The 72,089-nt window shown below is 38.1% G+C and overlaps 2 protein-coding genes and 2 pseudogenes across 4 annotated transcripts; 2 read left to right on the forward strand and 2 right to left on the reverse strand.

The window, feature by feature from the left end:
* The first annotated feature begins 25,228 nt into the window (after nucleotides 1-25,228).
* Nucleotides 25,229-33,394, forward strand: LOC147497065 (autophagy-related protein 16-like; annotated as a pseudogene). Its single transcript, XR_015195025.1, has 5 exons — nucleotides 25,229-25,384; nucleotides 25,497-25,623; nucleotides 31,946-32,127; nucleotides 32,224-32,419; nucleotides 32,739-33,394. The product of XR_015195025.1 is annotated as an autophagy-related protein 16-like (transcript).
* A 5,412-nt stretch (nucleotides 33,395-38,806) lies between these two features.
* LOC147497066 (Transducin/WD40 repeat-like superfamily protein) lies at nucleotides 38,807-40,635 on the forward strand. Its single transcript, XM_086562747.1, has 2 exons — nucleotides 38,807-38,887; nucleotides 39,613-40,635. Exons 1-2 carry the CDS (start codon nucleotides 38,807-38,809, stop codon nucleotides 40,633-40,635), a joined length of 1,104 nt encoding a protein of 367 aa, XP_086418873.1.
* LOC147497067 (putative multidrug resistance protein) lies at nucleotides 39,824-49,549 on the reverse strand (annotated as a pseudogene). The gene is made up of 4 exons (XR_015195024.1): nucleotides 48,164-49,549; nucleotides 47,631-48,083; nucleotides 46,695-47,227; nucleotides 39,824-46,403 (listed from the first exon to the last, which is right to left on the reverse strand). The product of XR_015195024.1 is annotated as a putative multidrug resistance protein (transcript).
* Nucleotides 49,550-55,522: 5,973 nt separating this feature from the next.
* Nucleotides 55,523-56,920, reverse strand: LOC147497068 (uncharacterized). Its single transcript, XM_086562748.1, has one exon. It carries the CDS (start codon nucleotides 56,918-56,920, stop codon nucleotides 55,523-55,525), a length of 1,398 nt encoding a protein of 465 aa, XP_086418874.1.
* Between the last annotated feature and the right edge of the window lie 15,169 nt (nucleotides 56,921-72,089).

Below are 72,089 nucleotides of genomic sequence, written 5' to 3' on the forward strand. Positions count from 1 at the left end.
CTCAGACTTGTCCTTTTTGAATATCCATTTCTTTCCTTCTTAAACTATCTCCTAATCCCCGCAACACCTAATAAAGACCTCTAGCTCAATTAAGAATAGGTTAGTATGATAGTAAGTGGCAGATGTGCTTGATCGACTCCGGCTTCCTTGTTGTCATTGAGATTGTAAGGTAAAGTGTGCCCACCGCATTAATCGGAGTGAAATTTGAACTTGAGTGGAAAAATTAGAGTGTCAGATCTTGACTATTATTGTGAGAACCTACTTAAGGGACGCTTATCCCGAAGTTTAGTAAAACTTAACCTCGCTAGGCATTTCATAGTATTACTCATAGTATTTATATTTGTATCATAGATGATTGATTATTATGCATATATTAGCTTAGGTTTTTTACTTGGTTATTCTTATTCATTTGCTAGTGAGATGTATAGGTAGTTGATTTAGAGCATGAATAAGGAAACAATAGTTTTATTTCTTAGTCATTGTAGTATAGATGAAGTTTGTGAGTACCTTCACTGGAAACTCTCACGAGGCTATAACTCGTCCACTAGGGAATTCCTAGTGATTTAAGGCCTTGTTGCATATGGTCAATGCAATCGCACTCAACGAAACGAGAGTAGTTAGAACTCCATTTTTTTGTCACTTATTCTAATTTCTCATCTTTGCTTGAGGACAAGCAAAATGCTGTTTGGGGGTGGTTTGATAAGAGCCCAAAACTGTAGTTTTAACCCTGTAACAGTCATACTATTATACCAATTATGTGAGTAATAATTAAGAGTTAACACTGATCACGTGTTTTTATGCATTCCAGGCTTCAAAGTCCATTATGTGCAGAAATGTGCCACTTTAGCGAGATAAAGGAGCAAAGGTCGGTTACTAAGGAGTTCTGTGATTAAAGGCCAAGATTCAAGAAGATAAAGCCTTTCTAAAGCCCGGTCAAAAGCTGAAAAGTCGACACGGGCAGAAACAGCACACAAGTCAGCAGAACTTCCGAAGGCCGTATCTTTGGACTCAGATCTCGGAATGGGGCCTACCTTATGTCAAAACAACCGGCTCGGAAAGAGCTGTCCAATGGTATAAGTCTTGATCCAATCAGAGAAGCAAAAGTGGATGAAAATTCTATTGAAGCCAACTGCAGCTGAAGAGGCCTTTTTGGACTGAAAGAATTGGGTTTTGGGCCTGATTCTCTGGCCCAAAACATGGCTCCAAGCCCATGCACGATTTTTGAATCTGAACATATAAAAACCAAAGCTTAGCTCTTTGTTAATGGTAGATAGTTAATGGTAGCTAGTTAGACCTAAAACTATAGATAATTATAGATCTAGTTTTTATTTAATTAAATTAAGTTTAGTTTATATTCAATTCTTGTTTTAGATTAAACTCTTAGAATCATTATTCTTAATTAGTTTGATAAATAAAATAGCTATTTGTCAATTTCGATTCTTGTCATTTACAATTGTTTAGATCTAATTTCCCTTATTACGTAGATAGCTAGACTTAGATTAGTTAGATTATTAATTTACTATTTGAATCATTGTTTTATTATTCATTAGATTAATAAAATAGTGTTCTCCATAAGTTAGGTTCATTTCCATTAATTGTTTAGTTTCAATTCGTAGATTCAAGTAATTGCCATTATTAGTTTAATTCAATTATTACATTAGTAGTTTTGAATTAGGTTTAAACAAGCAAAGTTTCAATCTTTATATCATGTCTTGTTTGAATTCCATTGGAAATGATAGCGTGATGATTCTCGGCTAAACCTCCATTGAGGAGGTTGAGAATCCTTGATGAAAGCTTGATTCCGATTATCATAGAGTCGGCGTAAATTCCTTTCCACTCTAGAAATGATTAGTTCACCATGAGAATGGGTTTAATCGTTCACATACTAGTTATGAATTGGTAGAAATGCCATATGTAATTAGGGATTAGGAGTAACCATATTATTCTCACAAGCGATTCAATTCGATTACTGACGATTCGTGGATTAGTAGGATTAAGTCGAAGTTAAGGTGGAATCAATCCCCTCTAACCCCTTATCATAGAATCAACGTAGCATTCTCATAGTTGTTCTGATAGTCGACTAGTTGCATCTTGTGGGTAGTTGCATCGTAGTCAAGTTGCCACTTCGTAAATCTCTCATTAGACTTTAGAGTTAAGAGCACTTATACGTAGAGAACACAGCATGCGGAAGGACTAGGAGTGGAACGAATCATTCTACTCCACTATATCTCATAGTATTGAGAGTAGAATCTTTGATAAATATAGACACGTAAAATAGTTTTAGTTTACTTACGTTTTGAGTTTTATCGTTCATTTCGTAGGTAAACTATTCATTTTAACTTTTATCAGTCATCTTACTACAACCAGATCCTATTGCATGAGGAAGACCACAAGCATGCTAGTTTCGTAACTGAGGATGGCCTGTATTGTTATCAGTTCATGCCGTTCGAACTAAAAAATAAGGGTGTAACGTACCAACGTTTGGTAAACAAACTGTTTGAAAGATTGATAGGCAACATTGTGGAGGTGTATGTAAACGATCTCTTGATCAAAAGCCTGAGACGGGGAGATCATCTCTCCCACCTAAAACATGCATTTGATATTCTGCGAAAGTATCGCATGAAACTCAACCCTGCGGAATGCGCTTTCGTTGTCTCATCAGGGAAGTTTTTAGGGTATCTGGTTACTAAGAGAGGAATCGAGGCAAACCCAGATTAGATCCGGGTACTCATAAAAAGGCCTTCACCTAAAAACTTGAAAGAGGTTCAAAAAGTTACAAGCAGGTTAGCAACTTTGAACGGGTTCATCTCCAAGAGTTCAAATAAGTGAAAACCTCTGTTTCAGTTACTGTGAAAGAATACCTCATTTGCATGGACGGAAGAATGCCAAAAAGCATTCGATCAACTCAAAATGTACCTGGGGATACCACCAATCCTTTCCAAACTAGTTGAGGGAGAAGTTTTGGGTTTTTATCTCTGTTCATCTTACTACGGTATCAGTTCTGTATTGATACGTGTGAACGAAAAGAATGTTGAAAAACCTATCTATTTCTTGAGCCTAACGCTCCTTCGAGCAGAAACAAGGCACCCTAAACTTGAAAGAGTAGCTTTAGCCCTTGTTTTTGCAGCAAAGAAATTACGACCATACTTCCAGTCCCACACTATCAGAGTAATCATAGAGTACCAGTTACGATCAGTTCTGGAAAGGCCGAACAAGTCAAGAAGGTTAGCTAAATGGTGCAACTGTCAGAGTATGATATTATCTACGTCCACGAATCTCAGAAAAGGGTCAGACACTAGTAGAATTCCTAGGAGATTTCCCAATGACCTACACTGGGTATGACTCAACAACCCCTTGTTCAGATGATGGCATCCTGCCTGAATCTCCAAACACCCGTCTAGACCCTGAACTCTATATCATCTCATTCCTTCTCTTTCAAGAACAGAGCTCCTGAACCACAAGGCACAGAGGAAGATCAAGGGATACTCAGAAAATCCCCTACACCTTTTATCATCATTATATCTATTGTTTTCATATCACTTATTACTCTCTCATTAGTTAATAGTTTGATTAGCCTAGATTCATTACAAGTACGTGCAAGCAAGAGTGGAGAAAACGATTACTCTCCTCTTACCAACATGTTTAGAGAGTATTATTATTATTGATTAGAATGAATTAGTATGTTTAAACAACCTATTTTAACATCTACTTTTATTATCTTGTCAAATAGCATCGGAAAATTAAATTATCAAATTAAATTATATCGAAATCCACTGTTTATCATAGCAAAAACATCAATTTATCCAATTTAGAACTCAACAATAATCTCAAACACTACATAATAAAAGGAAAGAGAGTTAATAGAAGAAAAAAAACAAAAAAAAAACAAAAAACAAAAAACCTTACATCTTTTGAGTTAATCAAACGTGGTGGTGGGTCTCTCTGTAGAGGTGGTGGATTTCATTTTTGTTGTTGAGCTTCAATGGGGTGGAAGTCACTTCATCATCTTCACTGTTGGTGAGGAGAGAGAGAGCAAGAAAAGAGAAAAAGGGATAGGGTTGTGCGTTTTTTTGGGTTAATTGATAAAGGAAGTTAAATGACCAGTTTGCCCCCATTCTATTCTTTAGTTGTTTGGGTGCGTGATCTGGCCATTGGATTAGTTGTGATCGAACGGACGTGACGAGCTGGCAAGATAAGTGATATAAATAAAAACAATAGTTTTACCTGGACTTAACTAATTAAACTCAAGAATAAGTAAAATTAACTGAAATTTACTCTATTGATCAAAGGTCTACTCTCGTTATTGTTCAATATGTGGAGTAGAGAATTCGTTCCACTCTTAGCTCGTTTAGATGTAATGTTTCCCAGTTTATGTAATTCTAACAAAATCGATGAGAGTAATCAAATGAAATTATGCTAAGACGGTGATTTAACTAATTTAGATGTTATGATTTAAACTACGGCAATTTAATACTACGATGTGAATATGGGAAGGAATTAGGAGAATTTGATTCCACCTTGATTCGACTTAATAAACTAGCATAGAATTTGTTGTAATCCTAATCTTTACGTTTTCACATAAAGGTTGGCTATTTCTAATCCCTAATTATTCATGGCAATCTCTATCAACTAATAATTAGCATATGAAGCAATCAAATCCATTCCCATGGTGAACTAATCACTTTATAGAGTGGAATAGATTATCACAACTATATCTACACTAACACAATCAAATCTTCATCAAAGCTTCCTCAAACCCTTCTAATGGAGGTTTAACTTTGATTAATCAAACTATCATTCATAGAATAAGAACAAGACATTATTGAAAGAATAATAATGACTTTTATTAATCTAATTGAAAGAGTCTAAGAATTCAAATTGTATTAAAACTGAATTAAAACTAACTTAAAACTAAATTTTATGAATAACTAACTATCTATTGGAGTTATGCCTTAGTCCTCTTTATATAGAATAGGGCTAGGTCTACAAAATTATGCATGGGATTTGGAGCTATGTTTTGGGCCATAAAATCGAGCTCAAAACCTCGTTACTTCAGTCCACAAAGGGGTTTTCTGTTGGAAATGGCTCCAATAGTCTTTTCGTCCACTTCTATTCCTCCGATTGGATCAAAGTCTAGATCATTAGAAAGCCCGTTCCGAGTCGGTTGTTTTGACATATGATATGCCCAATTCCGAGGACTGAGTCCAAAGTTATGGCCTGCGGAAGTTCTGTTGACTTTTGTGCGTTATTTCTACACGTGTTAACTTTCACTTCTCAGCTTTGATCGGGCATTAAAAGGCTTTTTCTCCTTGAATCTTGGCCTTTAATCATAGAACTTCTTAGCAACCAACATATGCTCCTTTATCTTGCAAAAGGGACACATTTCTTCACATATTCGACTCCAATGCATGAAATACACAAAAACACGATAACAATACTAACTCTTACTTATTAATCACATAATTGGTCTAAAAGTAATATTGTTAAAGGGTTAAAACTACAATTTTAGTCTCTTATCAAACCACCCCCAAACAGCATTTTGCTTGTCCTCAAGCAAATATGAGAAATTAGAATAAGTGACCAAAAATGGAGTTCTAACTAATCTCGTTTCGCCGAGTGCAATTGCATTGACCATATGCAACAAGACCTTAAACCACTAGAAATTCCCTAGTGGACGAGTTATAGCCTCATGAGAGTTTTCCAGTGAAGGTACTCACAAACTTCATCTATATTATAATGACTAAGAAATATAACTACTGTTTCATTATTTATTCTCAGATATCTATACATCTCACTAGCAATGAATATAGAATAATCAAGTCGAAACCTAAGCTAATATATGCATAATAATCAATCATCTATGAATAAACATATATATAATGAACTATACTATATAATGCACTAACAGGCCAATTTCTGAAACTTTCGAATAGCGTCCTTAAGTAGGTCCTCACATAAAAGTCAAGACAAAAACCACTCTGATTTTTCCACTCAAGTTTCGCTCACTCTAGTGTGTAGTTGGCACACTTTACCTTACAATCTCAATGACACACGAGGAAGTCAAAGTTAATCAAACACATCTGCCGCTTACTATCACACTAACCTATTCCTAATTGAGCTAGAGGTCTTTATTAGGTGTTGCGGGGATTAGGTGATGGTTTAAGAATGAAGAAAATGGATATTCAGAAAGAACCAATCTGAGATAATAGAGTCTTCATATTATGTAACTAGAGAAAACTTTGTTCTTTACTTTGTTTCTACATTTTGTTTCCATCCTTAGCCATTTTTTTTTTCTTTTTCTTTTGGCTTTTGACTCCTTTGATTCTATTTTTGGAGTTCTAACTTTTATTTTATTTATTTATTTATTATTTTCTTTTCTTTGGATGGAAACTTCCCTTTCTTATTTAAAGCAACTAACAAATTCTTGGTTTCGCATGTCTTTCTCTTTTCTATTCTTCATTTGATCTCTATTCTCAGACTCATTCAAAAATAGGTAGGCTGATTTTTATTTTTATTTTGTTTTGTAAAAGGGTAAAGGATTTGCGGTTTATGAAAGGCTAAAAAAAAGGCTCAGAGGGGAGACTAGCGGAAATAATTTCATATAGGTTTGAATTTCTGGCTATATCGATCCAAAGATGGCCTAAATTCTCGCTTAGGATATGGTTTAGTGATCAAGCAAGTGGACGTGTGATTTCTCTATTCGGAATATACTTCTCTCTTGTGTCATTTCAAAAATATTTTACTCATATAAAGCTTTAGGCTATATTCTCACAGGATTTGTATAATAAGCATACTAGCCTAGATTTCAGAAACTTACTACCAATACAAACATAGATGCTCATGCAATATATTTATAGAAAGATGCAAAGATTATTACCTACATATTAACCTAAGTTTCTAAAAACTATTATAATGCAAAAGCTAACGTGAAACTTCTAGATTATTAAGAACATAGAGAAAGAACAACACCAATATTCCTAAGTGCATAGCATAAACTTTTTATTTATATTTTTGAATTTTTGAATTTTTTTACTAGAAAACAAGTGCATATTGTACATATCTATATCCTAATAGGTGCTTTACATTACGCGTGTTTCTATGCCACCCCCAAACAAAAGCATGTTTTGTCCTCAAAGTATAGAAATACGAAGGGTAGGAAAAATACCATGGAAACGAGTGAAATTTTGGAACATCTGCAACACAAAGTTAAAACATACTAATATAGGTAAATAAAAATAGATGCAACTCTATATGAGTTCCACCCATTGTGGGGAAAACAAAGATCAAATTGCTTGGGACATAAGCAGACACGAACAAAAATAAAAACTTACCTCATATCCAGTATTTAGGCGTCATCATCCTTTTCTACATAGAAGCGAGGTTCTTTTGTGTCCTGCAACGCCATGATAACTTGCCAAGTATTTCTCCATGTATCATCAACCCGTGCTAACCTATTAAGTGTTACTCGGTCTGATCGGGTGTAAGGAGCAACCCATTGAGGTTGTACCCTCCATCTCGGCCAAGTCATAACACGAAACGAACGAACAACGCAATTGGTCATAATTTCAACACCAACCCAATCCGTGTAGCGGGCTCAAAAATCAGAGAAAAAACAGCACATGATATGACAAACCAAAACAGGCATAAGAAGGTATTTATGCCTCATAATATGGCCTCTAGCTAGACTAGCCACTAAAACCTTGGGAATGTCATATAGGAAACGTCCCTCGGCTAAAGCAAGTAAAACGTCACCAGCGGTATTATTCGCAGAAGTAAATTGCCAATCCCCTAAAATATTCATCATAATGAAGAACATGGTAAGGCCTACGTTCAGGGACAGGCTACCAAGGGCTATGTTATACTGCCCTCGGTCCATTACACGAAAAACCCTTCCCCCATAAGTCTCATGAAAGTACTCATAGTTATAAAGGTATGCATTATTAGTCAGATATCCCCATGAGTTCGTAGGAACAGGCATAGGCATTCCCACAACAAAAGCAACCAAAAACTTGCTAAAGTCCATTGTCGTATCATTAACTACGACAGAGAACACTTGTTCTCCATCTGGTTGACAAAAGAACTTTGAATTATTATAGAAATATTCAGTAAGTTGAGGTGAATACGAGTCATCAGGACTTACCAGTAGATGCTGCCATCTTAACTGCACGATTCTATCATGGAACCATCCTCCATAGTTGTTGCTTCAGAACAAATCTTAAAAAGACTGCTCCGGTATGAGTGTAGGAGAGTTCATATCAACAAATACACTCTAAGACTGCTGGAAACAACCTCGGAAAAATCCACAAAAAATCAGAAGTGAAACTAACTGCAAAGGCCAAGGCGCGGGTCGCGCTCTTGAATGGCTATGGAAGGGCGCAGGTCGCGCTCCTGTCTTGGTCGACTTCCAGGTACTTGAGGGCGGGGCACGCTCGAGAGTAAGCAGACTAGAGGGCGAGGCACGCTCCATGTATCTTGAGTGCTCTGAAGTGAAAAACAAAAGGAATTTTTTTTTGAGAGGTTCAAGGTAGGAGATGCAAAGTGAGAGTTGTGGTTTTAGTGTTGAGTGAATCAAGGATTTATAGAGGTTTTAGTTTCTTAATCTAATTCTACAAGTTTCCCAAATTGTTAAGGCAATTGACGGAAACATAATATTTCTAAAACCAAAACAGAAACAGACCAGGTGCATATTCCAAAAATAAACCAATAGCTTTTTGGCTTGAAATTAAAATAGCAACTTCCTAATTCCACTCATTGAAATTTCACCACTACAACAGTATATGATCCTAGCCACACCAAATTGGCAACATTCTCTCATAATCATATTCTCACAATTTTTCAACAATAACTTCCAAAACGGTGGATAGAATAAAAACAATGCTGAACAATTAATCCCACCCCTAAACAAATCGGAAAAGTGGGATTCATGAAAAACAACAGTATGCTTGGACAAAAATTTAATTAAACTTAAAATTATACTAACAACCAAATATTCGACAACAATTACATAATTCAAAATGAACTAATTAACTAAATAATAAAAAATAAAATTCTACTAAAAACAGGAAAAAAATTCCTAAACATAATACAACTAAACTACGAGCCACGAGATGAGGATGGTTCCGAGTCATCAGTCTTGCGTCGACGACGCTCATACCTCTCAGACTCGTCAGAAGTAGAACTCTGATAGGGTGGCAAGCGTCGTAGAACTTCCACTAACTCTCTAGATATGTGTTCATGGATTCCTCGTGCTCCTTATCACGTTGGACTAGGGTCTCCATGGTAGCCTGGAGCTCTCGGTTACTAGCACTAAGCTCCTCAAAATTCTGATGAATGTTCACCTACCTAGTCCGCAGATCCACACAAATGGTATTAAGAGAATGCATGCCATGATGAAGCAATGTCATGCGTTCTATATCAGAAGTAGCCTTCTCCAAGGCATCGGCCTCAAAACATGTCGTATCTTCCTCATCCTCGTCCGAATCAACAACTCTATCCTCAGGCAACCGCCACGTCTTCTAAATACATTCCGAATAAATCTTTGCATTTGAATGCGACCTTAACAAAATCTTTTCAGACTTCGATTTCTCTCCAAAATGCATCATGATCGTCGTAATCAAAATAGGGAAGGGTGCAGTATTCACTCCAACTCCTCTAATCATATTTAAAATAAAGTCGAGGATGCAAAAATCATACCTCTTCTGCTGTAATACCCAGAGTAAGTGTAGATAGTTCAAATTGATGTCACTGACTTTCGTCGTCTCAGTGACATTATTACCAATCCACTGAGCTACAGCCAGCTACTGACAAATACCGGTTGGTTCTCAGAGACGACTGTCGAACACAATGCGATTTCGGATTGTACTATCCCTCCAGTACAGTCTCTCTCATCAACGCCTCTATCCCACCAAACTGGGATTCCTGCACTGTGGCTACGAGGTTTTGTCTTGCCTCAATGTCCAGAATCCTAGACAACACGACTGTACACACTTCCTTCCTCGTACCACCCACCTTCACAAAAATCTTCCGACCCTCAATCTCTTTCTTTTTATAAAAACTCAACACCAAATCGGTGTGGTAAAAATTCTTCGGTGAATACCATAAGTTCTGCCACTTCCTACTATTCATCTCATCATTGTAAAATGGTGCAAAATAGTCCGATGTAAAAACTTGTTCCGCGAGAATTTTTCATTTTTGGGCCATTTTTTTCTTTTGATTTTGAAAATGGGGTTAGAGTAAGGTGGAGGAGAGGTATTGAAACAGGGAATCAAATTGTGGTTTGAATGGTGTGGGTGTGCGATGGATGTTGGGTTTTTTGGTGGTTTAATGGAGGTGGAGATGGAAAAGATGATTTGGAATAGCGAAATTGGAGTAGGGTTGTTAAATTGGAGTTATAAGAATCGATGGTTTTGTTTTTTTTTTTTTTTTTTTTGGTTTGGTGTTTCGTTAATGGAGGCTGATGAAGGGGTGAAGATGGAGGAGAACTTGCGAAGGGTTTCTCCTTGAAGGTGATGGAGAAACATGTGCATACAAGGTTTTGGGCCCAAGCCCAAACAAATTCGAAAAATTCCCATTATGTCCTTATGCGCGCAAACTTTAAACTAAAATTCTTGATTCGTTAACGGTTCGATTTTTGTGAATGAGCTATTAAAACGATCATCACAGATAGTACAATCCAATGATCTATAAAAAAAAACCCAATTCTAACCGTGGTTGACATATAAGGAAATGAAAAATATCTCAAAGTGCGTGCATAATATAAGTTATGTGATCAAATGAAATCTAAATTTATAGATATTGTCAACCCAAATCGAAATACGACTAAACGGCATAAACAACAAGAATAGAAAGTTGAGAGATCAAGAAAAGGAAAGACCAAACACCCCACCCCCAAACAAATTTTAGACAACATAGTTTAAAAAAATTTGTTTAAAAACGTGGGTCTTTTAGAGTCAGATTCCCGAGACTTGCTAGATTACTATTTTTATGGTTTTAAATTTTTTTACTTTTTATGAATACGGATTAATATAAGGGAAAACAAAAAAATAATAAAGACATAATTCACACCATAGAGAAACATGACTCAAAAATCGAGAAAATATGCAAGAGTGGAAAACATGAATTATGTTAAACGTGGACTTAGGATCTGGTACTTACAGCCACACACTCCAGAGGGAGGGCTCGGTTACCTTCGGTTACCTGAATGGTGCACTTACCAATATATGGAAGTGACAGGAAGTACACCAAACATCAAAGGTCAGTCCTCATAGACAGGGTCCTGTAAAAGGACATCCTCCACATCATGGGACATTAACTCGTGAAAATGTTTTAATCGTTGGCCATTAACCTTAAAGGTACTGTTGTCCTTGGGATTTAACAAGGTGATTGCCCCGTAAAGGGTGACTTCAGTAACCATAAAAGGACCAGATCAACGGGTTTTTAACTTTTCAAGGAAAATGTGCAAACGGGAGTTATAAAGCAAGACCTTTTGACCAACCACAAACTCCTTACGCAAAATTTGTTTATCATGAACTCATTTCATGTTAGCTTTATAATTCTTTGCGAGGTCATAAGAATCGCTACGGATTTCTTCAAGCTCATTTAACTGCAATTTTCACTTAACACCCGCCTTATCAAAATTGAAGTTAAGGCTTTTTATAGCCTACATAGCACGGATCTCCAATTCAACGGGCAAGTGATAAGGTTTTCCAAATACAAGTATAAACGGAAACATACCTATAAGAGTTTTAAAAAGCAGTCGTATACGCCCATAAGGCATCAGTTAGACGCTTAGACCAATCTTTCCTATCAGGATTTACTATTGTTTCTAATATTTTTTTAATTTCCCTATTAGAAACTTCTACTTGGCCGCTAGTTCGTGGAGGATAAGGAGTTGCCACCTTATGGGTAACTCCATACTTTTTAACTAAAGAAGCAACAACTTTGTTGCAAAAATGTGTTCCGTCATCACTAATGATGGCTTTAGGAATGCCAAACCAACAGAAAATGTATTCTTTAACAAAAAACATAACTGTCATATGGTCATTATTACGGCAAGTCATGGCCTCTATCCATTTAGACACGTAATCCACGACAACAATAATATAAATAAAATCGTGGGAAACACGAAAAGGACCCATGAAATCAATTCCCCATACATCAAAAATTTCTACTACCATAATGGGATTTAACAGCATCATATTACGTTTAGTGATTCGCCCCAATTGTTGGCAATGAACACACTTCTTGCAATACACTTGGGCATCTTTAAAAATGGTAGGCCAATAAAAACATATTGAAAAACTTTACCTGCTATTTTCATACCACTAAAATGGCCACCACACTTTTTATCATGGCAGAACGATAGAACCTCATTATACTCCCACTGGGGAATACAACGATGAATAATCTGATCTGCACAATACTTAAAAAGGTAGGGCTCATCATAGTAGTGTAGCTTAACTCTGGCCAAGAACTTCTTATGTTCATTTCTTGACCAAACATCAAGAATAATATCAGAAACTAAATAATTCACAATGTTAGCATACCATGGTGCAGAAAAAATAGCATAGAGATGCTCATCAGGAAAAGAGTCAGGTATAGACTCATAATCACTATCATTGTCATTTGTTAGTCTAGATAAGTGGTCGGCAACTACATTTTTGACCCCTCGTTTATCCTTAATTTCTAAGGTGAACTCTTGCAGGAGAAGAATCCATCGGATCAATCTCTATTCAGCACCCTTCTTTGATATAAGGTACCTAAGGGCTGCATGGTCCGTGTAAACTGAAGTCATAGTACCAACCAAATAAGAACGAAACTTATCTAAAGCATAAACCACAACTAAAAATTCTTTTTCTGTAGTTGTATAATTTCTTTGAGCATCGTTTAAAGTTTTACTAGCATAATAAATAGCAGTGGACTTATCATCTAGTTTTTGTCCTAACACAGCACCAACAGCATAATCACTAGCATCATACATAAGTTCGAAAGGTTTAAACCAATCGGGAGACTGTATAATCGGTGCAGATGTTAAAGCGGCTTTTAAAGTTTCAAAAGCCTATTTGCTATTATAATTGAAATCAAAGATGGCATCCTTTAAAAGCATTTAGTTAAAGGCCTAGCTATTTTTGAAAAATCTTTGATAAAACGCCTATAAAAACCTGCATGGCCTAAAAAGGCTCTAATGTACGGACAGTCCGTGGTAATGGTAGAGATGCTATCTTATCTAATTTGGCCTTATCTACTTCGATGCCATTATTAGATACAATATGACCTAGCAATATTCTTTTTTTAACCATAAAATAACATGTTTCCCAATTTAAAATCAGACCCTTCTCCTCACACCGTGTCAAAACCTTAGACAAGTTAGACAGGCAGTTAGTGAAAGAGTCTCCATAGATAGAAAAATCATCCATGAAAACTTCCATGAAGCGTTCTACCATGTCACTAAAGATATGAAGCATACACCGCTGGAAGGTACCAGGAGTATTACAAAGGCTAAAAGGCATTCGTTTATAGACATATGTTCCAAAAGGACATGTGAAGATAGTCTTTTCTTGGTCATCAATATCGATAATAATCTGAAAATAACCAGAGTAACCATCTAAAAAACAATAATAAGCATGACCAACTAGACATTCGAGCATATGATCTATAAAGGGTAAAGGAAAATGATCTTTTTGTGTCATGGCATTTAAACATCTGTAGTCAATACAGATCCTCCATTTCATAGGGACATATGTAGAAACATATTCACCCTTAGTATTACGCACAATAGTAACCCCCGATTTCTTAGGAACTACATGAACGAATGGGACTTACCTATTTACTATCGAAAATGGGATATATGAGACCCGCATCGAGTAACCGTAAGACTTCTTCCCTAACCACCTCTTTCATGGCAGGGTTCAAGCGACACTGAAGTTCGCGAGAAGCTTTTGTATTATCCTCCAAATGGATACGATGTGTGCAAACATTAGGATCAATCCCCTTAATGTCGTCTAGGGACCAAGAAATTGCAGAACGATGTTCCCTAATCACCCTAATCAAACGTGCCTCTTCATCCGCAGACAACAGAGAAGATATAAGTACCGGATGACTACCATCCGGATCAAGTTGAATATACTTCAACTCAGAAGGAAGAGATTTAAGCACAAGGGTGGAAGGAATGTCGATAAAGGCTTCTAGAGGTTCCTCATCATGAACAGTGAAGACTTGTTTAGGTATCAAATCTTCAAACTCGATCGGTAAATAGAGCTACAGAGGATCTAAAATAATAGACTCAAAAAAGGCGTTGACTTCCTCTACATAGGAGTCATCGTCAAAATCTGAACTTCCAAAAGAAAGGAATTTATGTATCTTATTTTCTTGGAGCGTGTTATTGAAATAATCTTGAGCTAAGCTCTCGATCATGCTAACCTCCCCATCTATAGACGAATCTGGTAACTATTTCATCATTTTAAAAACATTTACCTCAACAGAAAGATGACCAAAAGATATGGACATCGAACCATCGCGACAGTTTATAAGTGTGTTGGCAGTTGTCAAGAAATGACGCCTTAAGATGATAGGAACAGAGTCGTTAGCGACTTATGTATCGAGAATAACGAAATCAGCTGGATAGTAGAAACCCTGAACCTTAACAAGCACGTTTTCAACAATACCCTTAGGATACTTAATAGACCAATCAGCTAATTGCAACGTCATTTTAGTAGGTTACATCTCTTGTAGACCTATTTGTTTATATAAATAATAAGAGAGTAAGTTAATACTCGCCCCCAAGACTAATAGCACAGTCGTCGTATGGGTATCCCCTAAGGTGCATTGTACAGTAGGACGACCAGGGTCCTTGTACTTAACGATTCCATTATGTTTAGATAAAGTTGAAAACTGCTCAGTTAAAAAGGCGTCTTTAGGAATATTTGTTTTACGCCTAGTAGTGCATAACTCTTTGAGAAACTTAGCATGGTGTGGTAACTTTTTAATCGCTTCAAGAAAAGTAGGTTTATCGTTAGATTTTTTAAAACTTCCCTAATCTCATCAAAATTCGTATCCTTGGCTAACATGGCTAATCTCTGGGGAAACGGTGGTTTCTCTCTATATTTAGCATATGGATCAACAGGATGTTTAACCTTGACCTTTTGTTTCTTAGGTTGTGGTTTAACTGGTACCTCTATAGGGGTAGGATCTTTAGTTTCTAGTTCGGTATCTAATAAGTTTTCATTTGTTATGACTACTGGTGGTGTAACAACGGGTGTAGTTACGGCGTTATCAACCACTTTGCCAGAATGGAGAGTGGTGATAGCATTTAACTCACCTACGTTTCCATTTTCATTACTAGTATTACCGTTTACCTCAAAGGCTGTGTTTGGTGTTTTAGGATTAGGTATAGCTTGACCTGGAAACACACCTTTTGGTTGTACTTTCTCTTGGATTAACTGCTGTAAGGAAAGTTGGATGGACTGTAAAATCTATTGTTGGGTTTGCATGAAGATGTCGAAACGATCCGGTTGTGGTGGTGTGGTTGTTACAGGTGGTGCGACAGGGACTATCTCACGTTGATTATTTACGGGTGGGTTGTGATAGTTATTATCCGGAACGGTACCTCTATTAGCATTATAATTATTATTGTTATAATTATTATAATTACCTTGTCCTTGCCCTTGCCCTTGTCGTGGTGGAGCTTGGTTGTAATTGTTTGGTGGCCTAATATTTTGATTATTATACCCTGGAGGTGTAACTTGTTGATTATTTCTCCAACTGAAGTTGGGATTTTGTCTCCAAGGGGCGTTAGGAATAGGATAGCTATTGATGGAGCAAACATTATCTGGTTGTGATGGTTATTGTTCATAGGCGAGAGGACAATAAGAGTCGGGATGTTCATGACTCAAACATAAATTACATGGAATAAAGTTGACATTCATGATAGGGGTAGGCTTTTGATGAACAGAAATAGCTTCTACCTTTTTAGTGAGGGATTCAATTAGAGTTTTAAGCTCAAGATCAGATTTAACCTCAAACATACTGGCAGCCTTAACTGTTGAAGAAGAACTAGCGGAGCGGGGGATATCGTCACTACTCCCCTAGTTATTATTACACTTTGTTTGATCTTCTAGAAACCAATAAGCCTCTGAGGCTCCTTTACTGAGGAAACTACCCTCATTCATTATATCAAGAACCTCTTTATGATGGTATAAAAGCCCCTTGAAAAAGGCACGAACTAACGTGTCTTTCGCAAGGTTATGATGTGGACACTCTATAAGAAGATCAGTGAAATGATTCCAGGCCTCTAAAAAGGATTCATGAGGATTATGGCGGAAAAAATAAATTTTGTAAAGCATTTCATCTGTCTTCAGTGGTGGGTAAAACTGTTCCATAAACAATTGAACAAGTTTGGCCCATGAGTCCATAGAATTAGGCGCTTGGGCAGTTAACCAAGACGCCGCCTTATCAACTAGGGTGAAAGGAAACACCCTCAGTTTAATTTGTTTCGCGCCTACCATTGGATGATAGAATGTGGTAAGAACTTGTTCAATCCTACGCATATACTGATAAGGCTTCTCATGGTCTAACCCATGAAAAACTGGTAACAAATTAAATATATTCGGGGGGATTTGAAAATCCCCCACTGGGTCTGCAAAAACGATGCAAGACTTAGGGCTATTGTTCAGGGCTTTGTAAAAGTCAGAGATAGGAGTCTCTCTTTCTTCAGCCATTGATTCAGGTGTAGTGTGTGGTATACTAGATAGGTGTGTGCATTGACATTCACGATAGATTATGTTAGTCATTTTTTCCTTACCTGACCTTAATCTCATGCAAGGCTAAGTCAAAAGTTAAAGAAACACGACAACAGTCAAAACAACCTTGATATGCTAGAATACATCCTCTAACAGGAGAGGCGAGGAGTGGAAGAAAGAGTACCTGAATGTCTCCTTGCTATAGTTTTGAATAGCGTCGTGTATACGCGATTTCAGTGTATTCAAGAATATAGCAACACTGAATAACTTGAAAAAAATGAAACTTTGAACTAACCTGTGAAATCGGGCTTATTCAGAAGAGGGCGCGGGGCGCGCTTGGAATTAGCCTAAGTAGGGCGCGGGGTGCGCTTGGAATTAGCCTAAGTAGGGCGCGAGGCGCGCTCTTGCTTTTCGCAAAGTCCAGGCACTTGACGGTGGGTCGCGCTCAAAATTTGCCTATGAAGGGACGGGTCACGCTCTTTCCTAACTCGATGTCCAGGCGATAGAAGGCGGGTCGCGCTCTAATTTTTGCAATAGAGGGCGCGTGTCGCGCTCTTGCTTTTTCCGCGAAAAAATTTCTTTTCTGAACCAAACAAACATAATTAGATCAAAACAAGGGTGGTTAGGTTTAATGGGATTTGGGTAGGATTAACACTACTAAAGGAAATGAAGCTAAATAGAACTAAGACGACAGCGGCGCCATTTGATATAAGTAAAAACAATAGTTTTACCTAGACTTAACTAATTAAGCTCAATAATAAGTAAAACTAAATGAAATTTATTCTATTGATCAAAGTTCTACTCTCGTTATTGTTCAATATGTGGAGTAGAGAATTCATTCCACTCCTAGCTCGTTTAGATGTAACGTTTCCTAATTTATGTAATTATAACAAAATCGATGAGAGTAATGAAATGAAATTATGCTAAGACGGTGATTTAACTAATTTAGATGTTATGATTTAAAATACGGCAATTCAATACTACGATGTGAATATGGGAAGGAATTAGGAGAATTTGATTCCACCTTGATTCGACTTAATAAACTAGCATAGAATTTGTTGTAATCCTAATCTTTACGTTTTCACATAAAGGTTGGCTATTTCTAATCCCTAATTATTCATGGCAATCTCTACCAACTAATAATTAGAATGTGAAGCAATCAAACTCATTCTCATGGTGAACTAATTACTTTCTAGAGTGGAATAGATTGTCACAACTATATCTAGACTAACACAATCAAGTCTTCATCAAAGCTTCCTCAAACCCCTCTAATGGAGGTTTAACTTTGATTCATCAAACTATCATTCATAGAATAAAACAATAAAAACAAGACATTATTGAAAGAATAATAATTACTTTTATTAATCTAATTGAAAGAGTCTAAGAATTCAAACTGTATTAAAACTGAATTAAAACTAACTTAAAACTAAATTTTATGAATAACTAACTATCTATTGGAGTTATGCCTTAGTCCTCTTTATATAGAAGAGGGATAGGTCTACAAAATCGTGCATGGGCTTTGGAGCCATGTTTTGGGCTATAAAATCCAGCCCAAAACCTCGTTACTTCAGTCCACAAAGAGGTTTTCTGCTGGAAATGGATTCAACAGTCTTTTCGTCCACTTCTTCTCCTCCTATTGGATCAAAATCTGGACCATTAGAAAGCTCATTTCGAGCCGATTGTTTTGACATATGATAGGCCCAATTCCAAGGTCTGAGTCCAAAGCTACGACCTGCGGAAGTTCTATTTATTTTTGTGCGCTATTTCTGCCCGCGTTGACTTTGACTTTTCAGCTTTGATCGGGATTTAAAAAGGCTTTATCTCCTTGAATCTTGGCCTTTAATCATAAAACTTCTTAGCAACCAACATTTGCTCTTTTATCTCGCAAAAGAGACATATTTCTTCACATATTCGACTCCAATGCCTGAAATACACAAAAACACAATAATAGTACTAACTCTTACTTATTAATCACATAATTTGTCTAAAAGTAATATTGTTAAGGGGTTATATATATATATGGGGTTGGTTACCTTGACAGCTTATTAATAAGAGCCTAAAACTGTAGTTTTAACCCCTTAACAATATTACTTTTAGACAAATATATATATATATATATATATATATATATATATATATATATATATATATATATATATATATATATATATATACAATTGAAATAAGACCAAACAACAGACATTCAATAGACACACCACTAGACTAATGCAAAAGACAAAGTTCAAGTGACATCAATGAAGTTCGGACAGGATAAATAAGTTATTAAGATTAATGCTCTATTAACTAAAAGTCCAAAACAACCTAATCTTCTGAAGTACCAAGCATTTCAGCAACAAAACTACAAACTTGATACACAAAGCAACATATAAATTCTCTACCATATTCAACAGATGTCTGTAAATAGCAAACAACCAAAAAAAAGTGAGAAAAACTTATTCCTAAACACAGAGTTCCAATAAACCTGAAACATATAAGCAATCAAATCATTCCAATAATGTAGCTTCAAATCCGTGTCATTTTTGTCTATCCCCTCCTTCCCTAGGTTAACATTGAAAAAACATAGTAATAACTCACCACTAAATCTAACTAACAGCACTAGCAACACCAGCTCCAACTCACCACTAAATCCAACAAACAGCACCAGCAACACCAACTCCAACTTACCACTAAATACAACGAGCAACACCAGCTCCGACTATAATCACAACAAAAAAATAAATAAGGAATCTCCACCTCAAATTAATGAATTTGGTGAAGGAAAAATAAAATGAAATAAGGGTTACCTGGTTCTTAATTACTTGAATCTACAAATCTTTCGCTTTCGGTGAAAGAGGAAAAATATTTACTTTTTTGGATAGAGATTTTAGTAAGGTGGAAAATGGGTTTAATTATGGTCGATTAAAAAGAGAAATGGTTTCGTTTTCATTCTCACCGCCCAAGTTTTTAAGGATTTTATCTCTCTTTCACTAAGATCGATTTAATTTTGGAGAAGGAGGAGTTTCAAAGAAAATTTTTGATCAAAATTTTGGAGATTTCGTGTTTTTTTGTTTCGCAAAATGTTTTTTTCCGAAATTTTGTTAATTTCGTTTTGCTAATTGAGAATCGAGATGCTCCGTAGGATTGGAAACAGATTGATGGATTGGATGCATTGTGCCTAGAATGTGGCTATAGTGCCTGTGCCTCTATCCCACCCCTATATATATATATAGGGGTGGATAAAGACACATTCTTATGTGCACATTATAGCCACATTTTCGACATACAAATAAATTAAGACTTGGTTTTTTGTGGAGATGATTTCCTCACTATGAAGATCATTCTCACAAAAAATTATAATATTTGGATATGTCTAACCATGTAAAAATTAGTGTTCATTTTTGAAATTTTCATCTAACGATCCAACATTTTTGTGAGCATGTTCTCCATGGTGAGGAGATCATATCTACAAAAATTCAGTCTTTAATTCAATTTTTAAGTCCACAATTTTGCTTGGATTCGTTTAGAATGTGGCTCTATTCCTTCCCATATACCATACACGCGTAGAGTTTGTTGTGCTTTCTTAATTAATCATGATCAATTATTTGTTTTTTTTTTTAAAACAAACAATTGTACCCATAATGATGGACCATAAGATCGCAATTTCAATAGCTTAGGGTAAATGTTATAGGCCGAAGGAAAATATTTCAGCTTAATTTAAGTTAAACAAAACTATCTTATTAAACTACACCATGACCGAAAATGACCAGTATGGGTTTCTAAGCATCTTACCTACATTAATATCCATTCTCCCAAGATGCTCATAAGGAGCCACATAAGCAGATTTTATAAAAAATTCCTTATTTAAAAAATAATTAATTGGTTGATTACTTACTTAACCTTATTATTGTTGTGTTTAGCAATTTATAAAAAAATGTTTTGGTCTTTTCACATGCTAGGGATTACAAAAACCAAATACACGTTTAATTTGAATTGTTGGCCAGTGGGTAATTAAGTTATTAACAACCAAAAAACAAAACAAAACCTAACCTATTTGTTAAACGCCCCAAACTCTCTCACAAAAAAAAAAGTTGTTCTCTCACAAAAAAAAAGTTGTGGCTATTCAACATCTCGATTCTCCACCACCAATGTTCACTGTAGTTTACCTTTTTCTTCTAAGATGTATGTTGGCGCGAGCCATCAATGAAGGAATATCACATCAGTGATGGCATTAAAGAATGAGAAAAGTGGTCATGGGAAACACCGAAGCTCCATTATATTCAATTCTCTTGGCCATCCCTGAAGGCATTCCACTGAATAAACTAATGATATCAAGGAAAGGTACATTTATTGTGCTCCATTTAGTCCATTGGCTCTTTTCACAGTTGGATTAGTAGTCTCCCTGTCTGAAACACTTCTTATCGCAAATGATCATTATCATTCCAATGGCATTGAATATATGTTACGGGAGAAACGCCTCAAAAGTCGAAAGGGTCATATATCACATAAATATGTGGAGTCACAATCCTTTTCAGCTTGGATAGAGTCATTATAATGGTTGATGTGGATAGAGTGCAGATGCTATAAGCCTATAAGCATATCTAGTGAGAGTTTCCTGTTCTTTTCTATTTGTTGCTTGGTTCTTTTCTCCCTTTTGCATATTTTTTCAACTAGAAAAGTTAGAAAGCATATTGCACTTTTGTTAAAGATCAATCCTCTTTGCTGATTTTTGTGAGCTTTTCTCTTTATCCAACTTAATGAGGTGAGATATCTAAACAGTATGGTCAAGGGATTATTTTGTATCTAAAAGAAGGGGTGGAACTGCAATTGCAAAGGTGTGCTTACAAGGTCTACACTTTTCCTTTCTCACTAGACACTATTCGATTATAATACTGAGATACCAAAGGTGACACCATAACCCAAACCTAAAAGTGAATATACATGTCACGAACGTCGTAATATTCCCAAAAGACTCGGAAAAATGATGATACCAAAAGGAGCTAACTCGAGAAAATAACTACAATCAAACATCATGAGATCAAAACTGCATCCTTATTGAACACCATCAATGAAAGAACACTCTCTCTTTATTAGTAAGTTTTCGATTCCATTCTTTCTTAACCTTCTCTCTCTACCTGCTTGCAATAGTGTACATAATCAATCAAAGAAAGTATATGAGATCAACTATAGTATTTTTGTTGAATCTATTTTGACTTGATTTGAAAAGTTTAGAAAACAATTATTGCATTAGCTTTGTGAATTTAGAAACCCAAAGAGAGGATTTGGACAGACTACAATTTCTGTTAATAAAAAAACTACATATGATTTCTTGCTGGTGGTGGTTGTATTCTTTATCACAAGGGCATATGAATTGTGTAATGGTTGGATTACTGTTTGCATCATTGATTAGACCACTCTATTTTGCTCTTTTTTGTCTCATTCAAATATTTATATAGTAAAAGTTAGTTACTGGTTGAGAAACTACTGATCAAGATAATGGGCTAATGATTGCAATGACGCTAATTGCTGAGCATGAGTTACTTCAAAGGAAGAACGCATGAATTTGTTTCTTAAAGCCATACAAAGTTCTTTGGTTTAAGGACAACGTTAATACTGTATGATCATTTGATAGGCATGTGTATATGAAGGCTCAATACGAAAGGTCATTGTGCAACAACAATGCATCCATGATATGGTTTTTTTAGAAACTTATGCAGATATCATGTGTACATGATATGTGACTGTCTAGCAACCTTAATGCTTTTGTTCATTTGCTTTTTTCCTTAAAGTGCATTTAGTATTCAAGTATTGACTTTGTCACAGGCTTCTTTAATGAAAAAATGTTAGCTGACAGGAAACATTATAGTGTGAGAGAGGGGATTGATATTGAGATTGGAGAGGAGATGTACATGTGTCTGCCTCCCTATGTTTGTGTTGGATGACACATGTGTCTGAATAAAGTAATAAACTCCTTTTCATATATAGGTTGACGTACTAAGCAAAAATGATGAAAAAATAACAAATTGTGATACTTATTAATAAGACTAAATGTTACTTTGTCCCCTTTTCTTCTTTTGCTATTTTCTTTACTTATTGATTGAAACTTTCCTGTTCAGGTATACCGTACCATGTGGCAGGAGGAGTAGCAAGGAATGTTGCCGAATGCATGTCATAGCTTGGAGCTAAACCTATTATGATAAGCATTATTGGGCATGACATGGCAGATGATGTTTTTGTTGCTAACTCCATGACAATTTAAGATATAGCCTGGAACCAAATGTAGTCACCTTTATTTTATTTTTTTAATTGTATATAAATCTCTTTATAGTGTTATTAGGCTGTCTGGAAAAAATGAAAGCTAATAAATACAAACTTAATTAGTAATTTTTTTTTTATTTGAAATTCATAAATAGAATTGAGAAGCTCTGTTATAGGCATGTCAGATGTGAATGAGTTTATCATACTGTTTTGCAGGGGAATGATTAATGGATTTAAGATAGCTCTATATTGTTACAAACTGCCCAAAGAGGCAAGGACCTGTCCATTTAATTAGTGTATTTTAATTAGACTTATTTCATTTTTATGTGTAAGAATCCTATAAAATTGTGGTGGCATGGTGATGCTATTAAAAATGCAATGAAATCAACGTAAAAGATTTCCATTATTGTCATATATCCAGGGGATGAAGCTGCACGAACTCTTAGGTGGTACGCGCACTTACAGTTTTACGTAATCTAAATTCATTAACAAAAGCCCAACAAAAGTTTTTAAAAATTAAAAAGACCCAAATTTACTGGCCTTAAATTTATAGGTGAACAAAAGCCCAATTAATTTTTTTTTGAAAAATTAATAGGCCCTTCTGATGGGTTTAAAAATAGCAGCTCGACCACAAGTCGGTTTCATGGCTTGTTCATTACAATAGCCCAAAAGACCCATAGCCAAATATAAGGTTATTTAGCTTTTTGGCCCCACTTTATATATGGATATTAGCGTTTGGCTCTCCTAAGTTGCTAAATTCATTTTTGGCTCCAGTTCTATTAGTTGAATCTGTCAACTTTAACTCTACCATATGTTTTCCTACTCACATTTTCATAATGACATAAATACCCCTCACACTTGACACACGTACTGATTTTATTGAAAACAATTAAAATTTACACGTGTCGAAATCTTGTGGTTTCCATCCAATGGTCACCTGATCGGCAACTACCTTCACTATCTCCGTTTCTTGGTAATTCCAAACTCCACCATTTGCATTTGGATCAAACTCTGGTGTCCCGCCCTTAAAGTTTGACACCCTAAGCATTAGCATCCGAATGGCTGCCACAGCACCCAATTCATCAGCACCACCACTGCTTGCAGCTCCAAGAGTGGAATCCGCTACTTAGTGTTTTTACTCCCTCACTTTTTTTTATTTTCAATACATCCGGGTCATCATATGGGATTGAAACACGACTCCTGCCTTTCAATTCATGGATAAGATTCATCTCTGTCCTATCCTCATTTGGCATCCAAATTGCACAATTCTGAAGATCCAAAGTATTGGTACAATAGAGAATGTTGGGTGTAATGATGAGTCGAGAAGTCTCTTCAAAGTCTTTGCCCCACATCTGCGTTCATTTAGTGTTTGTGGCTCTTGTAATGGGTTGCTTTGTTTACGGGATTCCGGTTTGCGTCATCCTTTAATGGATCCAATAAAGATGGGTGAACTCTATATTTGGAATCCATTTACTGGAGAAATCTTACAGCTACCAACTTCTAATACGATTGGAGTCAATACTTTTTCTTTTGGTCAGAATCCTATTCTTAATGAGTACGTGGTTTTGGCAATCACAAAGGTCTTCCTGGACGATTTTGGAGATTTCTATGATAATAGCGAAGATTACGAGTGTGAACTAAAAATTGAGATGTGCACACTTGGATTGACTTTGTGAATAAGAATAAGAAATGTCCCATTCATCCCAGTAACTTCACACTTATCAGACTACTTTCTCTTAGATGGAGCACTGGTTGGCGCGGAAAGAAATCAATCGATATAGTGTTGGGATCAGTTCTTTGGATTTGGGGAATCAGATGTTTACAGTTTACTCCATTACCTCCAGAGATCGCGCATAATGATAAAATAAGAACATATGGATAATATCAGTAACCGTTGGATAGAAACCACAAGATTTTGACACGTGTAAATTTTATTTGTTTTCAATAAAATCAGTACATGTGTCAAGTGTGAGGGGTATTTATGCCATTACAAAAATGTGAGTAGGAAAATATACGGTGGAGTTAAAGTTGACTGATTCAACTAACAGAACTGAGGCCAAAATCGAATTTAGCAACTTAGGAGAGCCAAACGCTAATATCCATATATAAAGTGGAGCAAAAAACTAAATAACCCCCAAATATATTTACTTTCTCACTAACCACCCCCAAATATATTTACTTTCTCACTAACCACCGTTTTATTCGAGCCAATATACACAAGTTAGGTACTTGGGATGTCAAAGTGTCAAACGACTTGTTCAAATTGCCACGTGACACAAGCCTTTTTTTCTCTCTCTCTCCAACACTTTTCTTCTTCTCCCTTTTTTTTCTTCCTAAAAACCCACCTTGCTTTGCTTCTTCGTCGCGGGGGTTTTTTTTAGTTCAGTTGACATGTAACTAAAAAGATCGTTTTTTTCCCCATCTTTCAACTAACTATTTATATATTCATTCGTAATATTATACTTTGAAGTTTGACCTGATTTTTGTTTTTTAATAATATTTCAGGACTCCAGATGAATTTGCAAGTGCAGCTATAAACCATGCACTGAAAGCACTTCGAAAGCGGCATTTGCTTGAAGAAGGAGCTCATTCTCCTGCTTTCACTGCTCTTACTAAGCCCTTCATTGCTCAGGTACTTTTTTTTGTCCTTTTCTTTTTGTGTTTATACATATTGTTAACTTGAAGTAATTTACTTTATCCTTATTTGTTTGCAATGTATTACTTGTAGACACTACTTGACATGTTTGATGACAAACACACACATTATTTACAAGGTTTGTGTAACTTGATGCCCCAAATCCTTAGAGACGAGGTAAAAGGTGAAAATATATTAGCACCTCTGGAAAACTGATGTTGTGTAAGGTGGTAAAATAATTTTAAGAGAAGTGCTTCAATTGTTGGCGTCTCAATATTATGTTCGTTAACCTTATTCCCAATACAGAATGTGTAGAGTATATAAGCAATTGTAGGCCCATTAGATCACTTGTCAATAGAGTGAATAACATGTTGGAGAGCATCGTCTCTCGCTTCGAAAAAGTTGATGTCAAAGAAAGACAATGTTTTTTTATTGTTGTCTTATTGGAAATGAGATTCTTGATTCCAGAATGAAAAAGGGCTGTTTGGGAATGGTGTTTAAACTATAAAGTTGATCTGCTGAAAGGCTTTGTTCATGTTTATTGGAATTCCCTTGGATTTGGATGGAAACGATAGGTTTTAGGACTTTATGGATGATATGGCTAAGAGTATGCTGGGGTGTCAAAGATGCCTTGCTCGATGGAACATGCATATCTTTGTGTTTCCGACTTGTTGACTTTATGTGTAATGGGGATATGATTGTAGTGTATGGGCGTGATTTTGATGGCACTGTGGCATCTTCCTATCGTGCTTTAATTGTATAATGATCTAATTCTGGAAAACAATTGTGAGATTGAATTGAATGTTAGTGGTAAGAAAAAAGGTATGCATCCCTACGACAAGGTGGAAGGCCCCTTTCTCTGACGCCTGTGCTAGTGGAGTATGAATTATTAGAGGGATTCAACAAGTTCCCTAGTGAAGGTGCTCTTTCTGTCTCTCATTTCCGTTATGCAGATGATACAGTGTTCTTCCTTAATGCCTCAATGGAAAAGGCCCTCCCTCATACTTTTACTTATTTGGTTTGAGTTGAGCTCCAAATTCAGTATCTAACTTCACTTAATACTAGAGATATTGTGTTGGGTGTGATAGAAACTTTCAGAACTCTTTTGCTTACTGAAGGAGCTTGGTGGTTGTGAGTCTAGACACATAACTCACCAATGAGGCACTTCTCACAAAAAGGTTATGGAACTACGCTGAAGAAAAACAACATCTTTGATATAAGGCAATCACGAGTAAATTTGGCCATGTTAGTAGGAAATGTTCATCAAACCCCATGTAATCCATGCGGTGTGACACTTTTGAGGTATTACTAATGCGGGCTTGAAGTTTTAGGATTGAACAGGAGCTGATTGATTTCGGAGAAAAATAACAGTTTATACTTTATAGAGAAATCCTTCTTTTTTTAAAAGTTTTATCTAATTAGAGGATATCCAAAGGTGCAGATGATAGTTTTTTTACTGACTCTGACAATCAGAGAAGACTTTTGGTGACAACACCTGGTGATATCAGACTTGATAATGCTGAAATGAGTAACAATGGGAAGAACTCAACCTGCTCCTTCCGCTTCCGGTCAGGTCAAAGTGCACCCTCGCTCATGGAGTATATTCCACACAAGAAGATTTTTACAATTCAATGCCACTTGCAGTGCCTTTCGATTGTTGGGAGACCTTTCTATAAAGGAAAAGGAAAAGCCGATCCAATAACAGTAGTACACTCAACTCAAAAGAAATGCACTGCAACCATCTACTTTAAAACACGATGGTCTCCCAACCATAACAAATGCTTAAAAAGAATATACTTCAGCTGTTGTCATGATTTGGCAAAGAGGAAAAGACATTTAATGAGTAAGATAATGAGCTCGCTAAGCTCTTTGGCCACACCCTAGAAACCATCTATTACTTTGATCATCCTGAGCTGTACTTCCTCTAAAATATAAAAGGAAAGTCCAAGCTGACTATTCTTAGGGGAATGTTCCATGCTGCTATGACCTATGAGATCCTTCATTGAGCTTGGCGTTATCCACTCCATAATGGAGGAAAAGAAGGAGCAACAAACACCCCAGATGTCAGGTTTAGAAGGGATATAAATGATTTACTGTTCCCAAACATAAAAAACCTATCAAATTTACCCTTTTGCTCTCTCTTTCTCCCTCTCTACAATATAAATTTATTGTGGTTTCTTTATCTTTCTTTTATTATAATTATTATTTTTGTTTTCTATAAGAGTATATATCTTTATTAGAATAAACACTTTATTGTGGTTTCAATTTGCATGTTAGAAAATACATGCATCTGTACATTTTGAATCGTACGAGGTTACTGCTTATGTCTTACTCAAATGCAGATAGAATACGCAATTTAGAGTATCTCCAATAGGGGTTGTAAAACGTATAATATTTACAACATACTTCATTGAGAGAGGTAAACCAAGGGAACTCCACCTCCACCCCCGTGCATTTGTTTGAGGTGTGTAGGAGGGTGTAGAATGTATACAATGCAAGTAATAGGAGGGTGTAATTTGTATAAATAACTATCAATATGTAAACTGGGATGAAAACCTCATTACAGGTTACAGTGTGGTTTTAAAACACAGGAGGATTTAAGAATTATGTTTGAGCATTTATTTGACACAGACGGCTTTTCAAATGATGTGCGAGTTGTTGATAACTAGAAAACCCCCCATGCTTTAAAGGCACTCATCGGTGTGCCTTTGGCACACTTACGCTCGTGAGTAGTTATGAAATGAAAATAAGTATACTGAAGTTGTGTAACGAATAGCACTTACAGTTTTCCACTTGTTGCTGATGGCTATAGAAATGCCTTATTGCCCCGTGGCTTAGGTACTAATGCTTGGGCACGTGGCACCCCATACCCCTACGTGGCATCCCATACTCCTATGCTTATAAAGACGTTAACGTCTGGTTATGTAAAAAAAGGAATAACCTATAATTTGGAAAATAATCACAAGATTGGCAAGGTCCCGCATTCATGACACGTTGAGTTCAGGTTTGATTCCCCACAGTGATAACTCTGTTTCTTTGCAGATTTTTTTTTGCTTAGTTCTAAGCTATTGCACTAAAAATAATAAAATGCATAAATGGAAAATGTCCAGATTCCTAAGTTGCATTGACACGGATGCATAGTGTCTGACACGACGAATTATCAAAAATTGAGGTATATCACATACAACATGTGTCCTTGTCCGACATAAGTAACATAACCGGATTCGGACTGTTCCACAACTTGACAGAAGCTGACTACCCAGTCACACTACATGTGAACTAACGGGTAAGATTTAATTAATAGCATCAGGCATGCATATCGAGGAATTAGATTGCACAGCAGCTGTTCATTGGTGGTAGAAATCAATCTGGGCCGTTCTTTGTCTTTGCTTAGAAGTTATTTAGTCTTTTAGTGCCAGAAAAAGTGTATCTTATTATATAGATAGAAACGTCACTGCATGATGTCACGTCCAAGTATTAAGTCACTCCAGAAGTTAGTAGGCAAAGAAAAATAAGTTATAGTCTATCCATCATAATCCAACAGCTCACACCCACTAAACTCTCAAATAAAACTTCTTTCTCAATAGTCCCCTTCTCTCCTCTCACAGCTTTCACTATTAATAGAGTTGATATAATTTTCTTCTCTGCAAGTCTGCAACTGAAAGCACTAGAATTTCAATTGAATCCACAAATGCGTCTTTTGAGATACTGATCCGTTCTGAAGTTCAAAATGCGAGGCATTTGAATCCTCCATCATCAAAATGATCTTCTTCACGTCAATCAGAACTTCTAATTTTGTTTCAGTAACTTTCTCCACAGCTATAATTTCTCGTCTTCCTCCTTGTCTTCCCTCCACTTGGTGATTCATTTACTGCACTGCCTATAAGGGAAGTAAATTTGCTGCAAGATGGCGTGCTATATTGTGCGACGCCGTGACGTAGGAGTCTTGAAATGACATACCTATTTAAGTTTGCTGAAATGGCACTGTAAATGATGTATGTGCCCTAATACAACTCAGGCGGCATTCAAACTGATCCCCATGTGCTTGAAACAAATTTTGTAAATTTCTTGCATTGGAGACGCATGAAAGCCTGAATATCGAATTGAGGACAGCATAGGATACTAATGTAGGATTACTGCTTTGGGGATTTCATGGGCATGATTACTTGTATCATCTAGATTGTCCATGTATAAGAAGAGTGTTGGACTACCGAGGAAATGTGCATGACTTTAGTTTATTTGTATGTTTGTGTGAACTAAAATTATAACATTCATTTATTAGTTTTGTTTCTGTATTAGAAGAATATTATAATAAATTATGAGAGCTGTTAAAGTGTAAGAGTAGGACCAATAGGTGATGAACTTGGAGAAAGTTGATGATTTGGTTTGTTTATGTGAAACATAGTATGATAAAAGCCTGAATAAGATAAGCTTACTAATCAAGGTTTTAGTTCGAAAGAGAAGGATTCATGACTGTAGATAGTGGAGCCTTCTATGATTGGGAAGATGACTAGGAGGAGGTTGAAGGGCTTTGCCAATTCTTGAGAGAGGAGGTCTGGTTTGGTTGTTTCTGTGGGAGAAGGTGGTGCTGCCTTCATGGAAATCAGTTAATTTCTACCTGCTTTCATTGTCCCTTCTCATGGGAGATCTGGAGTCATTTTGTGAGTCAATATGGGGTGTATTGGGTTGTTCCTTGATCAGTGAAAAACTTGTTGGTCTTTTGGGTTCTAAGGGTCCATTCTCCTCAAGGGTGTTGACTGGCCTTGTGGAGCAGTCTACCCTTTGCTATCATGTGAGCTCTGTGGCTTGAAAGGAATAGGAGACACTTTGATAGTTTTGGGTTGTCTATGGAAGATGTTAGTATATCGATCAAATGGTTCATTTTCCTTTGGTTAAAGTTTTGGGAGGAGTGGAGAGACACCCCATTTGGAGATTTTATATACAGATGGGATTCCTTGCTCGATCAAGCACAATCGAAGTTCCTAGTTTTTTGTTTTTATTTGTATTCTCCTAGTATTTATTTTATATTCATAGTTCCTCTTGTTGTTGTTTTTGTAAGATACCTCATCCTACTGTATCGATAGTATGACTATATATATAGACCTACTTTACGGATAAAAGAAAAAATCTACCTGCTTTTCCTTTTGCCTTTTTTGCGTTTATTATTGTGTTGTCTTATGGTTTTTCTTGTCCTGGGTGTAGGTTAGGTTGAGTCATGGGTGATCTTGGGTGTTCTATGTTTGGTTTTAATATTAGCTGCGGCTAATTCTAGGTGTAGTTGTAATATGTTTAGTTATATATTTATATCAATGAAAATATCTTTTTGTCCAGAAAGAAGAAAACAAAAAAAGAAAAAGACAGAAAAAAAGAAACAAAAAAGAAAGCTACCAGAAAAATTAAAAACTCTAGAATGGTCGGAAGAAATTGATTGAGAATTGGGATAGAGTTGAATTTAGCCTAACTCAGGAACAAGATAAGGCTTTGTTCATAATTAAGTGTGGATTTTTATGATCATTTGTATTGAAGATGGGCATTCAACTTAAAACCAATTTGTGACAAGTGGAGAGGCCTAGGATTTATATATTTGATTGCAAGGCTTTAGACACCCGATGTGGGATCTTATTCTCAACACGCCCCATCATGTGTGGCGTAATCTTGAGCCTAACACGTAGACAATTTTTAAATGGGTAACGTGGAGTAACATGGGCCCTTTGGGCTAGAGAAATAGTTTGCTCTGATACGATATTGAAGATGGGCATCCAACTTAAAACCAATTGATGACAATTGGAGAGGCCCCATGATTTATATATTGATTGGCTAGGCTTTAGACACCCAATGTGGGATTATAATCTCAACAATTTGCATTCTTAAATTAGTAAAATAATAAATCAACCAAAAGCCAATCCAACCACACAATAACAATTAGAAAAGAGGAAAGCAAGAATTGGACACTGTTCTTGGTAATGAACTCGGTCGAAGAGAGTTTATTGTATATTGTACTGTACTTGTCACAGTTTCTAAGAATAATAAGTGCTGAGCAATATTACTGCAGCCTATCCAGGTACTTTCCACAACCGATAACTGTTTTATTAATTTTTAAAGGAAGCATATCAAGAGACTTCAACTGTCAGACCCCAATAGTCTATCATCCTCTATGTAGGTCTCACTTGTCATTCACGTTATATTTTGAATTATGCTATTTTTCTCAGAGTCAACAATTAATTTTTTTATTTAATGCATTGTTTTCTTGGAGGAAAAATAATTAGTTATGTCTCCGTCCACTTTTAGATTATTACTTCCCTGCGTTCGTATTTCGTAGGGATCAGAATGGAAAGAGAGAGCAGAAAATCTTGAAATGGAACTTCAACAATGTTATAAAGCTCAAGCACGATTATCTGAACAGCTTGTGGTTGAAGTTGCTGAGTGCAGAAGCTCAAAGGCATTACTTGAAGAGAAAGAAGCAGTGATTTCTGATCTACAACTAGAGATCAACCAAACCAGGTCTACTGTGTTCTGTACTCTGACTTTTCTTAATTTGGTATGTGTGATTTCTAGCCCTTTCTGTATACGATAAGCGCTTATAGATATCTTTTACAGGGAAGAATGTATTCAATTAAAGGAGACTTTGGAAGAAAAAAGAAAAGCTCTAGACCTGGTTTTGAGTGAAAACCAGGAGCTAAAAGCGCAACTAGAAGAGGAGACACTTAAAGCTAAAAATGCAGAAGCAGAAAACAAGATGTTGATTGATCGCTGGATGTTGCAAAAGATGCAGGATGCTGAACGGATTAATGAGGTATCCATGTCTTGTATTAAAAGTTACGACTTTGAACTGTTTAAAGTTTTATTTTATACGAGTATAAAAAAATTATTTTTCCTTCTCTGAGTAGTGACATGTCATGACACACCCAGTTTCGTATTTCCTTATGACTAACTGTGTAGTTTTTTTTCTTTTTGACATTAAGTGGTCTTTTTCTGGTGCTACTGGAGGCAAGAATTTTGTTTACTATTTTTATCATCATTTCATGAAATTTCCCAACCAAAAAACCAAAAAAAGAGAATCAAGATGGCAAACCCTAACATTTTCTTCAACATGACCGTCTGCGGTGCATCAGTGTCCAGTCGGCCATATCGTGATGGAACTTTACGCTGACGTAGTCCCAAAAACTGCTGAAAATTTCCGTGCCCTCTGCACAAGAGAGAAGGGTAATGACCGAAGTGGTAAACCACTACACTACAAGGGCTCATCATTCCACCACGTGATTCCAGGTTTCATGTGTCAAGGTGGTGACTTCACTGCTGGGAGTGGAACAGGTGGTGAATCGATCTATGGTGCAAAGTTTGCTGATGAAAATTTCGTTAAGAAACATACTGGGACTGGAATTCTCTCAATGGCTAACGCTGGACCTGGAACTAATGGATCTTAGTTTTTATCTGTACTGATAAGACTACTTGGCTTGATGGGAAACATGTTGTGTTTGCGAAAGTTGTTGATGGTATGGAAGTTGTGAAGGCGATTGAGGGTGTTGGATCTCAATCTGGATGGTGTGCTAATCCTGTTGTTGCTGATTGTGGTCAGAAATCTTAGACGTGGGTTTATGATCATCGATTTAGTATGGATTTGATTGATCTGGGTTTAGTGGTTTGGGTTATGGATCTTGTCTTTTATGTTTCCTAAGTCTTGTTAATTGGGTGATGTTATCTCTGTTTCTGTTGAGATAAACACGAGATTCTATTTCTAAATAAAAAACTAGAGGCAAGAATTGACCTACTAGAATATGAAGTGTTCTTTACTCTGAAAGCAGAATAAAGAACACCACCAATGTATTTTAATAAAGAAACACAAATGAAAAATTGAAATTGAACAGGAAAAGGGTATTATTGAACAACGAAGTGATTTATCTAACTGAGGCTGAGTCCAATGGCTCCCTATCCCCTTAAAAGTAAAGCTAAAGTCAACAAATTTTACTCTCTATCATTAATATATACAAATGATTTTACTCTCTATCCTCATTTTACTCTCTATATATAGAGAGTAAAATGAGGATAGAGAGTAAAATCATTTGTATATATACAAAGTAAAATGAGGATAGAGAGTAAAATTTGTTGACTTTAGCTCTACTTTTAAGAGGAAATTAATGATAGAGAGTAAAATCTGTTGACTTTCGCTCTACTTTTAAGAGGAAATTAATGATAGAGTAAAATCTGTTGACTTTAGCTCTATTTTTAAGGGGATAGGGAGCCATTGGACACAGCCTGAGTGACATGACTGCAACAATGAAGATACAAAGTTAGAAGAAGATAAAGGGAGACTTTCTGAACGCTTGGTGCACAAGCCATCAGCAAGACGAACTCTGGAAGTAGTAGAGTAAATGCAAAGACAAAGGGAAGAATAGACGAGACTCCGGCTGTTGTCAGTGGGAGGCACTAGAATCAACAATCCAGGTAAATGGATTACGCATGAGTGGTTGATAGAATACATGAGTGAGTAGTAGATAATCTGTTAGGTGGAAGAGCCATTATTAAGACAAACTGAGGAAGTAGGAGACTAAAGCAAAGAAAATGTGAAGAAAAGAGGACACTCCATTGGTTATGTGTTAAGGGTGCTAGAATCAATTATGGAGGTAAGTGGAGGTGCATCAATGGCTGATAATGTACTTGAGTGAGCAGTAGATGATCCCGAAGAAGGCAATTCTCTCACGCATCTGGTTCAGAAGGAGGTCCTGAATCAGATGGATATCTCCAGTAACTGACTAAGTGCATTGGGTTCTATGGCTCATAGAACGAGGTTTCAGTGAGTTGCAAAATTAGCAACAACAACAACTGGGCTACCACATGAGGAAGACGAACTCATTGGGACTTATCAATCTATCATATCCAAGTACCCTACAATTTTTTCACGTAACACAACTATAACCTTGACATTTAATGCCATGACCTCTGGCAAGGTGGCATTTACCTCTAGAATGGGTAGGAGTAGAAGCAAGAGTTGAATGACCATTGGTACCCTGAAGGCTTGAGCCACAGGAGATGGTTAAGTGTCATGACGAGGAGCCCTTCGTCTATCCTCGTCAACAAGAGTAGCAAAGACGCTCATCATTGATGGTAGTGGACTGGTGGTTTAGACTTTATGAGGATGTATGACCAATATATGACTTTGGAACCTGATTCCAAAGCCTATGTCAATTTTGGGTTCAACAGCCTTGTTCCTCCTGAGGAACACAAACTCTCACACAAGAATTCAACTGAGAAAACCCTTCTCCAGCACTCAAACGAGGAACACAAACTCTCACACAAGAATTCAACTGAGAAAACCCTTCTCCAGCACTCAAACCTTATTATTCATCAACACTAATTATGACCAAAGGCCTACAAGTCTACAACTCAATATATTGCTAACGAACCTATGAATTTAGAAGCTGACTCTCTAGTTCAAATTTAGAAACTAATATACCTAATTTTCGGAATTAAATATACCCCTAAAATAACCTATGCTAAAAACATACAAATAGCACCTAAACATAATTAGAAATAGCACTAATAATATATGAACCAATATGGAACTAAAATAAGTTTGGAACTCTTGGATGCATCACTTTAGATTTGTATATATATTTGCTTAAACCCAGGCTGCAAACACTTTTTGTCAGTTTTGAATGAGGTCAACTATTGCTTCATGTTAGCTATCTCTAACTACGTAAGTTACATTGACACGGATACGTGTGTCCGTATCTGACACGGATCCAAAGTGTCTGACACGGCGAATTATAAAAGATTGAGGTTTATAACATACAATGTGGCCGATACGTGTCGACATAGGCACGTGGATTTATATCCAACCGATTATTTCTAAAATATGGCATGTCCTTGTAACATAGCTAAATACCCAAGAAAAAGTCTTATCCTAACTGATGATTCACGTTACAGTTGAAAGACATGAGGTTATTTCATTTGTGTGCATATGTCACAATAAGAAAAGACCTTTGATTCGAAGCGAAGTCATTTCCTAAGAACAATTGAAAAATGTGTGGCTCAGCTATATTTGTTAAACCTTCTTTTGTAGTGAAGATCATTTTAATAGTCAGTTTATATATTATGTCACATTTATGGCACATGTCATTTTACTCACATGCCAGTTTAATTGTAATACATATATATACACCTCTGATAGAGAAGAATATAGTTGATTGGAAATCATGAAATTTATTAATATATCATACTCATCCCCTAACCATTCTATTTTGTTTCTTCCATAAAGCATACTCATATGTCTCTTTTCGACGAGTGCCCGCATCAACTAGTTTTTCCCACACCTCTTCTTGTAGAGTAAGTAATGTAGGTTGAAGTGGCGGAAGCAACACTTAATCAAAATCAACACTTTATAAAACCCTAAAAGTCTCACCTTTATTGATAATCACTCAATAATTCATAACACACATAAACAAAACTAAAACAACTCCCTGAAACCCTAACCATAAGCTCTTATTTATACTAATTGACAACAAAGCAAACCAATGAAAATGTGCCACATGATAAATAACTAAATAAAATAAACCAACTAAAAAGGGCCCGCCTAATGCAGCTCATGGGCTTGACTTGAACTCTATGTCTACATCATTCTCCCCAATCGAAAAAAATTCGTCATCGAATTTCTAATCAACAAAAACTTCAGGTAAAGAGAACCACGTCTACAAGCTTTAGGAAATCGGCCAATACCCCAGCTGAAAGGAATCCGACCATGAATTTTTCCTTTGTAGCAGCTTCCCTAGCTTAAAATCAGTAACCCACAACATGCTCTTGCACACAAATTATGAAATCAATAACCAAAAGATACATCAAAAAATTTCGGTACAAATGGCTCGTCTTGAAAGCTTGTAACTTCACCAACATATGTGACTTTCTTTAAGGAAATCCAAGCCTGCAGTTGTGTTTTTTTGAAAAACAAATCACTTCGTTTGTCAAAGTGATTCACAAAATTTTTCCAAATCGGATCTTCATACTTATCAAAAAGAGACTCATCTTCATACTTATCAAAGATTGGTGGAGTGCCCAATAGGGGGGCTTCAACACCTTCCGGCAGCCGAGCAGCGCCATCATTGAGGGGTACACCTTCACGTTCCTCATTTAGAGAAGGTTCCCTGTTGGTGTTATCTTTTCTGCCAACTCTGTTATCTCATTTGTTTTCTGGATCTATAGGTGCAAAAGGGTTTAGAAGAGGGATTGAACCAACAACCTGAGATGTATCATCAGTACTAGCCACTGAACCATTATTCTGTGGTGGTGGAGGTGGTTGTGGCACCTCTCTTTGGACGGAAAACTTTGCTTCCATCAGGTTCTGGAACATATGTGTCATGTTCTTCATGTTTTCTTCTAATCGAGACATGTGAGTATCCATGGATGGAGGATGATGGCCTCGAGTTGTTTTGTGATTCACCAGAATAACAATTAAAAACTGTTTTTTTTAAGGAATAAATCGCTGCGAACAGTAACCGGGGGGTGAACAGTACCGTAACAGTGTTTGGTGAACAATGTTTCGCAAGCAGTGCCTCGATGCCCGTGAACAGTATTTTCTGCACAATCTCCCAAAAATCAATATGCTCCAATACTAAATAATGTAGATTGAAGTGGCGGAAGCAACACTTAATCAAAATCTACACTTTATAAAACCCTAAAAGTCTCACTTTTATTGATAATCACTCAATAATTCATAACACACATAAACACAACTAAAACAACTCCTTGAAACCCTAACCATAAGCCCTTATTTATACTAACTGACAACAAAGCAAACTAATGAAAATATGCCACATGGCAAATAACTAAATAAAATAAACCCACTAAAAGGGGCCCGCCTAATGCAACCCATGGGCTTGACTTGAACTCTATGTCTACATCAGTAAGGGAGGACTGACCAAGTCTTAAAGTTGCCTCCAAAATTCTCTCTGAAGTGATGGATTGAGGTGAGGTAGTGGTCTGAGTTCCATGGATAGGAATGTCTCCCTTAAGCATGCATTTTAGAACAAGAAACGAAGAAAAAAAAATTAACTTAAGAAGCAGATATCATGTGATATGGAATTTCATCTTCCTTATCTCTTTTATTTCTTCTAGGAAAATCCTTCAGTCTGCTGTCTTCGTCCTGCCGAATTTTGTGACCTTTGGCTTCTTCCAGAATAGCTTCGAGTCTCTCTACCATAGACAGATTATCTACGTGAAGCTTATAAATGTACCTGGATTCTTTCTTACGATCTAGTTTTCGATCATCACCCTTTACTGTTGGGCCATGCTCAATACAAGTACCCTTTTGATTTGGGTTCGATAGACATGTTTTAGTTTTAGATCTATAAACAGGCCCATTTATATTTTTTCTTTTCCTTAGATACATCTTGCCCAACTGGACTGGACTACCCTTGTCTTGTCCTCCAAGTTTGGGCCCAAATGTACACCCACATTCAGTGTGTTATTACATAGTTTGACATCGTCCATCACCCTTGGCGAGTAACCGTTCCGACAAGGCTTGTGATGTGTTCCTCAGGAGTTACTTTATTATTAGTCATTGGGCTGTGACACTCCTTGAGGAGTTGCTTTATTAAATCTCCATTAGGCACAAAACGTAGATTATCTTGGGAGATAAATTCCGATATTGATAAGCTACAGGGGCATGGTTTGAACCAGAGAGTGAAGGCATTTGAAACTTGAACTTGCTCTTTCTCTGCAAACTCACCCACTTCTGTTTCTTCCTGAGCTCTCTCGGTCTCCCCACCTAGCTGTTATAGCGTCTGCAGAACGTATATGCTTACCACAAAAGTCATCAGTCTTGTGATCTTGTCACTCATCCTACTTCCTATTTGTGAAAACCCCTCCATACCCTCAACACTTCCTTGTTACTGTCCCCACTCCCAACGACATCATCAGTCCCTCCAATAGCATGAACCAACTTGGGACATCTGTTTCCATCTCTTTGTTTTCCCCATTGCTGATCATACATGGTACTGAGCTCCCAATTCCAACTTTAGACGGTTTAACTTTTGCCATGATTTTAACCCGTTACACATTTCCCCCTTCTTTAATGGGAAATTCACTAAAAGCTTATGCAGACATCCTAATAAAACGTTTCAGGAGAGTACAAATGAAGATCTACTTATTGATAAGGACGTCCTCACCTTATGTCCTTTTGTGGATGTTAATGCAGTGGGTTTATGTTACACCGCCATTAGCTTTAGCAGATTCAAAGGCAAGACTCGTGAACAAGTTCTTCTCAATCCTGGTACAGTCACTGATAATCGTGTGGGTTCTATTACCTGATAATTCATTGTCAAAATTTTCTCAGTTTGGGAGAATGATGTGGTGCCATGTCAAAAGCAATGACGTACAAGAGTCGTCCAAGGCCAAGTATAATACTCGCTGGCTTTTTGTTTCATTTTTTTTTTAGTAATTACTTATCTTAGGGTCCAAATGATTTAGTTTTACTAGGAGTTTAGTTTCATATTTGTCTAGGATTCTTGTTTGAGAAGAAATGCTGTGGCTTTTAAGGTCTTACCCCTTTTTCCCTTTTGAAATTACGGTTCTGTCAAACCAATTGGTGTACTTTTAGTTGTTGCTTCAGCCAATCGAATTACATCATTTTGTGTTTGGGGTTCTTAAGATGACTGTGGTGGTAATATTATTTTACTCTTTTGGCATTTGTGGTATTGGTTGCTCTGATACCTAAAAACATCTATTGGGAGAACATCTGGATACTCTTGAAATGAGATATTCCTTCTGTAGAAAGTTGGAATTTCGACTTGTGCGATAAGTTGGAATTTGAAAATATGATTTAAAAATATATGCCCTAGGCTATATATATGTTACTACATATTACACCTGTATCTTACTTGGTCAAGTCGCTATTGTTCCTATTGACTCAGGTTTTTGTGTTCCTTTTGTTGTGCAAGGGTTTTCACTTCATATCAGTACTGGCCACTAATGAAATTGGTAATTGTGTATTTGTAGGCTAATGCAATCTATGAAGATCTTAGGAATCAGCTCAAGGCCAATGGTATGGAACAATTGGCCCGGCAGAGAGTTGATGGTGTAGTTCGCCAATTTGAAGCAGGGAGTGGGAGCTTTTCACTATCAACTGTTCCCACTGCATGCAAACACAAGATCCGTGCCCATGATGGTGGTTGTGCGTCACTATTGTTTGAGCATAGCTCTGGTAAATTGATTAGCGGTGGACATGACAGGACAATCAAATTGTGGGATACAGAAATTGGGATGTTAAGCAACACACTTCATGGTTGCCTTGGTTCTGTTCTTGATCTCACTATTACCCATGATAACAGATCTATTATTGCCGCAAGCAGCTCGAACAACTTGTATGTGTGGGATGTGGGGTCTGGTCGTGTCCGTCATACTCTCACGGGCCACACTGATAAAGTCTGTGCAGTAGACGTGAGCAAAATTTCAAGCCGCCATGTAGTTAGTGCTGCTTATGACCACACTATGAAAGTCTGGGATCTTCAAAGAGGCTACTGCATCAACACAATTATCTCCCCTAGCAACTGCAATGCTATTTGCTTCAGCATGGATGGGCTGACAGTTTGCTCTGGTCATGTTGATGGCAATCTTCGTTTGTGGGATATAAAATCAGGGAAGCTACTTAGTGAAGTTGCTGCCCATTCACTTGCTATTACATCAATCTGTCTATCTGGGAATGGAAACCTCGTGTTAACTAGTGGGAGAGATAACTTACACAATCTATTTGACATTCGTTCATTGGAAGTTTGTGACACATTAAGAGAAAGTGGAAACAGATTGCCCTCAAACTGGAGCCGTTCATGTATCAGCCCAGATGACAATTATGTCGCAGCAGGATCTGCTGATGGTTCTGTTTATGTTTGGTCGAGATTGAAGAAAAATATGGTGAGCACTCTAACTGAACACACTGCTCCTATTCTGTGTTGTTCTTGGAGCGGATTGGGGAAACCCCTAGCAACTGCTGATAAAAATGGAATAGTTTGTGTTTGGACATGAAATGTGTGTTGACTGTCAGTATGTATAATTGACTAGCAAGGAAGAACTTCTTGGCTCTTCTTTTTGTGCTTCCTCTTTCTTATGTGTCGGTGGTCGTTTTAGTTATGGACTTATGGTTGGTAACGCATCAGTTTCGGAATAAGGATCCTTAACCTAAGGCCACCTTGCAAACCATGCCTGCCTCCTCTTGTGCGTAGAGATGCACTGTTGGGTTTCTGATCTTATTCAACAGAATTTACCAGGTAATACTTTCAATCCGGTCAAATCTATGAATGGAAAGGTCAAATCTATGAATGGAAAGGTCAAATCTATGAATGGAAATGAACAAACTGTATTTTTGTGTATTTCGGATCATCTCTAGAGAAGTTACAGATGTTGTTAGGATTGTTAGCACTGCCTATATAGGAACGAAAAGTTTAATGACAACCTTAGTTGAGCAAAATATGGAAATATCTTCTTAATGAAGTTGCATTTGTATTCTTATTTTTTTTTGTTACATCATATATTTATGGAATTTCTGATTTCTAATAAATTTTTTTTCATTGAATGCGTGTCATTTGGTGTGGTAAGGTTATCAATCGGTAATAGCAATCACCTGCGGCTATGTTTCTGCTTAACATAGCTTTACAATACCAGTTAGGGAAAAAAAAGTAAATAAAACATTGAAAAAATAAAAAAAACAATGTAGATTTAAACTGGAGGAAGCAACAGGTTAACGAAATCCACACTTTTTATTAAATCCAATCAAAGAAAACCTAAAAATCTCTCTTTTATTTCTTTCTCAAAAATTCATAAACATTAACTACTAACTAAAAACCATAATTATACTCATTGACAGCAAAGCAAAGCCAATAGAAATAAGACACGTGGGTGCTACTAGGTAAAACAATTAAAAGTAAACCAACTAAAATAGATGGTGACCCATGGCCTTGACTCGATGATGCATTGACTCAAGTCCACATCACAGTCCCCAGGTTGAAAGAGCTAGTCCAAAAGCTATAGTGATGGTGCGTTGGATGATGCAAATACTGATAAGGCTTCATGCTTTATGTCTGGGGCAGTCTCGGGGGGCTTTCTCCGTAATGGCTTCAACGTCTTCATCTCCTTCTGCCAACAAGACAACATTCTTCTTTTTCTTTGGGCAGGCAGTGGCAATGTGGCCAATGACACTACATTCATAGCATTTTCTAGAAGCGGAAAATGCACCTGCAGAAGTAACAGTGGTAGATGTAGGAACAATAAGTGAAGGAGCAACAAAATAAGGCGATTTGTGAAGATCTCCTGACTTATGAGTATAGATAACAGCATCTGTCATAGTGCAAATTACAAATCTGCCTGAAGTTTCTTCCGTAGACCATTGATATAACGATGAACTTTAAAGTCACCTGTTTCAGTTGTTTAATCGAGTACATAACAAATGAAATGATACTTGTGAACAATATACAGATTATGTCACAAATTGCGCCGACGGTTATAGAGATCACTTTCGTAGGTTTTTTTTTAGTAATAAAATTCCTCAAGAAAATAGTCCAGAGGACCAATTTGGGGAAAAAATAACTCTAGAGGACACTGTTTTTTGTGAGTAACTCACAGGGACAAATTTTGGGGAAAAGTAACTTATGAACCCACTATTTCAAAATTAGGAACCCTCAGAGACAAAATAAGTTGGCCCGGCCCTTTTACTTTTTTTAAATGCCAGTTATACCCTTCCATGAAAATAACCCTCAAGGACAAATGGCCCGGATATAAAATAAATATTTTCCGATTTTACCCTTTTTGTCATTTTACTATGAACAATGAGTGTTCATATTTTCTGCTGGTGTATGAACAATGATTGTTCATATCCATATAGGTGAATGTACCTTATACAATATATTGATGTATGAACATTGAATGGTCATACCCAAGGACTATAAACATCGAATGTTCATACCCAAAGGACTATGAACATTGAATGTTCATACCCAATCAATGTTCATATCCAAAGGACTATGAACATCGAATGTTTATTCATACTAAATACACCGGGTCGTTTCGTTTGGGCCGGGCCGTTAATTATTTCGTGTCAGGGGTATACTTGACATTTCATCTACCCGATCCGTTTTTTATTTCGCGTCAAGGGTATACTTGACCTTTCATCTATCCGGTCCTGGTGAGTTACGAAAAAAAAAAGGTGTCCTTGAGAGTTACTTTTTCTGCAGTTTTGTCCTTGAGAGTCGCTCCCTCAAAATTCCTTGGCAATGCTCGCTTCATTTTAGACCAACTACTAATTTCTTGCCTTTAGCATTGCAACCTCGTTGGTATACATCCCACCATACCTGTGCATAACCACATAGCTACTAAGCGCACACGCTTGGCACCGAAAATTCCTTTGTATTCAAAAATCATTTCAGTACGATTTAACCAATCAACAAACACATCAGGATCCATCTTCCCACTCAGGTACCTCAATCTTAGTATTGCCTTGATTCCTTTTGTTTTCTAACAATCGAACTTAACTATCAACAATATTAAAATCAGAAGGGTGGACCTCTTACTCACTGTACGAGTACTGTCATCTGAAGAATCACTGTTAGAAGAGAGAGAGAGAGAGAGAGTATATCACCAGCCTGTCGCCTGCGTAGTCGTGGGATCTTGCCTAACAGGCCCAGGTGGAACACGCTGATTGTGAGGTGGCCGACCACCCCTTCCTCTATTTGCTACACTGACCATTACAAAACCGTGTTGGTCGATCAAAATGGAACCGTTGGAAATTGTCCTTGTATTAGATTGTGTGGCTGATTAAGAACCCAATGATGTTGAAGTGGAACGGCTTGAGTAGGAGGTACAAAACATTCCAAAGGTTGAATCAGTGGCATGCCAAGCACTGAATTGGGTCTGCAGTCACGTCTTGGGGGTATAAGAGCTGGTAAACTAATTGGCTTGCGGACAATAAGGTGTGCTGTTGTTGGATGCTCTTTTTGAAGCCATTGTTCAACTAGTTTCTGTCCAACTTTATCTGTAACATCTTACATGAGTAGGAGTGGACTTAAAGGAACAAGTATCAAAATGAAGGGGTGGTTGTTGCACCTGTATTGTCCGTTCCGGTAATACATTATCTGGTTGGACAGGAAGTACTGGAGTGATGGCTAGTGCAGAAGTAGTGACCAATGCGGGAGACGTGGTCACTGTTGCATCTATACGCGCACCAATGGTGTTGACACCTTGCTGTGGTGGAGGAAGAACAACCGAAGGACCAGAAAAATCTTGTTCTGCTTAACCTGACATAGGCACATAAATCCATATTTGGATTTGGTGCATACAGTGGAGCGAACTGGTTTTGATTCCATGCTTAAAAATAAGGAGGATAACCCTGATACATCAGTTGTTGATAGAAATCAGGTTGCTGATAACCAAAAGGCACAAAAGAAGAGTATGCCAGAAAAAAATTATGAAGTGGCGCCATAGCTAGTGGTTGCCCCTGTTGTGATTGAACAGATGGTGGGCTAGCATCACAAGAAACCCTAGAATTTTGTTGTTGGGCAGCTAGAATCACAGTCAATGACTCTTGCATTGCATAAAACTTGGCATTTAAAACCACAATGTTTTCTTGTAGTTGTTCCATATTCCACTTCTTGATATATGGCTTGCCTAAAAAAAAAATGTACTTTTTGTTCATTTCCCAAGGAGTGATTTGTGCTCCACTGCTCCGATACCAAATAATGTGGATTTAAACTGGTGGAAGCAACAGTCTAACAAACTCCACACTTTAATTAAATCAAATAAAAAAACCCAACAATCTCTCTTTTATTTCTTTCTCAAAAATTTATAAACATCAACTACTAACTGTAAACCCATATTACAAGCCTTTATTTATTCTAATTGAAAACAAGGAAAAGCCAATAGAAATAAGGCACGTGGCTGCTACTAATCAAAACAATTAAAAGTAAACCATCTATTACCAACTAAGGAATAGATGGGGATGCATCTAATGCATGGGACCTATGGGCTTGACTCGACTATGACTTGACTAATGTCCACAAAAAAAAAAAAAGAGCTTTAAATGCACTACTAGTTTTTGATTGTTTAGTAACACTGCAATCTGAAAGAATAGGAAAAATGTGGATATTGACACTCACTGTATAGATTAGGCAAAGTCACTCATGGATCTTGTTAGTAGGTGGACCTGATGGGTTCACCTTTCTTTCTGGTCTTCCAAGGTGTCATATTGTTGGAGTCTAACAAGTGAATAGTATGAGCCCTTATCTCCTTTAGCAATTAGCTCCTTGTGTGACCCCTTTTCAACTATTCTCCCTTTTTCGATCAGTGCTATCGAGTCTGCTTTTTGAATAGTGGATAGACGGTGGGCTACAACTACACATGTCCTACAACTCACCATCTTCTCCAGAGAATCTTGAACCAGGCTCTCAGATATACTGTCCAGTGCACTGGTCGCTTCATCCAGTAGCAATATGGTAGGATTTTTTAAGATGGCTCTAGCAAGACATATTCTCTGCCTCTGCCCCCCTGATAGCTGCATACCTCGTTGTCCACAATAGGTTTTGTATCCTTCTTTCATGCCACTGTTATTTTTTGGTGTTCATAAATCAATCAATCAGGATCTTTTATTGTTACATAGTTCAGGAAGAAATTTGTAGAGCAATCTTCATTTATAGGAGTAGAAGAGTGATATGTTCAACATATTTTTACCTTATAAACTCATGGGCACTGGCAAGAGTTGCAGCTTCAATCATCTCTGCTTCTGTTGCTTTTTCTTTCCAATCATTAGAACACCATTAGAACCTTCCTGGCATAGAAGGAGCCAATGATGAATGGTTGCAGAGAGATGATCACAATTGCAAGTCTCGAAGACAACACCATTGCTAATGTGACTACTAAAATTGCTGAAGAGAAGACTTGAGCTAACATTACAAAGATCTTATCATGCTTGCTGTCTAGAGCACAAGGCCCCGCTAGTGTTGTTTACTTGATCAAACCACTCGAGCTCGAATGTCAAGATCTTTGTCAACATAGCTTTCTTTTCGTTAAGTGTTCTCCCATCACGCCGAAGTTGTAATGTTGGATTATGTTTGTGGTGAGAGTGAACATAGCATTGAATATAAAAGCAAAACAATAGGGTCATTAAGAAAATAGACAGTGAGAAGTGCACCCATGCAAAATGAATTAAATAGATACATGGTTCCAAAGCAGAGGGCAGCGGTGGAACCAAACTGGGTGCTCTTCCATTGAGGGGTTGTCATTTGCACCAGTTGCCACAGAGATGGTGTGCCGGAAATTTCTTCTTGTTGCCCATTGGCTATTGGATCAGAATTGGGAACTTGAAGTGAAAATGACTCACAAAATTCTTCAGTAATTTGATCTTCTGTAAACGATGTCGGACTGTTATGTCTGTTACCACCATTGCTGCCATCTGTTGGTGTCAAATATCATCTGTAGTTGATCTTTGCTGTAGCTGCACCATTGCTGAGTACTGTCCATGCTCGAGTTGAAGAAGTTGATTGTGGGAACCGATTTCCACAACTTGGCCTGATTGAATTACAGCAATGAAGTCAGCATTACAAAGTGTTGAGAGGCGATGTGAAACAATTATTGTTGTCCGTCCTACAGAGGCTTGGTCTAATGCATCCTGCACACCTTTCTCTGACTGTGGATCCAAAGCACTCGTAGCTTCATCAAGCAAAAGGATTCTCGGGTCTCTCAGTAACGCCCTTGCAATGGAAATTTTTGCTTTTGTGCCCTCCGGACATTTGAGTTCCTAAATGTCCAACCTGAAGAACAAGGAAAAGCAAGATTTGAAATGTAGCTCTGTTCTATTTCAATTTCAATCGGTGTGGTATTGGCAATGACATTTGCTATTGTTATTATTTATTTTTTGTTTTGGTGTGATATTTCAATAAACAGAATATGTGGTTCTGGGCTTCTGGCGTTTAGCAGTAGTAGCGATATTAACAGCAGTTGTGGCAATAACTAGAGCAATTTCATGAAGAAATACCAGAAGCAATGATGATTGGTTCTGACAGTTTTCACAACAACAACAAAACAAGTACATCTACACTTACTTGGGTATCATAGCCGTCAGGTAATTGACTAATGAAATTATGAGAATTTGCAGCTTTTGATGCATTTGTAACCTCTTCCAGTGAAGCACCTTGTTTCCAGTGAAGCACCTTTAATAGAAGTCGTAAGTAGCACAGGCTCTTGGCTAACTAAACCTATTTGAGACCGCAACCATTTGAGCTGAATCTTTCATATGTCAACTGCATCCAATATGATTCCTCCTCCCAGTGGATTGTAGAATCTTTCAATCAGAGAGATAATGGTGGATTTACCTGATCCATTGCATCCCACTAACCCTATAGTCTGACCAGGTGCCACTTGAAGATTGAAGTTCCTCAAGACAGGGCTTCCTGGTCTGGAGGGATAAGTGAAATCGACATCCTTGAATTCTTGTTCACCTCTGACACTTGTTCTGGAAACGCCTTGTTCTTCAGAGTTTATGGTTGGAACCTGTTCAATCATCTCGATTATCTCAGAAGCAGCCGTTGTGGCTTCAGTGAAGTACTTCACATTGACCAAGGAACTTCCAAGTGCACTGTAAGTGAAGGAGGTTACCATTTAATCAGTTCATGGAAATTAGGCAAATAATATTATTTTTCTTTTATTCTTGAATAATTATTATTAGATGGGACTGTTTTGTAGTCTGTAAAGCAGCTTTCAGTTGTATGACGGCCGGGAGTTATCCAACAACGCATAAGCCCACTAATCTAACCATTCATGCAACAGATCCTTTGGACCATTTTGCAGTAATAATTTGGCTGTCCATATGAGATAAATTGAATGTCTAGAGTCATCATCAGTGATTTTTTTTGGGGTCATAGAGAGCTGTTGGATCACTAAGATTGTGGTTGCACCCTCTTGCAAGAGTGATATTCTACAAGTTATTAGGTTGTGAAGTATGGCACTTTTTAGGTGTAATATTATGTTGTCAAACTTACAGGCCTCCGACAATGATGCAAACCCCTAAATTGAACACATTCCCGATACCCTTCTCTGTTACTAAGACGCTTCCATACCAGGCTTGAAATGACCACACTACAAAGGAAACACCAACACTTCCCTATAGCCAACCCTTTAATCAACCCTTGTTTAATTCCAAGTTCCAAACTTCTTGTGAGTGCAGCTGAAAAGTTCTTTTCTGTCTCATTCTCAGCAACATAAGAGAGCACAGTCCTGATCGATGAAAATGTCTGCTCAGCAATGCCCCCGGCAATTCCATAAGATTCTTGTATCTCCTTATCAAGTCCAGCTAACAACTTCCCATATATTACCCCTGGAACAATTAACAGCAAGAGTGTTGGGATGGTTATGACGGCCAGTCTCCAACAGAGGTACAAGCTGACCATCTGACAGGCTATGAATGTTGATATGTTCATAAAAAAGTGAGGAACCTGCAACAACCGAATCCAGAGTAATGGTTAGGATATAAGAGATTCAAACCATGAACGTCGGTTCACTCTGCTTGACTTACTGTCTTATTTCGTTTAGTTTTCGTTTGCAGAAAATGCACAGAAGAATAAACAAACTTTTTCACTGAGTCCTGGGCCGAATAAATCTACCCAGGAAGATTGCTGCTTACTGACAACTCCATTCCTCAGCAAGTGAGGTTTCAACCGCGGAACTGTAAACTTCAAGCAAAAGTGGAAGACAAAGCCTATAGCGATCTTCCTGTCTTTAACTAACTGCCTATACCACTTCCTTTTCTTGTTGAATCAATAGGCTGTTCGTGGGACGTGTGGGTGCACTATACGAAGAGGAGTATGACAAGGAACCAAAACAAGAAAAAGCCAACTCCGCGTCAGTGATCCCAATGAATCTTGAAACTATATCAGGGCGAATACTTTGATGTCGTGAATTAGTATACCCGAGACAATCGTCGGGTATACTAATGGGTAGAGTACCAGTTCCAATACTCGAAACCACCTGATAAGTTGTGGAACTGCCTTGTTGTATATCTAGGAAACCAGCATCTTGTCTTAACACAGCTCTTAAATATTTTCTGGGCAAAGGAGAAGTCTGTCTCTCAGCAGTTCGAGCCCAACACATCCGTCCCCAGCAAGTTTGCTAATTAGATTTCCGTCCCTAGTTCTTTTATTATTAGACTTCCATCTCCAATTTCACAGCATGACCAAGTCAGCTCTCATTGACTTGATTCCATTCTTTTGGTGAATGTGCAATGTCAAATCTACCCCTCACCATATAAAATGTCCAAAATACCCATGGACTCTTCCAAGACCAAAATCATTCCAATTGCCACGTGTCATCATCCTATCCATTTAATCCAACGTACACCAAACATTTTCTTAAATGACACCCACTACCCTTGCTTACCAAAAATTACCGAACTACCCTCACTCATGTTTACCTCTTCTGCCACGTGTCATCATCCTAACTTATGATCTCAGGTCGAGAACACCTCATGCAATACACGTCTCAGTGAGTGATGATGACATCACCATCTTCTTCCATCAAACAAAGGGCACGAACCAAACTGTAGCAAGTCCCAAGTTCCAGCCAAAATTCAAAACAAATCAAACCAATCGGTTATCAAAACTTATTCATAATTTGCCAATCAAACCAATCATACAATTTCAAAACAAATCAAACAAATTGGTGATCAAAATATTCCGACATGGCCATCCTAAACTGCTTTTTGTGCTGCTTAGGTGAGACTACTGTAGGGGATGAGTTTTTTGGTCCACCTAAGATGCCTGAAGCCTTCACCCATGTGTCAAAGTGCTTGTCCCATGTGTATTGTCTCACGAAATTGAGATGACAACTCCTGAAGTCATCCCCGAGCAATCTTTCGAATACTTATTCCAAAGCACCGCCTATGGTGCGTGGTTTCGCAAAGTGATCATTCTAGCAGGATGGGAGCAACTATTGGTAAGTCCTGATGAACTTTATTCTCCCGCACTTACATCTTATTTTTATGATAACTGTAAGTTCTTTGATAGGCCGTGATGGAGAACAATCACCATCGGGGATGAACAAATGGAAATTTCCAGGTTCTTGATAGCCTTTGTGCTTGGACTTGCTATGCCGACCGAAATACAAGACTCATGGGCCTATTTGGTAGATAATATGTACATGTATAACTATGATGATTTGCATGAGCATTACGGGGCAGGAATCTTTAGGATAGAGGACCAAGGGGATTATAACGTCACCTTTGGTAGCCTATCTATGAACATGGGCACTGTTATGTTTTGGATTATGCTAAACATTAGAGGGGAATGGCGTTATTCTTCTGTGAATGACGAAACTTGTGATATTTTCCTTGCTTTAGCTAGGGGACGTACACTCTATGATATTCCCCACACCTTAATGTCTAGTTTAGCCCGAGCCCATGCCAAGAGGAATGAGTACCTTCTTATGCCTGTTTTAATTTGCCGTATAATGCTATGTTTCTTTCCTGTTTTTTGTGCCCGTTTCACGAATTGGGTTGGGGTCGACATTGTGAGACCCACCAATTGTATTATACGATCATTCCGTGCAATGACTTGGCAAGGGTGGAGGATACAACCTCATCAGGTTGCACCTTACACCGCATCCGACCAAGTGGCGTTTGACAGGTTAGCTATAGTAGACGATAAGTGGCGTGAAGCCTGACAAATCACCATGGCATGGTAGGATGTGAAGGACCCTCATTTCTTCATTAAGGATGAGGAGGAACATGTTTAAACGGGAGTGCAGGTAAGTGTTAGTTTCAGTAATTGTCTGCTTATGTCCCAAGCAAATTTGTTTCTCATTAACCCCATTACGGGTGGAACTCTTATAGAGTTGCGTCAGTTTTGTTTTATATATTAGTATGTTATAACCTTGTTTTGCAGATGTTCCAGAATTTCACACGTTTCAATGATATTTTCCTACCCTCTTTATTTAAAATACTTTAAGGACAAAGCATGCTTCTTGTTTGGGGGAATTCCTAGTGATTTAAGGTCTTGTTGCATATGGTCAATGCAATCGCACTCGGCAAAACGAGATTAGTTAGAACTCCATTTTTGGTCACTTATGCTAATTTCTCATATTTGCTTGAGGACAAGCAAAATGCTGTTTGGGGGTGGCTTGATAAGAGCCCAAAACTGTAGTTTTAACCGCTTAATAATACTACTTTTAGACCAATTATGCCAGTAATAAATAAGAGTTAATGCTAATTACGTGCTTTTATGTATTTCAGGCATGGAACTTAATTATATGCAGAAATGTACCACTTTGGCGATATAAAGAAGCAAAGGGTTGGTTGCTAAGAAGTTCTGTGATAAAGGCCAAGATTCAAGGAGACAAAGCCTTTATGAAGCCCGGTCAAAAGCTGAAAAGTCAAGACGGGCAGAAATAGTGCACAAGTTAACAGAACTTCCGAAGACCATATCTTTGGACTCAGGCCTCAGATTTGGGCCTATCTTACGTCAAAACGACTGGCTTGGAAAGAGATTTCTAATGGTCTAAGCCTTGACCCAATCAGAGGAGCAGAAGTGGATGAAAAGTCTACTGAAGTCAAAGCCAGCTGAAACTGGCTCTGTGGACTGAAGAAATTGGGCTTTAGGCTCGATTTTTCGGCCCAAAACATGAGACCTCAGCCCATGCACGAAATTGTGGATCTGGTCTCCTTCTTTACATAAAACAAAACTTAGCTCTTAAGAAAGAGATAGTTAGATAGCTTAGAATAGAAAGTAGCCATTAAAATAGCTTGTAGATCTAGTTTTTCGAATTTCAATTAGTTAATTAATTAGTTTCATACATTGTTTTAGATTAGTTATTTAGGAATGATTTTTCTTCATTGATTAGATAAAGAAAATATTAGTTCTTGATCATTTCGATTTTTCCATTTAAATTTGTAGATCTAAGTTCAATTCTTGTTGTTATTCCATTCTTAGTATTAATTAGATTTGAAGTATTGTTAGTTAAAATTAGTAAAGTTCAAATCTTTATATTATGTCTAGTTTTAATTCAATGGGAAATGATAGTTTGATGAATCAAGGCTAAACCTCCATTAGAGGGGTTTGATGAAGCCTTGATGAAAACTTGATAGTGTAGTATAGAATCGTTGTAAGAATCTATTCCACTCTAGAAAGTCGTTGATTTGCCATGAGAATGGGTGGACGACCTCACATGCTAGTTATGAATTGGTAGAAATGCCATGTATAATTAGGGATTAAAACGACCAATTCTTACCGTGAGAATGGAAGAATTGGTTTACAACAAATCTACGCTAATTTATTAAGTTAGAGTCAAGGTAGAATCAAATTCCCCTAATTCTCTATCTAGATTCAACTCTTAGCAATTTGTCATTTCGTTATTCGTAGCTTGTTATTTGAATTCACATCGTAGTATAAATTCCCTCGTAAATCTCTCATTGACTTTGGATAGACCATCAATTGTAGAAAACTTGAATGCTAAAGGACTAGGAGTGGAACGAATCTTCTATTCTAACTCTACGTCAATAGATTCGAGAGTAGAAAACAAATATTTTGATAAGTAATAGTTCAGTTTATAGTTTTACTTGCATTTAGAGTTTCATAGCTTTATTTGTGAGTAAGACTAACTTTTTATGTTTATCAGATTCCTCAAATTCTTCTACTGCTCTTGCACCCAGTGGCCCTCTTCCTCCACTCGCTCCAGAACCCTTTTCTTCTTACAGATCTATTTCTACCTGGGAAGATCAATACACCCCTCCACTTTCTCCCTCTGCAGACATGGACATCACAAAAATGAAGCTGTTTGATAATGATGAGGATGATGATGAAGTGATGGAAGTCTCTCCCACCGCGGTGGTTTCTCCCACTGTTGGGCCGCCAAGTAAGCGACCGAGGATCAATGTGTCTGAGGAACCTGATCCTATTGTCCGAGCCACTGAATATGAGGCCCCTCCTGGGCTTGCCTGCCGTCCAGGTAAGGAGACAGCCCTCCCCTCCGGCCGAGATGTCACCCCAAAAGTGTTCGCCCCCACTTTTAAGGTTCGTAACCGTAAAGTTACTGTCGCGGACTCTACTCTTGAAAATCCTGCTGTGGCCTCCTCTCTCTTCTACGGTTCCCATCTGCCAAAAGATATGGCCTACGCAGAAGGTGGCATCTTTGAGCACCATCGACTTCCCTATGCACTAACTGGGATAAGGTACACTCTCTTATCTTCGCTCTTATTCCCTTACCTTTCATTTCTGACTTGTTGTTCTTCTTGCTTTTAGGTGAGCCTTGACATCTCCTACATGATCCGCGGTCTCTTTTGCGCTCGGACTAAGGTGGATTCTCTAGAGAAGGAATCCAGCGGTCCTAATGGTCTAAGAGCCACTTGTGCCTGACTCTAGATGGAGCTAGAAGCCGCAGATCTAGCCAAAACCCAGGCACAGGATGAATTGAAGAATGCGGAAGCCAACCACCAGCTATATATGGATATGGTCAATGAACTCTTGAGTCATCAGCGTACAACACTCCTCTAGCAGCACCAAACCAGTCTTGACGCTCTTGCTCTACAACACCAGGAAAGTACTGCGGCCCTTTTAGAGCAGCATAAGGCGGACATGGTCACCCTTCAAAATCGTTTCAAGGCCTTGGCTAACAAGAGGGTGGCCAAGAAACTACAAGAAGAACATGATCGGCTTCACAAGGAGGGTCGCCTTTTGCTCGAGAAGCCGTCCACCCCTGCTGAAGAGTCCGCATAAGAGAACCTTGAAGCTGCAGGTGGAACCGAAGTGCTGGGATCCACCGTGGAAGATAACACAATGAAAGCTGTCACTTCTAATAATGAGATCTCTGCTACGGTCCCCACCTCTATGGGGACGCCCCCCGAAATACTTTGAAAATCAGATAGAGGATTTCCTGTCTTGACCTTTTGTGTACTCGTTTATTTTTGTGACTATGTATGTTTGATTGTGCAACTTCTGTACTCCTTTTGTTATGACTTTGACCATGTGGATGTTTTCTTTCAAGTACTATTGTTACCTCCTTCACTGCTTTCGTTATTAATTACGTATTGATGCTCTTTGAAATCTATTTGCTCTTGCACTCGCACTTTACTTGCACAACATCACATGCACCTACCAAATAATGTAAGGACCCCTCTCTTGTCCTCTACTCGTGCTTACTGGTGGTTCCTCTTCTGATTATTTTTCCCAATTCAATATCCATGGAAGGCTCTTCCCCCTCACTGTCTCTCGGTGGCTGAAGAGCCGGCTGGGGGCAACTCACCTTGCCCCAAGTTTGATTTGGACCTCATGTCCACGAATGGCTCTTTCCCCCCCATTGCATCTTAGTGGTTGACGAGCCTGCTCGAGGAAACTCATCTTGCCCCCAAGTTTGATTCGGACCTCATGTCCGCGATGGGCTCTTCCCCCCGCTGTCTCTCAGCGGCTGAAGAGCTGGCTGGGGGCAACTCACCTTGCCCCAAGTTTGATTCGGACCTAATGTCCATGAAGGGCTTTCCTCCCCTCCCGCTATTTTCGGGCGGTGAAGAGCCGACTGAGTGCAACTCACCTTGCCCCAAGTTTGATTCGGACCTCATGTCCGCGAATGGCTCTTCCCCCCTGCTGTCTCTTGGTGGCCGAAGAGCCGGTTGGGGGCAACTCACCTTGCCTCAAGTTTGATTCGGACTTCATGTCCGTGAAGGGCTCATCCCCCCTGCTATCCCTCGGTGGCTGATGAGCCGGCTGAGGGCACTTCACTCTGCCTCTAAGTTTGATTTGGACGTGATGTCCGCGAAGGGCTCATCCCCCCCACTATCTCTCGGCGGCTGATGAGCTGGTTGCAGGCACTTCACTCAGCCCCAAAGTTTGATTTGGACATGAAATCCGTGAAGGGCTCAGCCCCCCCTGCTGTCTCTCCGAGGCTGATCCGCTTTTATTAACTAGCCATGCCAATTTCTCAAAAGTACCATTGTATTATATATGTGCAAACAGACCAAGTCCCTTGCTCCGGACTGGTATTACATTTAAACATAAAACTTTTTCAACAGTCTTACATTCCAAGGTCTCTCTATTAACTTTCCTTCCCTGGTCTGCAACTTGTAAGTGCCGGCTCCTTCGACATCCACCACCGTGTAGGGTCCCTCCCAATTTGGTCCCAGCTTCCTGTCATTTGCTTTCTTGGTACTTGGAGTCACTCTACAGAGCACAAAGTCTCCTACTTGGAATTGCCTCGGTTTCAACCTCTTGTTATAATGCCTTTGCAGGCGTCTGTGGTACTCTTATAGTCTGATGCGCTCAGTGTCCCTCCTTTCCTTAACCAAGTTCAAGTCTCTAAACAGTATGCCCCACTTCAAACCCCCTTCAACAGCCTTAGTGCGTGTCATGGATGCCACCATCTCCGATGGGATCACTGCCTCTATGTAGTCTGCTAATAAGAAAGGAGTCTCTCTAGTGGAGGTTCGCGGGGTAGTGTGGTAAGCCCATAGCACGTGGCTCAATTCATCGGCCCATGCCCCTTTTCAATGTTCCAACTTTCTCTTGAGGTTGTTCATTATGGTCTTGTTGGATGATTCGGCCTGTCTATTACCCTCGGGATTGTAGGGAGTTGAGAATCCCTGTTTCACATTATAAGCCTACAAAATCTTTTTCAGCTTTAACCGTGTGAACTGTGTTCCATTATCCGCTATGATGGAATGTGGTAACCAAAATCTGCATATGATGTTTTCCCATGAAAATTTAATCACTTGCTGCTCCTTCACCTGCTGCAAGGCCACGACCTCTATCCACTTGATAAAGTAATCTATAGTGGCCAGCATGAATCTCCTCTTTTCGTTGGCCATTGGTAGTGGACCCACAATATTCATGGCCCATATAGCGAATGGGCACGGACTTGATACATTGTGCAGCGGCTCCGCTGGTCCAAATATTAACTAAGAAAACCTCTGACATTTTCCACACTTTTTAGCAAACTCTACTGCGTCCCTTTTCATATGAGGCCAAAAGTAAACCTGAGTCAACAGCCGGTGTGCTGTGGTTCTTCCTGCGGAATGACTCCCATAATCTCCCGCATGCAATTCTGCCAATACTTCTTGTGCCAAGTCCGGCCCCAGGCACCTCAACAGCGGTCCATCGAAATTTTTTCGGTACACCTCCCCTTCTATCAGAGTGTACCTCCGCGAAGTCTGTTCCAACCTTCTCCTCTCTTTCTTATCCACCACCTCTCCTCTAGACAGAAAATGCTTAATTGGGTCCATCCATCCTCCTATCCCTTCCACGGTCTGGCATATTACTTCCACCCTCTCGATACTCGGTTTCTCCAACCTCCTTACTCTAATGGTTCTCTCTTCTGACCCCGGTATCGCAACCGCGATGTAAGCCAGGGCGTCTGCATGTCTGTTCTCACTGCGACCCAAGTGTATGAACCTGATCTTTTTGAACTTCGCTGCTCTGTTGTATACAATCTCCAAATATCTTGACATTCGCGCATATCTAGCAACAAAACCTCCGTTTGCCTGGCACACTACCAAATTTGAGTTTGAGTACACCGTCAACTCGTCCACCCCCAAATCCTCTGCCATTCCTAATCCTGCTATCACAGCCTCATATTCTGACTCATTATTGGTTGTCGCGAACCCTAACTTCATAGACAATTCTATTATGTCATTATCTGGAGTAACCACTATGACACCTATTCTCCTGCATGTGTCCGAGGCAGACCCGTCCGCAAACACTCTCCATCCATTCCTCTTATCCCATGTATCTAACAAGTCTGGTTCACCCTCATGTTCAGGCTCCATGACCATCTCCTTCCCCCAAGTAGGATCCTCAGCTGGAAACTCTGCCAAAAACTCTGCCACTACCTGTGCTTTTTCCGCAGTCCTTATTTGATATTGAACTTCATAAGAACTCAGCATCACCGCCCATTTTAGCATTCTTCCGGACTTCTCTACTTTCAGCGCTTGCTTGAGGGGCAGATTTGTCACCACCACCACTGAATGTGCTTCAAAGTAAGGCTTCAACTTCAATGCTGAGAATATTAATGCCAAAGCGTAAGCGTACTTCTCCACTCTACTGTATAGTGTCTCCACATCCAACAATGTTTTACTTTGGATGTACACTGGCTTTTCAACCTTATCAACCACTCGAATGAGGGACAAACTTACTGCGTACTCTGTAACTTCCAAGTATAGGTACAACCTCTCTCCCGGTTCTGGTTGTGACAGCAAAGGTGCCTTGCCCAAATAACCCTTTAGTTCTTGAAACGCTTCCTCGCATTCGGCTGTCCAAACGAAGTCTGGAGTACTCCTTAATAGTCGATAAAGCGGCATGCACTTGTCTGACGACTTAGAAATGAACCTGTTCAATGCTGCGACTCTGCCTGCTAGCCGCTGTACTTTTTATTTGATATTCTGAGGCAAAGGCATCTCTATCAGCAATTGTATTTGCTCAGGATTGGCTTCTATTCCTCGATATGTCACAATGTATCCCAGAAACTTCCTTGTGGTCACCCCAAATGTGCACTTCTCTGGGTTGAGCTTTAAATTGTGTGCCCGTAGTATGCTAAATGTCTCCCTCAGGCCCTCTAGGTTCTCTTCCTCCGACATGCTCTTTTCCACCATGTCATATATATATATCTCGATTCCCTTTCGGATCTTGCTCTCGAACATTTTCTTTCCCAGTTGCTGGAAAGTACCCCCTTCCACTACGAAGGACGTCTTCTCCTGATTCGGTCCATACATCATGACCTGGTTATACCCCATCGACACGTCCATGAATGAGAATATTTTGAATCCCACCGTTCGGTCCACTAACTCATCCACTCGTGGCATAGGATAACTTTCTTTCGGGCACTCTGAGTTGACATCTGTGAAATCAACGCACATACGCACCTTGCCATTCTTTTTCGGTACCACAACGATGTTGGACAACCAATCCGTGAACTCCACTTCCCGTATTATTCCCGCTCCTTTTAACCTTGCAACCTCCTCGTGAATCCCCTCTGCATATTTCGGCCTAATACTTCACATCCTTTGTCTCACAGGCTTAGCATTTTTCCTCATCTGCAAACGGTGACATGCGACGACTGAGTCTAATCCCGTGATATCCTCAATTGTCCAAGCAAAGACATCCTTATTTTCAGAGAGGAACTGTATCAGTTTGTTCTTCCACTCTTTAGGCAAACTGGACCCTATTGACGTAAACTTATCCTCTTCCCCTGTCCCCAAATTCACTATCTTAATCTCATCGAGGGTTTTCGGTACCGCCAACGTCTCCGCCTCCTTAGAATGACATTATACTGCGAATTGGCGTCCACCACTTTGAATCGAGAGAACACTGTCACCGGTCCCGTTGTCACAGGGAGCAAGAGTTCTCCTAAAGGCTCAGTCATGCTTCCATTGAACCCGTACAAATTTGTCTGCGATGGTCTCAATTGTTTCCTGTCGATCTTCATCTCTTCCATTGTCCCTCTGAACAACAAATCCATGGCACTGCCGCAATCAATTAGTACCCTTTTCACCATGTAATTACCCATTGCCACCGTAATTACCAATGCGTCCTCATGCGGGGAGTCGACCACCTTCAAGTCCGCGTCAGTAAACATTATGCTTCCCCTGTTAGTCGCGAACCATGGGACTGGCCGCGATTGTCCTGATGCTTCATTGACTTGTTGTATGCTCGCGGTTCATCTTATCTTATCTCGGTGAGTGTTATGACTCAATATCTCTCCACTGAAAATGACGTTGATTGTCCCCAGTATCCTTCCCTAGTTTGGTACCTGCTCTTTTTTCCCCTTCCCCATTGTAAACTCATTCAGCAACCCCTTTCCTATCATCCTTTGTACTAACCACTTAAGCACGTAACATTCATTTGTCTCATGGTTCTGTATCTGATGGTAGGCACAATAAGGCTTACATGGTATTTCCTCTGGTTTGTTTCGCGGCCCTTCATATCTCTGCAAATTCTGAATTAGCGACAATATTTCACTAAGCAGCTGGTATACCGGTGTTTGTTCCATTTCCCGATAAGGTTTTCTCTCTCTATTTTCCCTCCTGACTTCGTTTCTTCCTCTTTCGGCCGTGAAGAGTAGCCCCGATACCCACTGCTTCCCCTGTCTGATGCCTCATATCTTCCGCGATCCTCGCTTCTCTCTAATGACAATGCGGCCTTCCCCGACCTCTTCATCTCTTTCTGCATAGTGTCCTCATACCTTATATATTTCTCTACCCTCGGGTATAAGTCATGTAATGTCGCGATCTCATTCTTGGCCACGGACTCATGTACCCTAGTTCCCGGGCGTAACCCCCTTTCAAACGCAATCACTGCGGTTCTTTCCTCCAAATTTTCCACCTTCAATGTCTCCGCCTTGAATCTGCATAAGAAATCTCTCACTGACTCCGCAGATCTCTGTCTTACATTGAACAGAGCCGCGATATCTACTACCCTTTTTTTCTGGTGTATGAAGTAGTCCACGAAAGCTTGTTCTAACTATTGAAAGTTGTTTATACTCTTCGATCGCAACTGGTAATACTAGTTAAAGGCTCCTCCCTTTAAGCTTGTAGGGAACATCATGCATCGCAACCTATCATACCGAGGTTCTTGCCACAACGACATCTGTTGTTGAAAGTGGTGGATGTGATCTGCCGGATCTCCCTTCCCGTCGTACCTCTCAAATCTGGGTTAGTTGAACCATTTTGGAACCTCAGACTTCCAAATTGCATCAGCCAATGGGTTGCGGTTTTGCCCCGCCACCACCTGGTTTGCCGCTCCACTTATGCCCTTAGTTTGCCCCAGATTCGCTTTCAGGTCACTGGCAATCATTTTCCTCACTTGGTCCCTTGTGAGTCCAGGCCCCACATTGTCCACCAAGTTGGGCCTCCCCTCCTCCTCTGACTCAGACGCCTCTCTCTCAGACTCCTTTATGGTCTCCTTCTCCCTCTGCAGTCCGTCGTTCTCTTCCTTCAATCTCGCTATTTCCTCATGTAACAATCTTGTTCCCTTCGAAACCGACGCAGTGGTCTATTCTCCACCTTGCTCTACCCTATCACTCCTCACTGAATCCCCCTCCTCCTCTACAACCACCACCTTCCTTGAACTTCCTACTCCTCTCTTCACTTTTGTTCCCATCTCCAGTTGTTTAGATCTTGTCCCCACAGGCGGCGCCAAATGTTGGAGCTATAAAGTTCCACCCCCTCTCTCTCTTCTTTTTCCTAGGTCTAGCCTCTCTAGTTTTGTCCCAAAAGTCCCCTTTCTCTCTCTATCACTGTTCTTTTTATACACCCTTGTCTTCCATCGCAGTCGTCCACCTATCCCTTCATCCCTCGCTCACCTTTCTTCCACGTGTAGGGCTTCTACCGTGCACTACGGGATCGCGGATAGATACTGTGCTCACGAGTTCTCCGCATATCTTGCCTCATGCCCCTCCTACAGTCGATCCCCTACTCCTCGATTTTCAATACCACAACTCGCATCGGGTCACATTACACCTGATCCTTTTTACCGCAGATCCTACCACTACAGTAAGTATTGTGTAGTGTAAGATTATCCAGTGTGGGTAAAAGAATATTCATACAATGATGTGGAGGTGTACGTTTTACTTTGCGAAGGAGACAAGAAATCTAAAGATTTTCTTTGTTCCCTTTAATGACTAGTACATAGCCTGTGCCATACAACACTGAAAAGCCCAACCGAAGCCCGCCCAGCAAAAGCCCAGTTAAAAAAGCCCAACCGCCCACCAAAAAGTCTAGTAGTTTTTATTTTATTTTAGTTTTTATTTTTTTTTATTATTATTTTTTTTTGGAAAACCTGTTTTAAATGAGATCAGTAACTCTTTGATGCTGGCGGGGTTCGAGCCCCAGACCTCTAGTATCATCACCCAAAGGTTTTACCGACTTTGCTAGTTGGCACCTGCTTAGCAGTTTTTGTTGATTTCAATAATGATCCACTATTCTTGTAGCCCCTTATTATCCTACCCACACCCCATAAGTCTTTAGATCCGCCATGTCACAAGTTAGATCCAAAGATTAGGGTTGTTTTTGAGGGGCCCACACCGTTCCTTTTTATTAGATAGAAGATTATGGATATCATAAAACATATGGTAAGGACAAATATCTATTTTAACTCACTTTCAAAACCAGCCTAATTTCAAAATCACCTAAAAAGACCAAGGCATAAATTGTCAAGTTTACCCCTTACAAAAAAATATACTAATGGAGGTGGTCCCAACCAAAATGGTCTAACTAATTTGTTAGCGTGCACAACAATCAGTGTGCATTATCTATTGGGGGTATGCACAACAATCGGTTTGCATACCTATTATGATATGTACATTCGTGTGCATATAGATTCAATGTGAACAGTGATCAGTGTGCATTAGGGGTACGCACATTCAATGTACATACTTATTTGTGGTATGCATAACATTCAATTTATTGCATACCTCAAATAGGTATGCACAATCAATGTGCATAGCTATTAAGGTATGCATATACACATTCATTGTGCACAACAATTAATGTGCATACATATTGGGATATGCACAAACAATACAATGTGCATACCGGATATGCACCGAGGTATGCATAAACAATGTGCATACACGATAGTATGCAATATATGATATGTAATCATTTTTTTTACCCAAATTTAGGTATGTGCAAACAATGTGCTTACCAAAATGACAGAAGAGTAAAATCGGAAAATATTTATTCCAAATACAGGTTGTTTTTCCTTACAGTTTATTTTCATCCGAAATGTGCATTTTGGAGTTATTTGCATTTGAAATGTGTCTTTTTGCGTAATTTTGAAACCGGGTTGTCCTAAGAGTGAGTTTAACCCGTAATTGGCTTTTTTGACCAATTTCTTATTTTATTATCTAGAATTCTAGATTTCCATTAATAATTATATGGTAAGGAATAAGACTTCCTTTTCCTCTTCTTTTTCTTCCTATAACTATTTGGGCTGTCAATAAATTCTTTTTTAGAGTTGCTTTGTCCTTAGGTTTTCATATTGATCATCAAATAAAACTTTGATTATCATATACTCTTATCCATTTTTTTTATGAAAAAATAATAATTGCTAATCATGTTTTTGCTGAATTGTGATTGGATTCTTCTACTATTAGCCGTATTACTGTATCAATACCAAGTCTGAACTTAGTTAATTGGAATCTAGCGAAGACAACTGCAGGACTATTTGGTGAAGACATATATGTATTTTCTATTATTATTACCATTTCTCTATTTTCTTTTCTTTTTGGATCAATTACTATGAAAAATACACTATAACTTTCCATGATTTTTTTTTAGAGTGTAGTAACTCATGATTAATTGTTATAATTAACTATTAATTTTTCAAAAAAGAAAATGAAAACATGGATATTAATGTATAGGAAAGGTTCTATGGCCATATATTAGAAAAAAAAACACAAACAAATAAATGCATGATCATTAGGGAGTTTCTAAGTTTTAGATTAGGCGAAATTATTTTAGAGCCTTTCCCTTTTTCGAGTACTAATATTGATTATGTGAGAATGAATATTTCTGGACGTATATAATGTACGAATGTACCAAAATGGCACCTATACTTTGTTTGTGCATATCTAAACAAAGTAAGAGCACAAATCAAGGCACAATCTAGATGGATAGACGCCCATGACAAAAGATGAATCAGTGTTGACTGCCCCTCCATGCAACCTGACCCCTACTGAGGACGGGATAAATCTGGAGGAAAGAGACGGGGAGTGGAATGACGTGGATCCAATGATGACCAAAATATATCCATTTTAGCCACATTAAGTACCAGCCTGTAAGAAGGTCCTTCTTTCTAAATCATATGCAAAGCCGTCGCCACCTGTTCTGTATCCCCAATCAGAGTCCCATCGTCTAAGTACCAAACCTGGAGCAATAACTAACAACTATACTGGATCTGTATAATCAGAGAGTGCAACACCAGTACAAAGAGAAGTGAACCCAAATGGTCGCCTTGCTAAACCCCAGTAGCAGACCATATGTAATCATCCCCCTAGTATAACCTCGCAGGTTGACAATACAAGTACTCGACCCAAATGGGTAATAGTTGGGCATCGAATGCGAACCTCTCTCAACATAGTAGCCCGATCAACCATGTTAAAAAGCATTCTGGAAATGTACTAGCAGTATAGAAAGAGAGGTACTATCACTATTAGTATATACCATGTGATTGACAGCATGAAAAATCGTCTCTGCTCCACCAGGAACATCGACCCTATACTGGAAATCCTGCAAGTACCCTATCACTTCTTTGGAAATTTCTTTCATTGTAATCTTGGAGACAAGATGACACCAAACCATACCTACAGCTATAAGACAAATGTTATTATCCGACTTCAGAAGTGGAGTAAGGGGAACACTCACTATGAATTCCGCTAACGGCTATGGCATCGTCGATCATTATAACCAAAGATTCACCATAGAAGTCAATGCATCTAACAAGTCATACAAAATAGCAGATGCAACACTACTCATGGCAGCCAACAAGTATTGAGCACGAAGACCATCAAGACCACAACAAGTGCCTTTCAGAAATGACCTAATGCATGACAATAAGGTGTCTCTCTCAACCAATAAAGGGGGGATCAACAAAAGGAACAGTTGGTCTCACCGGTGGTTGTCGCATCAGATGCTTCTCCTCTAATGCATGTACACTCTCAGCAGTGTTGGAGGCAACCTTGGATGATGACAACACTTTTACTGCTGCAGGAAAATGTCCATAAGCAACGTTCTGCAGGCATCGACGCACATTTTGGGTGGGGATGAATTTCTTGGTTGGTTGGGTTGAAGGAGGCTCTATTATAGACTCTAAGAGGTGAAACGTAACATTCCACCAGGCTCATTCCATGTGGTCAAAACATGGGAATCTATTTCTATTTAAGGTTTTTCCTAGTACCAGAACGACGTACCTGACGATTTTGTGGTTGAAAAACTTATAGAGTGCAACGTGGCAAAAAAAGGAGACGGACCCACGTCATAACTGAACCAGGATCAGCTGTAATATCCCAGAGAGCAGATTTCAGTGTGCCAGAAAAGGCCAAATGACAAACATATGATATACTTTTCACAGTTCGGAAAGGTATATGGAATGAAGTATCGAGTAATGCCTCATCAAGAAGGGAAGCTACAACAAGCCGGATTAGGGGTATCACCGTCACCCTTATGTGTCGTGAGTGTAAGATCTGTAGTATTGGGCCTAGGGGCGGCTGTGGTATGCCCACAATGACACAATCGAGTTCCCCATTCTCTAATAAAGCAGGTGGTTGTATGGTATCATATGGATGATGACACAAAAGCCACAAATCCATTTGCATATAGAATTTATGATATGGAGTTTTCCAGTGAAAAATACAGTTCACAATCATCCTTAAGTCCATCCCATACCTTGTCAGTACTCAAATGGCAATGCAAGTGTTGCTCATTGTGACGCTTGACAAGGTTGGGAACAATAAAACCATTATCGTTTACCCCATTGGTGCATTCATGAAGACCTAGAAACAGACCATGAACATGTTTCTTAAGGGGTGGGGCAATGAAACTGGAAGAATCAACTGGGATGGCATTTTTCCGTCTCATAGCCGAATCCCGTCGACCGCTCAAAAATCCTAAATCCGGTCGAACAAAATCTAAATACCAAATCCAGTTGAACAAAACTCAAATCCCAAAATAGATAAATCCCCAATTGGCAAAAACCAAATCCCATCGGTAGTTCAGCCAAAACCTATCGAACAAAACCCAAAAATATATACGAATAACAGTAAAAATAACAATAACAAATATATATATATACAATATGAAACCCTAATAGGCTCATGGTGGGCATCAATGTAAGTCATTCCTTTATAACAGTTGCCTTTGGATGAGCACCATACAATGATTGTTGCCTCATTAAAACCTTGTTAAGGAAAACCTAAGCTACCTAAAGAAAAAGAGTAAGACCTTATAGAAACACAACTTTCTTGAAACTCATTGAATACGTTGTCTTGTTAAAACCTTGGCTAGGAAAAAACCCAGGTAGAAAATCCTAGTTAAAGGAAAAAGAGTATAACATGCAAAACATGTAAATGTTATCATGCATTGAATAGTACTTCCCCTCAATATATATAATAGAACTACACCAATATCTAATTTTTTTTTGTGACTAAACCATTGCATACCAATCCCATGTACCATCTTTTGAAATGTTGACTTGGGAGGTGCCTTAATAAGTCAGTTAAATTGTCACTCGATCGATCTTATTTGACTTGGATGACTTTAACTTTGGCAGAAGGTTCTTGGTTCAGTCCATCTCCCTTAATGAATCCTTCTTGTACTTGGGCATAATAATTATAGTTAAGTGGTTCATAACTTGTCATAACTATTAATATTTATATTGTGATCCACACCCATGCAAATTAGCACCACAAAACCATATATACTATGTAATGTCACATGGCTATCATGTAATCTTTGTTATCCAATTCAAGTATGCAATAATGTGATTTAACACGACAAAATCAAATACATATAACAATGTGGTTCTAAAATAATATTCACTTGTGAATACTTTTCATCTATTTCCTTTTCAGAAATATAACAGTCAATCATCAAAACATTAATTAATGTGAAATTTTTACCAACATTGTCAATTAGACCCTTTTCCATAACTCATATATAGTGTCAAAAACAAATTCCCTAAGTCAGATTAATATCATGCATAGTCCAATTGATAGATAGTTTAGTATTTTCAGTCAATGAATTACTATATGTCTCGTCTATAGCTAAATTTTCTAGGATAGTGGATGGATCCGCTTAAGTCCCACTTCCCGCAGACCTTAGTCCGCTTGTCAATATTCAAACAAGAAACAAGAAAGCATTTGATTGCTATATTTGCCATCAATCACAATTCTATGCTCAAATTTTATAATATATATTTTTTCGAAAACCAAAAGAATTGTCAATATTACAAAATTAAATAAGGACGTCCTCTAGAGGTTCATAAACAATCTACAAAAATTTCAAAAATTTCTAAACTTTTGAGAAAATATTGAATTTCATGCAATATACACAAGACAATATTGCTAAAATCCTAATTTGTTACATTATTGAAGTTATAGGTATTTTTCGGGTCTGTTCTATTCAGTTTCAAATTTTATCCAAAACACTAAGGTTGTTGATATGGATGTCTAGTTTTTAACAATCTTAGATTCATACAATTAGGATCTACATTCTATTTTACAGTAAATTTCTACTACGTGCTAGCAAATTCTAGTTAACTCTGAAAAATAATCATAATGATTCAATAATTAAACAACATAGTTTTTACCAAAATTGAAGCATTTAATAAATGAAAATAATTGAAGAAGTAAACGAGCTAAAACTTCATTCCTTTGTTCTTGCATAATAAATTGAATGAAGAAGAATATAATAACCAGAAAGAATAAACTCTAAAATCCAAAACTAGAGACTATCATGTTGATTAATTGTTAAACTACTTAGATAAAGAGAATAAGAATATAAAAGGGGGGAAGAAGAATTCTTATGGATGTGTGGAGAATGGCCTTTAAATAGAGGAGTTACTTCTAGACCAAGCTAAGTAACTTCCTTACACCATAGTAGAAACATTTGAGGAGGTGCCTCCTTTCTCGCCATTATATATTAATTAGGGTGAAACCTAATTACACATACCTCTACAATGTGAAACCTAATGGGCTCACGTGGGCGTCAACAAAGGGCCCATGCATTTTTAATATGTGAAGGGGCGTGGTATTATAAACTATTGTATTAAAAAACCTTGGTATATTGATCCCTCATCACTTGTTTGATGTAACATAACATTTGATGGAAGCTTTTGCTCCCAACAAAAGCGTCTGAGGAATGCTAGGTTACATCAAACAAACGATTATGGAGTTTAATCCTGAATTTTGGCAATGATGATCTAGAGATTTCTAACATTTCCAATTATACTTTTACCATGTTAAAGAATTTAAATTGTTTTTGGCCTATTAATTTTGCATAATACTTTCAATATCTTTGTGCAAGGTTTTGTTGATAAGTGCTAGCTCAAATGATTAACATTTAACTAATAGATTCCCAACACTCTTATGTTTTCATTACGTTTAATTGTATTTCTTAAATTTTGTTGACAAGATTTGTCGAAGGCAACCTACTAATGCAATATAGCTAATAACATATAAGTATGTCGAGAAACTGGAAAAAAGGGGGCTACAAAGTCCAAATGACCACAAGTTGATTTTGATTGGAAATGGCCAAATAATCAAAACCCATGGAGCTTTGGTCACTCACTTTTGAGCCCAACTTAAATAGTTTTGTGGAATTAAGGTTTTGAGTTGTCTTTCTTGGTTGTTAAGTTTTGTACTCTATAAATGGCTTTGATCAATCAAAAGTACATAGTTTTTGAGTTAATAATATTATTCATTAGTAATTACTATTTGTTTCATTGTTGTGAGCATTAAGTGGTATATTTGATCTATTGCCCCACATAACTTAGTCTCCACCCATTTTGTATGAATAAATAAGATCCTATATTTATTTTATTATAAAATTAAGTAAAGAAGTTTGATTATCGATTTCCAAGAATTTCAACATTAAATATAAGTAGATTTAGTTTTTTTTTCCCTAAACTGTTATAAATCTTGAAAATTGATTCATTGTAACACAAATATCAAAGTATATGAGAACTTATAAGACGTGTCTCACTAGTGAATTATACAACACAACATATACCTTCATGTAAAGTCTCAATTTAAGAGAACATATGTTTACAAGTCCTGAAAAGGTTTTTTTCCTTTGATTTTATGTTTTTTTTCACATGACAAAAAGACATACATATTATAGAGAACAACTTATGTCTATAAATGGTTTACAAATATAATTTTCTTGTGGTATGTTGACACATCGATCACTCCTGCCACCGATGTCGAGTAGCTTCATCTACATTCAACTAATCCAAATTCATCGTTGAATGCAAGCATATTCACTATGTTCTTCTCGTTTCTTAACCGTCCATGGTTTTTAATTTTATTCGTAAAATAATTGATAACTTTAAAAAAATAGACGTTCTCCAAAAGTTTTTCTTCCGTCATCCAAGCTAAGTCCTCGAGAAGCAATTAGATAGTTTAAATTGAAGGATCATAGTCCAAGTCTCATGATTCTAACGTGTAGTAAGGGAATAGCATGAACCCACCCGTAAAAGAAGGAACACAAACTCTAAAGTTAGAAAAGAACTCATCTCTAATGATTAGTCTATAGATTTAATTACTTAAGTGATTATGCAACTTTAAAATGGGTTCTGGCATGATTGAGTAACATAGATAGTTGTGATAGAGATCCATAAATAAGATAAAGCGTGTGTGGACATAAAGGTTGAACCAACGTACTTAGCACGACCCACTTGGTATCACCGGAGTAAGAGATGGAAGTGATGAAAAATCAAGCTCTTTGTGTTATTATTCGTGATTATGCTCATGGATCGTCTACGCTTTTGAGGGAAAATCTTTTTTTATATTATTTATTTAAAGTAGCTTATGGCGCTTCTTGCTTTTTATGCCTAGGTATTATCTGCACACAATATGATTATGATTGTGGTTGAATGTTTTTTTTAACAATGGTTATATAAAACAATGGGCTGTTGGTGCATGATAAACACCCAAAACTGTAATATTAAAACCCGAGAGACATAGCATTTTGGTCGATTATGTGTTTAATAATCATGTAATAATTATATTTTTGTACTTTTGCAGGTTTTCGCATTTAAAATGAATATAATGATAAAACATGCATCGAAGTACGAGAATACTGGAATATTTGAAGTTTCCCACTCAACCCCAGTGAAGCCCAAAAGAGCCTGACTAGAGCCGAAGTTTCCAAAAGAACAAAACCAGTGCAGAACGGGTCCACATATAAAGAAGCAGCAAACTTCCGAAGCTCAAATCTGATAAATCTGGGTGCCGACGTTGGCTAGTGATTTGCCAGAGCGACTAGGGAGACAAACTCTACGCAAAGACAGAAAGTTGTAAAAACGCCAAAATCGGCGCCGCCACTAGACATACTAAGTGGACCCACTCTACGGGCCGAAAGGCATGACAAGTCAGCATAGGCAAGTGGCAAGTGATGGGTTCAATTTGGTGCCACCTTGCAAGAGGAAAGACACGTACCAATTCAATGTTTTAATTGAATTGGGCTAAAAGACGAAACCAAAACATAAAAAGACAAAACCATATAAAGAAAAAGACAAAGCTAAATTAAACCGGGTAAAACCAAAACTTTGTATTTCAAAGTTTTGAATCTCTCAATTCAACAAAAGGCCAAAACTCAATTAAACCGTCTCCAGTCTCCAGCCTATATATACGAGGGGGTAGCCTTCATATATTTTCCTTTAGCATTTTCATGCTTTAGCGATACATTAGTTTTACTTTAACATCTGTAGTTTCATTCCAGCACTTAAACTCTGTTATTTTCATTCCAGCAGCTTAAATACTATAAGTCATTTTTACCCTGAATAATAGTCATTTATTTTCTAGTGTAATTCCTATCCTGCATTTATTTACTTAATGTATACAGCAAGTTTTATTATTCCTTCAATGACCATGAGCTAATCCCCCCCCCCCACCCCTCAGGGGAAGGGTTATGCTGCTCGTGTGAGAATCCGATTGACTCTTTAATATTCTAGAATCACTACTTAGGAATTAGGCATAGATTAGACATCCGGTCCCAAAATGACTGAGATTGTACAAATTTGGAGTGCTGATGCTCCAGAACAATCTCGGGCGCGACCCAAAATGTCTCACACGCGACTCTATGGTGTCAGACAGCTCTCCAATTTGTCCAGCTGATGTGGAATCGAGCCAGGAGCTGAAATGATATTCCAGAGATGAAATATTAGTTCAACTCCTTATGTTAGTGTGATGCTCGGAGATGTGGGCATGCGCTTAGGGATCAATACGACGCCGCCGTCTCGAACACGAGACGAATTAGAGATGTAGTGATGTGGTAATATAAACTGTTAAAAAATGATTCTTGCATGAGTATGATTAACTCTCTCCCTGTTTCTCTATTTTTGTTTACCTACATATAAATCACCGTAGTAATTTACATTATTTGTATTACCATTAATTTAATTAAAACCAACTAAAAAACCTAAAATCCTACTCACCAAAAGTTGTAATTCTAGTTGTGAACCTTTTCCGAGCCCTAAGGTTTGGACGATCCCTTACTTGAACTATCCTACCAAACCCACGTGAGTAAGGTAACTTGACTAAAACGTACGACTATACGGACTTTGGACTTGGGTCTTTGGACTTCGGACTTTGGACTGTGGACCTCGGACTTAAGAAAATAAGTAACTGAAAACAAATAAACGTGTATTAAGAGCGGTTTTTATGAAATGGCGCCGCTGCACGCCGAAGGACTCTGGACTTAACATAATAACTGGAACACATCACGTAAAACCCCCTCCCCTACCTCTTCAATTTTTTTAATTTCCATTTCTTTTATGATACTAACGTGTTACGTAAATGTTTGCCCTAACTTTTTCTACTAACAAATATCTGTGAACCAAGTCTTGTTTATTTTCATTAGTACAGTCTAAGTATTCCGTAGGAACTTGAAGTACTGAACATACAAAAAAGTCTCGGACGAGACTAAATTAGTAGCGCGCGAGACTAACCTGGAGTATCAACACTCCGGTTTTCAGGTACAGGCCACTTTCCTTTTCAGTACTCTTTTGGACTCTCTGGTCCTGTTTTTCCAATAAGTTCACGAGCTTGGGAGTTAGTTCGATCGTGTAAGAGAAATCGCGGGACGCCAGGTTTCAAATTCTTAAACTCCTCAAACTTGTCGAGGATATTATTTGGTTGTTACTATAACCTGTTTTATCTTGCATGTTTGTGTGTTGGCATAAGAACTCTTTGCATATAAATGTGATTCGTCATTACATATTCACGTTAACACGATCAATATGATTCGAATATATTTGGATGTAAGTGTAGTTTCAAAGCACCTGTTTAGAAATATTTTTGTATGTGTATGTTAGATCAATTCACGTACGCGGTATTCATTTGTATGAGTTCGTTCTCGACATTCTCCTAGCTCACATATAACTCACATATAGTTGCACGTATAAGTAATATAGATTTGCATATGTAGACTTTTTCTCGTAAACTAGTATATGATAATTAGTTTCTATTTTGGCATCTATCGTTTTAATTGCATGTTTCGTAATCACGTCTCCATAATACATTAATTACGTAAACTAAAAATAAAAATAAAAATAAAAATAAAGAAATAAAAAAATCATAGTAATTAAAAATTTCATCTAAATCATCTTAATAACACCCCGCATAATACACCATCATAAATCATCATCCTATTCCATCAGTGCCTAGGAAACTTGAAAAAAATTGAGGTTGCCTAATTAAGGAACGTGCTAGCATGAACAACCTCCCTCAATTCTCTCAGGTGACCTGGCTGCTGGAATATTCACACGTTATCCTAGCTTACCTGCTCAAGTTAGCAATAGCTCCGGAAGACGTGCTTCACCTCTCTCTTTCCTTAATTCTAAAACCTCAAGTCATAAATCGTTCCATATGAGCCTTAAATTAAAATTTATATTTGTATGAGACTAAGGTCTGGTAAACATAAGGAATTAGAACTTACATATCGGCGTCGGAAATACAATAAACAACTGCTTATGCTATCTCCTAGACATAGTTCCTCCTCTGTAAACCAACCTCGTCAAACATCTCCGTTGCCGTCATCTCCCTTAATTATGGCCCAGGAAAATCCCACAGTCGAGAAACCCCTTTTGGATTTCTATATTGCCTTATAAGAAGGACCTGCTTCTTGCATTAAACTTGATGCTATTGTAGGTGATTTTCGAATTCCGCCAAACATTTTCGGTTTGTTACCTGTTTACCATGGTCTAGACCATGAAAAACCGTACAATCACCTTCGTCGGATGCAACAAGTAGTCACCACTTTCTGCCATCCGACTATTACCAATGAACAAGTCTTGCTTAGGTTGTTTCCCTTCACCTTAGCTGATAAAGCTTTAGTTTGGCTCACAGGCGAAGTGCCGCAAACCATTGACACATGGGCCAAACTCGTACAAGCATTCATGATAAAGTTCTATACTCAGAAGAAAACTACAGAAATGCTTCAAAAGATTTAATTCTTTCGCCAGCACCCCCAGGAATCCTTTTCGGAAGCTTGGAGCAGATTTACTGATCTGCTTCTCGAATGTCCCCATCATCAACTCGACACCGCTGTATTAGTCCGTTCATTCTTTAATGGTCTCTCTGACCATCAAAAAGAAACCTTAGATATCATGAACGGCGGTTGTTTCATGGATAATGGCGCTACTGAAGCATACACTTTTCTTGAGAAACAGGCTTCACGAAGCACCCATTGGGGAAACACTGATTCTTCAAGATCTTCTAAAGAAACTCCTACCAAAGTTACGTTTATGTTC

The sequence above is a fragment of the Coptis chinensis genome, chromosome 5, assembly GCF_015680905.1.
Source record: "Coptis chinensis isolate HL-2020 chromosome 5, ASM1568090v1, whole genome shotgun sequence".
Lineage (NCBI taxonomy): Eukaryota > Viridiplantae > Streptophyta > Magnoliopsida > Ranunculales > Ranunculaceae > Coptis > Coptis chinensis.

Coding starts and splice junctions, on each gene's coding strand:
- LOC147497066 (XM_086562747.1), top strand. CDS start 38,807: ATGCAGTGGGTTTATGTTACACCGCCATTAGCTTTAGCAGATTCAAAG. Junction 38,888..39,612: donor ACAAGTTCTTCTCAATCCTG/GTACAGTCACTG, acceptor GTGTATTTGTAG/GCTAATGCAATCTATGAAGA.
- LOC147497068 (XM_086562748.1), bottom strand. CDS start 56,920: ATGCCGCTTTATCGACTATTAAGGAGTACTCCAGACTTCGTTTGGACA.